This window comes from Pinus tabuliformis, chromosome J (assembly GCF_031772625.1).
Source record: "Pinus tabuliformis cultivar Carrire ecotype Pingquan chromosome J, CPIR1, whole genome shotgun sequence".
Lineage (NCBI taxonomy): Eukaryota > Viridiplantae > Streptophyta > Pinopsida > Pinales > Pinaceae > Pinus > Pinus tabuliformis.
Genome location: NC_142295.1, coordinates 1,510,904,609 through 1,510,976,697, shown reverse-complemented (window position 1 = coordinate 1,510,976,697; position 72,089 = coordinate 1,510,904,609). Strand labels below are relative to the sequence as shown.

Here is a 72,089-nt window from a genome sequence, read left to right as displayed (position 1 = left end):
CTACTCCATGGGGTCCCATCATGTATGTGAAGATGCCCTTTGGATTAATGAACATTGGAGCCACATTTCAAAGAGCAATGGATATTTCTTTTGCTGATGAAATTGGCAGATTTATTGTGATTTATCTAGATGACATCATTGTTTATTCTAAAACTGATGAAGAACATTTGTTACATATGAGAAGAGTATTTGAGAAATGTAGAAGGTTTGGGATTTCACTAAATCCTAAGAAAACAATGTTTGGCCTTGAAGAGGGAAAACTTCTTGGTCATATCATCTCTAAGGAAGGTATTAAAATTGATCCTAAAAGGATTGAAGCTATTCTAAAAATCAATCATCCTAGAAACATTAAGGAACTTCAATCATTTATTGGTAGAATAAACTTCCTAAGAAGATTTATCCCTAACCTTGCAGAACTCAGAAACATAACAAATATGCTAAAAAGAGATTCAGAAATCAGATGGAACATTGAAGCTAGGCAATCATTTGATCAAGTTAAACAAGCATTGACAAAAGCACAAGTCCTAATCAATCCAAATTTCACTAAGGATTTTATAATATTTTCATTTTCTTCTAAACACACTTTTGCAGTTGTCGTTTTATAGAAAAATGATGACGCATTTGAACAACCCATTTCTTTATTTAGCAAGGCTTTAAGGGATGTTGCACTCAAATATAATATAATGGAAAAACAGTCCTTTGCATTGATAAAAACAATTAAATAATTTAGGGTGTATATCCTCCATTCTCACATAATTGCTTATGTACCAAATGCTGTAGTTAAGGATATTTTGACACAAAATGGACCAGATGGTAAAAGAGGAAAATGGATTGCCATCATTCTTGAGGATGACATGGAAATCAAGCCAACCAAGCTTATCAAAGGACAAGGATTAGCCAAATTGATGGTTGAATCTAACTTTAATGATTTGGATATCAACTTTGTAACTGCATTAGATGATTAAGAGGAGTAGTCAACTCCACAATTAGATGAGGCTTTTATGACCTCAGCTTCATATGCATACCTCATTTTTGTTTTATTCAATTTAAATGCTCCTCCTAGTTTAACTAATACAAAGGCTAAATTTCTAAAGTTAAAAGCTGTCAAATTTTGCATCATAGATAGTGTTTTATATTGGAAAGATGTTGGTGGTATTTTACTAAAAGTGTCTATTGAAATATGATGCAGAAAGAACAATGCAGGAATTCCATGAAGGTGACTACGGTGGACATCTATACTAGAAAACCACTGTTAATAAGATCCTTAGAGCTATTTTTTACTGGCCTACCCTTTTCCCTTATGTTCATAAGAAGGTAACCTCTTTCCATAAATGCAAAACATTTGAGGGGAAAAGAAAGCTATTTCCTTTACCTTTGAAACCCATATCTGTTGAAAGTCCTTTCCAACAATGGGGATTGGATTTCATTGGAGAAATTCATCCACCATCCTCTGCCCAACATAAATGGATCCTCACTGCTACTGACTACTTCACCAAATGGATTGAAGCCACACCTTCTAGACTAGCCACAGATGTTGTTATTATAAAAAATTTAGAAACCAATATCCTGTCTAGATTTGGTTGTCCAAAAAAGCTCATTATAGATAATGTTGCACCTTTCAAATCTAATAAAATGATTGATTTCTACAATAAATACCATCTTACTTTGGTACATTCAACTTATTATTACCCATAGGGTAATGGGTTGGCTGAATCTTCAAAAAAGATTATGGTAAACATTATTAAGAAGCTTTTAGTAGACAACAAAAATTCATGGCACAACAAGCTGATAAATGCACTTTGGTCTGATAGGCTCACTACTAAGAAATCAATTGGCATGTCACCATACCAATTGGTTTATGGAATGGATGTTGTTTTTCCATCTTCTTTGGGAGTCCTAGTCATGAAGATAGTTTAGGAATTGCAGGTTGAGACAAATGATATCCAAAGGAGACTTGATCAAACAATCCAATTGCAACAATCTAGGGAAGAAGTCTATAATAAGGCTCAGGTCATCCAGGAGAATATCAAAAATGTTTTTGATAAAAGAACTAAAGCAGATGATTTCACTTTGGGTGATAGAGTTTTAAAGTGGGATTCCAGAAGAGAGGACAAAGGAAAGCATGGAAAATTTGACAATCTATGGATAGGGCCTTATGTCATTTATGCTTTCAGAGGACACAATGCATTTTTTCTCAAACATCTAGATGGGACATAAATGCCTAGTGGACCTGTGAATGGCAGAATGCTAAAGCACTATTTCTCTGAGCAATAGTAACTTTTTGTAGTATTAATCGTTGTAAATATAATTGTCTTTATTATTTTGACTATTAACAAAAGTTGAAGCCCACAGAGAAGGCCCTAAGCTTCCATTGATATGTTACCATAAGTACTACAACAAAAGGAATTAGAGGTGGATATTGCTGAAATAGAACACTCAAGGCTACTGATCAAATGTTCTTGGCACCTCACAAGGAGAGTTCCATCCCCAGCTGGAGCCATTGTTAGGGTCCTATAATTTATAGGATCTCAAGGTATTTGAGTATTGTCTTAGGAATATTATACTGTAAATAATTTTCAATGTGCCAATGATTTCCAAATATAAAAAAAAAATAGAATAAAAGATGAAAAGAGGGTATAAATAAAAAATAAAATCTTGAGGAAAAACAAAATATTGAAAAAAGAATGAATAACAAAACCCATCAAAAGAAAGACAAAAAGAAATAATACTAAAAGTGTTGCAAATCTAAATGCCACTACAGATAGATAGTTTTCTTTATCATTGTTAAATAAAGGTTGTGTGCATCTTGTTTATAATGCCACAAGCATTAGCTCTTTGTTTAATCGTACAATGTAATCATGGTTAAACATGTTTAAATTTCTATAAATTAGGTTAGAGAATAAAGATTTTCCATACAGTCTAATCTTGGTAAATCAGTAGTTAGGTAGAAATTAGCATTGATTCAACTGTTTAATCTAAATCAATAGGAGAAATAAGTGATAGGATTTAGATAGTTTTTCATTCTGTATAAAAGAAAATAATGTGGGTTTGCTAGTCTAAGTGCACCCTTTAGAAAAAATAAAATGTTAGTTTATTTATGGGTAGGTAAATTAGATGGTTTTGTAAATATATCCCTATGCCATTTATATCCTAAGTTTTAATGATATGGTAAAAAGGAAAACGGGCGCAATGGGATAAATTGTTTTTTCATGATTTTATTCCTAAACCTTTATCCTAAGTCAAAAAGGAAAAACATAAGGGTGCATATGGAAAAATCTTCTCTATCGTATATGGTTAATCAACAATGTTGTCAGAGCATCAGGATCGTCTCCCGCTCATGATCCATGGCCCATATTTTTCTTCGGCTCCCCTTCTCCATCCTGCCATTACCGTCAAGGGGTGGGGGGAGGGGGGGGGGCAGGTCTGAAAGGATGTTTCTCTCATCGGGCCCCCATCCTAACTTGGCACCCTTTCCAAATTTCATACCCCCCCAGGGCCGAAACTAATTACCACCCTCCACCCCCTCCGAAAACCACTCTCCCTTCGCTCACCTTATCGTGTCTCTACCATAAATTTTCCTCCACTCACCTCTTGCCACGTCACCTAGCCGTTATCCACATAAATTCTCTCCTGGAAAAAACAATCGTTCAACATTAAATTTACAATCCTGAGTAACCGTTCAAACTTAACAGTCCAGCACCATTTCCAACAGGATTTTCACAGCATTGTTTAAAATCTTTTGAAACCATTGTTTTCATCCCTTCCGTTGCATTTTCTCTATAATTGACACATTTTGCACAGTGACTATTCTTAGAGCTTCTCCTCGACTAGAAACAGAGCGAAATTGACAATCTTCTGTCTCCTTCCCCTAACAATTCGTTACCCAAAATGTTTCTTGGTAATATTTTTTTCAATTTTTCTTATCTTTCGCTAATGCATTCATGCCTCCCAAGTGAAAAACTCAGGATAAACATGTTAATCCTTTGATTCTCCCCTCCATAGATTTAGATCACATCCCTTTGGCTGACATGGATTATCGGATTAATGAAACCCAATGTGACTGTGATTTTTTAGAGTTGTATTGTTGGCTCAAAGACAAGTATGCAGATCAAACTGATGAAATTGGGCTCTAGGAGTCCAATATTCTCCAATATATCTTCCATCTGACCTTCCAAGCCCCTGAATTTACCAGAAAATGTTAGGTCTGTTATGTCCCTTCCAAAAGAGATATCATGGCCCCATCCGTGACATCCTCTTTACCATTACTGCCTAGTCTATAAATCAAATGATTCTAGCTCCCCCTATGGAAAATAGTGCTCCTTTCTCTATAGAAGCCATCGCCTAGCTTTATCAAAAGCTAGATTTTGCTACTAGAGCTAGAATTTTTTAGGTCTTCTTGCCTGAAAATGCCTAATTACATAAGAAGAATCCTCCATATCTTTCCTCCATATTCCTTGATCAAGCTAAACAAATTATATCCATAATTTCCTATATTTTGGGTTATTATTCTGATCAGTGGGTAGATGAGCCAATTCTAGGTTTTCTCTCCATATTTTCCATAGACAGTAAGCCATCCATTTTATTCAATTTCAGTCAATTCTTGGTTGATAAAATTCATGAGCAATTTCTAAAATTTCCCACAGAACAGGTGTTTAATTACACCTCCATTTTAATCTACATGTTCCTTTATTATTAAGCAAATAAGTTAAATTTTACAATGCAGAAGCTTGATGATGCAAGAAATCAGCAATCAGTGGTCTTTTGGACTTCATTGCTCATGAAAGAATAATAATAATTTTCTTACAAATTGTTTATTGAGGAATATGTTCACCCAGCCAAGAACATTCTTAACAGCTCAATATAACCCAGGATTAGTGAAGCCATTAAAATAATTCTACATCTGTCAGATCAAGCCAAGACTAGAGATTCATATTTATACCGAAACTACACAAAAATCAGAGTTTATGGATGCAAATTGACACCATATAGACTCCCTAAATAGCTCCCCATGAGGATTTTCGCCTTGGAGTATATTAGATAGATATTAAATTATGATAACATTCATTTTGTATTTGTTAAGAAGAAATCACAGTTCTGCATAAAGACACAAGTGGGCCCATTTGTATGTAATACCAGGACAGCAGGTGAAGAAGAAGACAAAATGCTTAAAGAGATGAAGTTCATTTTGAGTTTTACATGGTCTTATGACCCTTGTGGTATTATTTCAAAGCTCATAGTAGAAAATAAAATCACTCCCTATCTTCATACATCAAGACTTGAGATAGAAAAGTATGCTAATCAGTTAGAATGGATAGAAAACACCTTGCAAGAAGCTGAAGAACAACTCTTTTCTACTTCCAGTTTGCAGACTCCCACTCCTCGGGAAAAATAAAGTAAAATACAAAGGGAGGAGGGATCTTCATCAACAACAAGAAGTGAGGCAAAATAATCCAGGATCAGTTATAGGAGAAGACCAAAATTGACTCCTAGGACAGATGTAAAAAAAGAAATAGAAAAGCATGCAGCCATCATAATCACAGACTCACCACTTGCAACCAGCAAATTTGTAACATCCTCTACTGCACCTTCATCCTCACAGGGTCAAAAGGAAACAGAGTTGGATTCCCAGACTGTCCAAGGAGAGAAGGAAAAGACAATTTTTTATATGTATAGAGAGATTAAGCTTAAGAATGAGATTCTTAAAAACAATACTTATAATCAATTTTAGAAGCAGACCTCCAGCTCTCATAGCAGATTGTTATTGTTTCTTGACACAGAGCATGGAAAGATACATATGGCCTTTCTTGAGGCCCAAACTCTACAGCCAAAAACAACATCAGACTACAAGAGTACCACAGTTGAGTTTAGCACCAAAGACATTCATCCCATTGATCAAATGGAGATGCATAAGCAAACTCGTGAAATGATATTTTCCGCATTAACTAATACTGCTATGTCATTATCCAAGTTGTAGGTTTCTTTTGCTAATGTTCAGTCACAGTTAAAAATGGAGAAGGTATCCTCCTTAGCAAAGGATAATAGGATCAAGTCTTTGGAGGATTTAGTGGTGAAAATAGGATATGATCCTAAAAATGTCAATGTTGTAGAGGATATTATCAAGAAGAAGAATTTAGACATTGCAGCATTGAAAAAGTAGCTTAAGATTCCTACCACGAAGGACCCCTTTGCTAAGGACATTGAATAAAATGAGGCACAGAAGGCTAACATGATGAAACTGATTATAGAGCAAAACATACAGATTAAACAAATGGAGGCAGAAATGGAGAAGATGATAAAGGACAAAGAATAGAGTCAGAAGATGGTTATTGTCCCACTAAATTCCATACCCATTTCTCAACTTCCAACAATAGGAACAACCATTACAACAACTTCTTCCACTCATACTGCAAGTGTTGAACAGTTGACCAAGACACTGGAGAATATGTCAATCCAATCAGAAGAGATCAATACTTTATAGGAACAACTCAAAGCTCTGGAAGTACAGAAAACCAAAGATAAAGCTTCTCATATTACTGAAATGCAGAAATCACAGAGACTATTGGAGAAGTTGCGGAAGGTAGAAAGGGATACCTCAATTGGTCAGACCTTGGCACAAGCCAAGGAAACCATTTGGATGGGTGTTCTAGACTCTATGAATGAGATTTGGTCATCTATCCAAATCATCTTTGAACATAAAGAATTAATAGAAAAATCTACAGAAACCATTGTTCAGGGAAGGGAAAAGCTTGGAGAAATGCCCATAGAAGCCTCCAACATTATTAGATTCCTAAATTATATGTCCAAATATGAAATTGAAGAATTAGGAATCACTGACAGAACCGCCACTATTTTAGAAGTCAAGAAAGTTTTGATGAAAAGGAACCTTATTGATCAAATAGAAGAAAGATTTGAAACATTGGAGCTACAATTAAACAAGTTTTCTAACAAAATTGAAGCATTAATCCAAAAAGTGATGCCCATAATTTATGTAATTAATGATAAATTGATCACTCAGGAAGACTATGTCCTGAATATGAAGGAAATAGCCAAAAGTAGTATCAAGTTCAGTGGGAGGAAGGGCAGTATAACAGTAAGGTAATTTTTAGAAACCATGTCGAATGATTTCTACATACAGAATGAGGTAAAACATGTTTTTATAGTGAAGCCAACTTTTGCCAAATACACACAGGCCAATGAAATTTACTAGAGGGTGATTAAATTGACCATACCAGATGAAAAGAGATGGGAAGAGCTTTGTGATTTACTAGACTGAAGAGTAATTCAGATGCAGTAAGACAACAACCAACACATCAACCAACACAACAGTCAGCACATCAATGCAGCACAGTGTCAGGTTGACTCAACAACCGAATCAACCAAAACAGAGCCACCTTTCCTTCTAGCTATCTACGTGGCTGATTTTTCTGCCATAGATAAATCTTATTGTTTGTAATTAGGCTAATAATACACTATCAGTTTTGACAGCATTTTTGTAATTATTTTGTATAAATACTTCATTGTTTGAAGTATTAAGGGTCCATTTCTTAATGCAATTTCTTCTGCATATTGTAATTTTTCAAAGCACTGGAGCATGAATAATACAGGGACCTTTCATAGGATTTACATGGTGTACCAAATGGTGATGTGTTTATTCTGTTTATTTGTTTAAACATTGTTTTTCTTTCTCTGTTAGTCTGAAATCTTAATTACTTGACAGAAATTGTGATGAATAGGATTTGCTATTTAGAGCACCCTATTCTAGTTGTTAGTAATTTTCATGGTTTCTTTTGAAGTCAAATTAAGGAATTCTTAGTTTCTCCTTAATTTCTATTGAACCTTACATTTTTTGCTATTTCACAATACATTTAAATTCTGAAAGATCCAAATAGTGCAACCTAGCTTGCCCTGTGAAAACTCCTCTAAAATTTAATGCCAAATTTAGTTTAATCTATAGACTCCATATCCCAATGAAATTATGATAGTTCAATCAACCAAAACTTTCAAACAAAACAATCAGTACATTCATAAGTAGCCCAAAATTCACATAAAAACAAAGCTAAATTTCACAGAGAGATCCCTCTCTAAAGTTGGCAGGGCTAGATCCCAGCTTCCAAAGTGGTTTTGATGTTGTCCTATATGTTTACTCCCTCAACCTCAAAAATACAGAACGAAAAAAGAACTCATATACATTAATATGGAAACCCTCAACATCATTATCACGCAGATGCAATGATGTTGCATAATTCCTTTAGTCAACTCAAGGGTGGTTGAGTTTAGGCACAATATATTGGAGTTGCGGGTTTAGAAGTTAAGGGGCAGATAAAAACATGAACAGTTATAGGAAAAAGGATTCTAAATTCAGTTTGAACTTGTTTTTCCTTCACAATTGAGCTACTGCTCAAATAATTCTTTTTGGATGTATAAAACAAAGGCCTTTGGTCCAGTGGCTTCTTCTCTATTAACGGTGGTTTACAACTGTGGGGTGTAAGCTCAAAGTGGTGTTTGTGGCATGACACACCCTTTAGACTAATGGGTTTGGCTTGTAAGAGGTTGCTCTGTAGTTATCTTCTGTAATACATTTATATGATGTTAGCAGTGGGAATAACTTTGTTTATGGAATAACCTTGGTTATTCCCATACATGGGCAGGAGATGAATTCTCTTTGGATTTCCCATGTATGAATTCTCTATGTTTTTGTATCATGCCAATGATACTAAACTAGGACTCTCTATTTTGATGGCTCTAAGGAGCAAAGGGTTGTACATCCCAACAACCTTCCATTATCGACTAGGGTATGCTCGAAACCACCTATTTCATGGGCCCCGATGAAGGATTGGAAACTTGCATCTTGTCATACCCTCTCATACTCATGTGGAAAAATACGACCAAGCATTCAATCATTCCTTCCAGAATAGGGCTAGGGTCCCTAAGCAAAGTTTCCTTTGGGGATGCCCTTGTGGGGTATCTTCATCAATAAATAACCCTTCTTTCTTGGATGAATTCTCTTTGGTGTAGGTAGGGGATGAGAGTCATCTTCCTCCATGAATATATGAACTTCGTTGAATAATATTGCCTTGGGCAATTCATTAATGGAAGGAAGTTGATTTAATATTCTCGTTGAATCCATTCACTGATCAGTTGATTTATCCAACATTGTTTCGCTTCACTGCAAAAAGGAAAAAAAATATCAACGAAAATTCTAGATGCATAATTGATTCCTAATGCCTTCCACGTCCACATTCTTATTTCTTGCAGCACTACTTCTCTGTCACTCTACATTTATCTGCACTTCTATCGATGTACCTTTACACTTTTAGTGCAAATGCTAGTATAATTGGCTTCAAGGTATAGTATAGATAAACATGACAATGATCATATTCTTTAACATCAAAATCACATTCATCCTATGATACAAGTATCTACGTATGGAACAAATATGCCCATAACACATCTAGATCATAGTAACATAATCTATGTTTGTTGCCTTTTCCAAATTACAAGAATCGTCATTACAGGGGGTCAAAGTAATAGGCATTGTCAAGAAAATAGAACCATGGGCATATTTGCGTTTGAGTATACATTAATCAAATTAATTTAAATATAAAATGATTTTTTAAACGACATTTTTATCAAATTTACATGGCGAGGTCATGAAAGAGGAGAATTATTATTATTATTATTTTATGGCAGTGAAATGAATGAAGTATTTTGGAAAGTTATAATTCAAATATATTGTATTTTGAATTTTTTGGTTTTTTTTCATTCAATTTTTTTCAAAATTTAATAAATATTAATTAGAAATACAAATTTTAATTATACAATTTACCTAATTTAAAAGTTTTAATTTTTTATGATATTAAATTTATTTATAGATTCAAAAATACATTTTAAAACATAATAATTTCAAAAAAAAAATTATAATAATTAAAATTAAAAACAAAAAACTTAGAAATAATTAAACTACATCTTTTAAAATTTAATTTAATATAATTAAACTGCATCTTTTAAAATTTAATTTAATGCAGCAAAGGCTAATCATTTCATAATCCCTATTCAAGGATGTGATCACATTGTTGTATAGGACTCTGCATCTCCTTCAAAGTCACTTTAATTTTCATGTAAACCTTACCAATGTAGTTAAAATGAAACAATTTTTGTCCACGGGAAAGTGTTCAACAAGTTGCGTCCTTGGCATTGATGTTGATATAGTTAGTGTATTTCACAATCACATTCTTTACATTATTCATCAACTAGGAAGCGTGAGGGTACTTGGTTGTCCAAACATAAACATAATTTAGGAGCAATGTTTGTATAATTGATTATAATGCCTAGAATTATGTAGGCTTTGACACTTCACAGAAGTTCAAATGTATATTTATGGTACATAATTTTGAAAATTAGTTTTGTATAATTGAATTGTTTTAAGAAATTATGAAAATTGTATATTAGATTTATTTTAATCATGAAAATTTGTATATTAGATTTATTTTAATCAAGAGTTCAAGAGAGGTAACTAATAAGAAATTAATGATTCTCAATTTCTTTAATAAAAAAAGATATGCTTTGAGCTTTTAAAGGTAGATTTCAATATTATACTTCTCTACCAAATTCGAAATGGGTTATTTTGAATTTATATATATATATATATATATATATATATATATATATTTTGACATTTATATGAGATAAACATAAATTCTATTTTGTTAATGGCATTTATTTATTTACATTTTGTTAATGATATTTATTTAGTTAATATGAAATTAATATTATTTATTTATATATATATATATATATATATATATATATATATATATATATATATATATAATTTATAATTTAATGTTAAAAGAGTATTATATTTATGTTTTTTATCAATATATGTATTTTTGAATTTTTTTTCTCATAAAAAGAATAATAAATTTAATTTAACAAAAAATTTAAACATCCATAAATTTTCATGGTAGTTTTGTTTTTATCCTTTACTTAATAAGTTCAAAGTTAAAATAGTTTAATAAAACAAATTTATATCATTAATTTTGAAATTTCCTTGTACTAATATATAACATAGATTTATATTACTATTTTTACTGCAACAAGGGATTTACCTTTTAACTAGCTTGAATGACAACTCATAAGTGATTCAAACAAAGATTTATCAATTAGAGAAGAAATGAGAGTTTCTATAAGAGGATTCAGATGAAACCACCTTTGAACTTAAAATATGTCTATAAAATGTTTCCCCTTAAAAAAAAAAATTAAATTTAAACCTTACCCTTTTTTACAACCTCTTTCAAGCATAACATATTTTTATAATAGTAAACTTCCATGTACACATTAGAGTATTTAGAGCATGTTGAGAGTAAACCAACCTAGATCTATGATAACTTCAAATCTACCCAAATATTCCACTCTTTCAGTGTATCTTTCACCTTTAAGAACAATTACTAATTATTTAATTAATTTAAGTAATAAATATATAAATCACTGATGATCTAATTTCTCTAAAATCCGGTAGGAATTCATTGAAATCACAAGTTTGATGGGTAGACCCTACACAATAAAAGTGCCCTAAGAATTTTTTAGGGTGCTGAATATATATATATATATATATATAATCAAAAACCTAGTTTAAATAACATAACTCAAGATTTAAAAGAAGCCTTAATAAAGCTCTCCACAAAGCTAAGCGATAATGGCGGGAGCAACCTAGGGTTTGCAGCTGCAACCTGTAACCTCAGCAACAGTTCTGGCAGCACAAAGGGACAGATTAGCAGATTTACTCCACAGAGGTCGAGGACTGACCCGACAAATGGTAAACGAGGGGTCCACTGGGACCCCAACCTTCAAGCAGGTCGTCATGCAAAAGCAGAAAACGTTAGAAGGGTTTAAAATCAATGGCTCTGGAGACCGTAAGGATGGCAGCGGCAGCAGAGGAGAAAGGACACAGCCGCTGCAGAAAGAGACAAGAAAAAACCCCCCGATGAAGGGCAAAGCCAATAATGAACAGGAGACAGAGGGTAAAAGACCGGAAGCAGAACAAAGGAACACAGTACCAATAACAGCCCACAATGAAGGCGGGAAAGAAAATGGTAAAGAGCCGCAAACACAAGCGGAAGAGGAGCAAGCAAAGACAGACAACCCCGGCTCCAAACAACCAACTCAAGGGGCTTGCAAACCAAAGAAAAAGGAAACCCTCCGAGTAGTCTTCTCAGATCCAGATATTCAGGCCTATAGAGACCACATGATGGAGCACGCAGTTATCTGCAAATTTATGGGACTATGGCCAACAGAACGCACTCTCTGCCAATGGATAAAACAGCACTGGAAGCCAAAAGGGGACGTTAAACTCCACCTTGGAGCCAAAGGCTTCTTCACGGTTGTCTTCACAAACCTAGAAGACAAGGACAGAATCTTCGACGGCGGCCCTTACTTCTTTGCCTCCGCTGGACTCTATATGAGGCCATGGAAGGCAAACTTTGTACCTGAACAAGAGACATTCACACAAGTTCCAGTGTGGATCAGGCTATTTTCACTACCCATAGACTATTGGGGACTGGCAACGCTCAAGCAGATTGGAGACCGGCTCGGAACCTTCATCAAGGCTTCTGAAGCCACAGTGCAACGAAGATATACCTCCTGTGCGCGCATTTGTGTTGAGATGGACGTCTCGGGGGCCCTGCATGAAGGTCTGTGGCTGGAATTCAGAGATGAAGACTACTATCAGGCCATCGACTACGAACAGATCCCCTTCCGTTGCAGAAAGTTCCATGAGCACGGACACCTAGTCAGAGAGTGCCCTCTCAACAAAACAGGGGAAGAACACAAACAAGAACAAGCAACAAAGAATAAAGAGGCTTTCACAAGGCCAAAACTACGACAGAGAGCCAACAGGAAACGAACACACAGAGCAGAGACAGGACATGGTATCATCACTAACACCTTCAGCATCCTGGAAACGGACACAGACTCAGAAGGCACTAACAGAGACACAAAACGCATTGAAGCACCAGACAACAAGATAGAACATACTATTCAGGATGGGGAGGAAAATACACTCAGAACAGAAGTGCAAATGCAAGAGCACGAAGAGGTACATGATGAAGACACTGATATGTTAACCAGCGATGGGGGAAGCAAGGATCTAGAGCTCAATGCAATCCTAGAAAAAGAAGGAGTCAACCTACCAGCTCTGGAAAAAAGTTGGAAAACCTAAGGGCTAGACAACATACCTGAAGAAGAAATCAGGAAAATCAGTGATCTCTTCATAGAAAGACAAAAAGTGGAAATCGAAAGGCAAAACAGAAGATTAGGCATCGCAAAAGGTACAAGTAAGCAATCAAAACTCATAGCTCTCAACCCTACAGGCCGAAAGCCAAATAAAAGAAGAGGCAGAAGAACCAGCGGAGAGGTATTGCATGACCTAGGGGTTCTAATGATTAATTCTGGGAAAATGAAGGCTCTTCATGCCTTCCAGACCTACCAATGAGTCTTTTAGTTACCAATGAAGGTCATCTCATGGAATGCAAGAGGGCTAAACAGCCAAGCTAAGCAGAGACTACTCAAGAGAAAGTTCCAACAGGAAAAGCCAGATATCATGTTCATCCAGGAGACCAAATGCGCCACCAACCAAATAGAGATCATCAGCAAGAGACTTGGTAAACCAATCAAATATATAGAGGTAGCCAGTCACGGATGGGAAGGAGGCATAGCTACATTTTGGGACACCCGAGCAATAAACATCATCTCAATGGAGGCTGCACGCTCGTTTATTGCCACTGAAGTTCAAATAACAGGTAACTCTGATACCTACCTATGCATTAATGTCTATGGCCCGCAAAGACTAGAGGACAAATTTTCTTTTCTTAATTCTCTTATGAATTTAAAGTTAAGATACCCCACCTCTAAGATCATCATGGGGGGAGACTTTAACATGATAACATCCCTGCTGGAGAAGAAGGGAGGTCTCAGAAAGCTCAACAAAGATTCAGAGCTATTTGTTGATTTTATAGAAGCTGCAAAGCTCGTAGACATCCTCCCCAAAAATGGTTCCTACACATGGAACAATAGAAGAGGAGGAGACAATAGGATCGCCTCCCGGCTGGATCGATTTCTGATTTCGGAAAGTATCCTACTCGGAGGAGCCACTGTGGATTCTGATATCCTCCCCAGTGGAGGATCGGATCACTGGCCCATAGCTTTGGAAGCAGCCATCCTAGGCACCCCCAGAAACAAGCCATTCCGATTTGAAAAGTTTTGGTTAACTCATCCCGACTTCCCAAATCTGCTGAAGGAATGGTGGCACGAACCATTGGATCTAACAGGTACCAAAATGTTCAAGTTTCAAAACAAGCTAAAACACATCAAACACAGAATCAAAGAATGGAACACTGAAAAGTTTGGAAACATCTTCCAGGAAAAGAACATTATTGAAGGAAAGTTAAATCAAATTCACACAGAATGGGCTTCCGGGACCTACAAAGAAGACTCAAAAGAACAGGAGAAGGTTCTGATGCAGCAATGGCAACTTCGCTGCCAACAGGAAGAAACTTTGTGGAAACAAAAATCAAGGATCCATTGGCTGAAGGAGGGAGAGCAAAATACAAAATTCTTCCACAGATCAACTATGGACTACAGGGGAGCAAACAAAATCCTTAGGCTCAAAAATGAAACAGGGGAAATCCTTCAAAACCACAAGGACATATCAACGCTGCTCACCAGGCACTTTCAGCACATAGCTAAGGAAACGCAAGAAGATAGATCCGAGGCCATAGAGGAACTAACTAAAGCAATACCACGCACCATAACCTCAGAGCAAAACTCTGCACTGCTCAGAAAAGTTTCAATGGAGGAAGTGGAGGAAGCGGTCAAAAGCATGCCAATGGATAAAGCACCGGGACCGGATGGCTTTACAATCAACTTCTACAAAGCTTGCTGGTCAACCATCAAAACAGAGGTTTGGGAAATTGTCGAAGACTCAAGACGCTCAGGTTCTATACTCAAATCCCTGAACGCCACTTTCATAGCGCTTATCCCCAAGGAAGAAGAAGCCAATTCCCCTAACAAGTTTCGGCCTATAGCCCTCTGCAATGTGATATACAAAATCATTTCTAAAGTCATTGCAAATAGACTTAAGCCTGTTCTTCCTAACCTTATCTCAGAAGAACAATCAGGGTATGTGGAAGGCAGGCAGATTCTAGACAATATCCTCTTAGCTCAGGAGATGATTCACACCCTGCAGACAAGGAAACTTCCAGGTATGCTAATGCAACTAGACCTCTCAAAAGCATTTGACAAAGTAAACTGGAATTACTTGGAGGCCATTCTAAAGGCCTTCGGCTTTGACTCGCAATGGATCAAATGGATCCTCGCTCTAATCAAGTCTTCCAACTTTTCCATCCTAGTAAACGGATCCCCCTCTGCTCCATTCTCCCCCTCCCGTGGTATTCGTCAAGGAGACCCTCTCTCCCCCTTCCTTTTTGTAATCCTCATGGAAGGGCTCAGTAGGCTCATTCACAAAGCAAGAAAGGAGAGAAAGCTTTCTGGCCTACGCCCTTTCCCCTCCATTCCTGCCACTACGCACCAGCAATTTGTTGACGACACAATGTTACATGGCTCTCCTACTGTCAAAGAGGCTATGGCCTTCAAAAGTATCCTCCATCTCTTTAGTAAAGCTTCAGGTATGGAGATAAACCAGGCCAAATCGACTATATTCTTCTTCAACACTCATCCTGCCATCCAGATCCATCTTTCCAATATCCTGGGGTTTCGAAAAAGCTCTCTCCCTTCTAAGTATCTGGGAGCCCCTCTCACCACCAAGCCTTGGCAAAAAATTCACTGGGAAAACATCTTAGCAAAACTGGAGAAAAAATGCAAGCATTGGACTCACAGGGCTCTTAACCTAGCAGGGAGACTTGTCCTAACCAAAGCTGTTCTGCAGGCCATTCCGCAGTATTTGCTTTCCATCATGCCGGCCCCCAGCGGCATCATGCAGAAGATTAGAAACATCCAACGATCCTTTCTATGGAGTGGTAATGCGGAAAAAAGAAAATGGGCACTAGTGGCCTAGAGCAAGCTCTGCACCTCAAAAGCAGCTGGAGGTTTAAACTTAATTGACCCCCATATCATCAACAAGACATGTGGAGCCAAGTTATGGTGGCGTTGGCTGAAGGAAATCAACCTACCGTGGGCCAGACACTGGAAGGAGAAATACACTCCCCACTACAACAATCAGGACCTAATCAGGATACAAGAAACTCCGGAGGGCTCTCCAATATGGAACTTAGCCAGAAGAAACCGCAACTTAATTCAGGACCATAGCTTTTGGGAGATCCGCAACGGAGAAACTGCCCTCTTTTGGGAAGATGCTTGGCAGCAGCTTCCAAAACTGGAACAACCAGAGCTAGAAGAGTTCAAAACAGATTGCCAGAACAGGGGAAAATTCACAGTCCACCACTACTGGAACCCTAACAGCTGCGACCAGGAATGGAGGGAATGGGCTGTCCAGGATGAGGAGAACCCAATTGAAGAAAATAACAGCACAAAAAACCTCCTGAAAGGCCTAAATAACCGCACTATCAGGAAGACCACAGAAAACGACATCCTGAGATGGGGTATGAAAGGCAGCGGGAACTTCACTCTCAAAGAAGCCAGAGAGCAACTTGAACTCTCGGAGCAACTGGAGGCGACTCAGTGGAGCAGCAAGGTTTGGGACGCCACATTTTGGCCTAAAATAAAAACCTTCTTATGGCTCCTCATGAGCAGGAAAACCCTCACGTGGGAGAACTTGCGCAGAAAAGGTTTCGAAGGCCCCTCCATTTGCCCCATGTGCAAACAGGCAGAAGAAACCATGAACCACCTTTTCAACTCCTGCAACTGGGCCGATCAATTATGGCAAAGAATGGAAACTACATTGAAGCAAACAAACAGAGACAGGGAATCCATACACAATACCATCATGCACTGGCCTACCAATTACTCCAACAACACAAGAATCAACAACATATGGAAAATTCTACCAGGCTTCATCACTTGGACCCTCTGGAAAGAAAGAAATCGCAGAATTTTTCAGGATGAGCATAGAAGCATAGAATACCTGCATAGCATCTTAATCCAAAACATGCGCCAACTAATCCTAGTGAAATGCAAGGCAGATCCTGACAATCATCCTTCGGCCGAGGACCAACGAATACTGGAAGCCTTCAACCTGCTCAATGCTCCTCAACCGGGTTCATCCGGACAACAGCAACACTTCAACACAGAACCAAAGAGCTGGAGGCCACCACCGGAAGGGTTTTTAAAACTAAACTTTGACGGTGCCTCGAGAGGCAATCCCGGCCAAGCAGGGATTGGAGGAGTCATCAGAAATCATGAAGGAGACATACTCTACATTTACAGCAAAGCTCTGGGGGAAGGCACCAATAATGAAATGGAGTTTGCAGCGCTGGAAAAAGGGTTGAGGATCCTCCAAACTAATCAAACAGGCAAGGCAGTAATTGAAGGAGACTCAGAGGTGGCCATTAATGTAGCCAGGAGAATCCAGGGAGGAACGTCGGCTAGCAAAGTAACCAAACATTGGCGACTGTCCAAAGTCACAGACAACATTGCCAAAATGATCGGGGCAATGAAAGGACTCATCTTTCATGCAGTAAGGCGTAATGCCAATGCGGTCGCTGACCACTTGGCTAATCATGGGATTGAACACCCCAACGAAATATGGGACAGCTGTTGGCAGCAGGTCGACAACCCGCAGTTAAAGAGCAAGTGCATCCAGCTCTCACAATTGGATATGGTGACGACAGTGGAGCCCGTCCGGAGGGTCGAATAGACCTTCTCCATAATGGCATGAACAGGCTGACTAGGCGTATACCATTTATTCCAAGCAGCATGCGAAGGACATACAGGATGAGGGCAACCATGAAAGCAGCAGGTGACAAAGATTTGGGCAGGGCCATAATCTGGGGTGATATGAGCCGCCGAATCATTACAACGAACAGGGACACATGGCACATTTTGGGGCATGCAGGGCGCGGCGACCGTAGGAGGGCTCAATTATCCCAAATCCCAAACAAAAATCCTTCACGTCGCAATAATGGTGATCAGACGTGCAAGTTGCACAAATTTATCCGATCACTCGCCGGAAACCTCCCCGATTTTGATTATATAATCACTCTCAATTACCCAACGACAGACATTGTTTCTGTGGATAGCATTCTCGTCCCTCCTCTTTCTGCAATTAACGATCGAGATTCTGCTAGGCAAGAAAGCAGCACTATGGCTGGGGAGACTAGCCGCAATCAATCTGCCAACAAAGATTTGCAGCAGGCCAGGGAGATGTTCGAGAGGCGAACCTCGCAGCGAAACAAGCGCAGAATTATTGATTTAGAGGCCACGGTCAAGGATGAGGAAATCAAACTCTCTGATCAGCAAATCGAAAATGAGGTCGACTGGATCCAGGACCCGGGAACTCCCAGCACCCGGGCCACTCAGTTCGTAAGAACTCAGGCAGAAGCTTGGCGAATGAAGACCCTCCTTGCCAAAGCCATGGACGTCCAGGGGGAGCACGCGGATCAGCTGCGTAAACTCAAGCAGTTTGCTGAAACTATTGCGCATGATCACATGGCAGTGGTGGAAAGCAGCGAGTTCAAACTGAGTGCAATCCAACAACAAGTCGACACCATGACGAAGAAACTCACTGTGCTGATCAAGATTCTGCAGCAATTCATTGGGAAAGACAACAAGCCAGCCGACGAGCAGAAGACTGAACCTTCAGGTGACCAGCAGGGTGCCTCTTCCAGGCCTGGGCAAAGCTACATGGCAAAACCCAACCCGGCTCTGGAAATGTTCAAACGCCTCTGATTCGGCAGTCCTTCTGGCCTCCCCTGCTCTTCTCTTCTCGGCGGGTTCTATGTCTTCGTTCCAGGTTTCTTTTGTCTTTGTCTACTGTCCACTCGTGCTTACTGCCGCCCTGCGTGGTGTGCATGCTCTCAGTCTTCAGTTATATAGTTTTTTCCAGTCCTCTGTCATTCTAGACTCTTCTGATATCATGGGGCAAGGCCTGCAGTTCAGCGGCCAGTAATCTGCTTCTGCAGAATTTTGTACTATATTTTTGTTAATATAAAGCTTACTTACACAAAAAAAACATAACTCAAGATTTCACGACAAATTTTTCCTCTGAATTCTGACACCAAAATTCTAAAAAAACACTAAAAACAACTCCAAATAAAATATCCCATTCAAATTGAACCCATTTTTAACCTATGCCACTTTATTCACACCCAAAAAAATCATTTCTCGTGTTTTCACATTTAATTGGATATTTTGTTTCTTCGACAAGCATCCATGGAAATCTTAATTTCTTATTTTTAATGTCGAAATTTGTAGAGCATTTAACTAGATATTTTGTTTCTTCGACAAGCATCCTTGGAAATCTTAATTTTCTATTTTTATTGTCGAAAATGGTTGAGCATTTAATTGGATATTTTGTTTCTTCGAAAAGCATCCTTGGAAATCTTAATTTCTTATTTTTAATGTCGAAAATTGTTGAGAAGTCTTTTATAAGGATGTAATAAGTGAAATAGCAGTAAAATTACTTAATTATAAGTAATATAGATATGTATTTTTTTATTTTTTTAAGTATAATTTTAATAAAATTTTATATTAATTACCAAAATTTTCTTAGAAAAGAAAATAGATGGATTCATTACATGTTTAAAATATCTATATAACTTTATTCTATACCACTTTATTCTATACAAGTTAAATTCAAAAATTATTTTAAATTATCTATTTTTGTATGTATATAATTATTCAAAATTGAACAACTAGAGTGGTCTTATATATTTATAGAGCCGTTATATATATATATATATATATGTATGATGGTGATGAGTGGTCTTATATATTTATAGAGCCGTTATATATATATATATATATATATATGTATGATGGTGATGAGTTAATGTATGTCTATACATTAAAAACAAATTTTTTTAATATTATTTTTTATTAATTAATTAACTTAACGTAGCCACATTAATAAATATTGTTGAAATAAATCAACATTATATATAACCTTAATATTAATATATTAATATATTAATTAATTTAATATTATTATTGTATATTAATATTTTTAATATTAATTAATATAATTAATACTAATACATATATATTTGATAAAACCTTAAAGTTACGTTAGGGCAAAGCTGATCCATAAAACATAAATTAGTTTATCTCCATCTTAAATTTTTAATAAGTATCACCTTGGTTTTTTTTGTCCTTTTATTGATTAAAGAAAATATTAATTATTATGATGTTATTCTATTTTTGTCAAGTTATTATTTTATCAACTCTGAATTCGAATTTTAGTTGGGAGGTTAACTACTAAAGTTCAATTTTATTGGTCCCTTCCTTTTCAGGGCTGAGGGACAATTGTAATCGTATGTGAGATTTTCATTAATATATGTATATGAACGAGAGTTTATAAGGATAATTTAACTCAATATTTCTAATTTTTAGATCCGGAGCACTTTTTAGTTAATGTCTGAGCTTCGTCCAACTGTTATTTTAATGAATGGGAAATTTAAAAGTCTTATTTGGCCTCATCAAGGCAAAATATTAGGAAATTTAGGTTAAACTTAAATGACAAATGATATTAAAAATTTAAGTTTCAAGTAGGTAATGCTGATATTAGTTCATAGACATTTTAGGTTTACGTTTTAAGAGCATATTTAATTGCATGTTTGCAAAGATACGGAGAGTTTACGAAATAACTCACACATGTTTAAACACGCGCTTTGCATGCAATATTCCACTTGCGGTGAGCTTAAGTCGATTGTAGATTCCCTGAATATTTCGGAATCCGACGGACATGGGTGCAGTAAAAAAATTGACCGCGCCCATGTCAATCGGATTCCCAAATAATCCGAGAATCTGCAATAGACTTAAGGATAGCCCTCCACTTGTCAGGCATATTCCACTTGTTTTCACTTTAAGCGATTATCTTATTCCACTTGTTTTCACTTTAAGCGATTCTCTTTTTTTCACTTCACTTCCCTTTTCATGGTGAGTCATCTCACTTCTTGGTATGGCTCACTTCTTGGTTCTCGTTGTGAGGAACATTCAAATACTAGTCATGCTTTATAGAAAAAGGCTTTGCAACAAAGGTAAAATTCCAATTATGCCTTGTAGAAGAAAGAACAAATCTTTGCCACAAAGTTAAATACAATTATAGAAGCAAAGGTAGCGTTAGAAGCAGTCAATTAAGCTAATTATGATGCGGCGGATTCATATACATCTTATAGTAGATCCAGTGGGTGAAGCGACACCAAAGCAAGCAGCCACATATATTGTTGTTTTATATCTTACATATAAATATCAAGATGCAGATACATAACCATAGCATGCGACACCAAAGCAAGCAGCCACACATATTGTTGTTTTATATCCTACATTTAAATATCAAGATCCAGATACATAGCCATAGCCTACAAACATCAATAACAAGGAAAGATAGAGTGGAGCCAGTTGCTTAATGAATTCCAGCTCCTCAGCGAGCTGCAAACTTGGATAACAAGTTTGGGCAATCTTTAGTAGCGTGATTTGTGTTACTGCAATGGTTGCATATAACCATTTCTTCTTTGCACCATGCAATGAGCTTCTTAGCACTCATAAAAAACCACTCATCTATGCTGGCACCAGTTGCATAGCTATTCTGAGCAGAAGTAGATCAAGGTCTAGTAAGAGCAGTCCCTGATGCAGCAAATGTATCAGTGGATGCATTTGAGTACCACAAAGTATAACACAATCCCTTAACTGTAGTAAATACTGGTAGATTCACAATCACAAAAACATTGGCTAGGTCAAAACAATCTTTTGTGATTCACGATGACTTACTTTTTCAACTGGTCTTCAGCCACAAAGGGATTGAATTTCCTGCATTTCTCATGCAGAAAATCAATAAAGAAGATGCAGAGCCATATCCTATAATTATTGTTAAGTTGTTTTGCAAGCTGAGAGCTAGAAGCATCGTCAAATAAAGGTGACTCGGTCATTTTTAAAAAGATATGGTTATCAATCAACCAAAAATTACTTTTCAACTGGTATTTAGTGACAAAATGATTGAATTTCCTTCATTTCCCATGCAGACAATCAATAAAGAAGATGCAGAGCCATATCCTACAATTATTGTTGAGTTGTTTTGCAAGCTAGAGGGTATTAAGACTTTAGAGCTGGAAGCATCATCAAATAAAGGTGTTCCTAGTGACTTTTGGTCATTTTTTAAAAGATATGGTTATCAATCAACCAACAGTTATTCTCAGAGCTTGTTTCATTTTGAGGTAATTTTTCTATTCTCCAATTAATTTTTGCAGGATTGTAATTTCTGGTTTCTTAGAATGCATATTTATGAGTAAGAAAAATGTTATACTTTTTCTTTCATAATTGAATTACGGTTGATGATATCTGATGATATCATAATAAGAAGGATATGCAAAATGCTAAATATCAAAAGTATTACCTATCACATATTATAACAGTATCTACAGTGTGTAGGTTTATTCCCAATCCTCCTGCTGTTGTGGAAAATATAAAAGAAAATCATGGAGTGCCCTTAACTTGGTAACTTTTGTATCCTTCTCGGTTCAATTCAGGGTTTTCAAAGTTGTTGAAGCTAAGCAACTCTAAATAAAAAATCCACCACTAGAACAAGCTTCGTCGAGAAAGCAGGAGGAAAGATGGAATCCCTAAGTTTATTAATTGCATGGAGAAAGACCGCCATGCCTGTGTATTCTATTCCCATTTTCTTCGATATTATAATACAAATTCATTTCCTTGGCCTCTATTTCTATTAAGGGTTAGCAACTTCTTTTATAACCCTCCCTTCATATGGGGCATTCTCTTAAGTTAAAAATAATGGAGAAATGGTTATATGGTTGTAACGTATCTCCTTAGTTTAGGATTAGTTCCTAGAGTTTAGGAGGTTGTTTACAACTACCTATTTTCCAGTGATGTATTTAATATTGTAATATTCATTTGATGTGATGTAGAGTGAACAAGAGTGAGAGTCTCCTCTTTGTTTGAGTGCAGTATCCCAGGTGTCGTACACACCTGTGAGCTGCAACTCCTTCATTTAATTCAAAGTGTGATTTTTATCTTGGTATCAGAGCTTAGGATAGAGGTAGCCTCAAATTTTTTTATGGATGTATCATTAGTTACATATCTGTAGTGGTAGGAGTGCATGTAAATGTATTTGTGTGATTAGGTGGAACTGCAGTAACACCTGGAGCGAAGGGTCTCAGATGACTGATCATCTTTGAGCCGAAGAAAGGGTTGAGCAATTGGCGCGGATTTTTTGAAGACAGTCGCGCCAATCCAAAACAAAACAGAAAGGCGCGATTTTTTTAAGAACAGAAGCGCCCATTGGCGCGGGTTTGGGGCTGATAAGCGCGCCAACAAAATTATAACTAAATTGGCGCGGATCCGTGGCTGTTAAGCGCGCCAATTTCTGTGGACACCGTGAATTTTTCTTTTCTGCAATTGGCGCGGATTTGTAGCTGTTCAGAGCACCATAGAGCCAAACTCTTTCTCAATGGAAATCTGCAATTTTTTGTTGCAGATCGGAGTTGCCCGGTGGTGGCACATGGAGATTTCTGCTAGGTGGTAGCAGATTTGACTTGCCCGGTCGTGGCAAATTGAGGTTCCTTGATCCGCTCGGATCAGACCTGCCCGATGGTGGCGAATTGGGGTTCCGTGATCTGCTCAGAGGTAGCAGATTGGACCTGCCCGGTGGTGGCGAATCAGAGCTCTGTGATATGCTCGGTGGAAGAAGATCGGTTTTTTGCCCGGTGGTGGCGCAGTGCAGCTCCTTGATCTGTTCGGTGGAAGCAGATCGCCTTTGCCTGGTGGTGGCGTGTTGGAGCTTGCTTATTGATCTGTTCGGTGGTAGTAGATCGGTTTTGCCCGGTGGTGGCACAGTGAAGTCCCTGATCTGTTCGGCGGCAGCAAATCGGACTTGCCTGGTGGTGGCACAGTGAAGTTCTTGATCTGTTTGGTGGAAGCAGATCGGACTTGCCCAGTGGTGGCCGATTGGAGTTTTCAGTTGGGCGAAAATGAACAACAGTATCGAATCACACCTCCACGAGTCCGGCATACTCGATGGAACGAATTTCTCCAACTGGAAATTCAAAATGCAAACTTTGCTGGAGAGCGTAAATGCATGGGCGATCGTTGAAGGAAATGAGCCGAGATCTGGAACAGCGACCCAAGAACAAGACTGGGATAAAAGAGAAACGAAAGCAAAAGTTATACTGAAGATGTCTGTTAAGGACAATATTATCCCACATATCAGAGATTCCAAGTCAGCTGTTGATCTATGGACAACGATCAAGAACCTGTACAAGACTCAGAATACAAATCGTGTTCTGGCACTCAAGGGAAAGCTGTTTGCATTGAAGATGGAAGAGAATGAGTCTGTTGGTGGATTCATGGCCAGAGTCAAGGATCTGAGAGACAAACTGGGAGCTATTGTATAAAAAGTGTTCGACTCAAATCTAGTTACCCTCACATTGAACAGAATGACGGATGAATATCAGACATTCATTGCAGGACTGTCAGCGAGGGAGAAAGCCCCTTCATTTGATGAGCTGACAGCGATTCTGCTCCAGGAGGAGGAGTGAAGACAGAATCTGAAAACTCAGAGCAATGACCTAGCTCTGATGGCGAAGAGGCGACAGTACAGAGGAAAGCAACACCAGAACCAACATCAGCAACAACAACCGCAGCAGCAGCAACAGAAGGGGGCCAAATCTTTTCAAAAGAGACCATTCAGAGGTATGACTGATAATTATGTTAAGAGATGTTTTTATTGTGGGAAACCTGGTCATTAGATTAAGGAATGCTATAAGAGGCAGGCGGATGAAAGAAAAGGCAAACAGAGGAAACATCAGGGCTGTTTTGCTAGAGAAGAGGAGGACCACAGCCATGATCTTCGACTATTCACAGTCAATTGTGCTCTTTCGGCATCAAAGGGAGATGAGGACGACATATGGTATGTCGACTCTGGCGCATCCTCACACATGACCGGTAGGAAAGACTGTTTTGAATTTCTTGAAGAATCTGCATGTGGATCAAAAATTTATCTAGGAGATGACAGTGGGCATGAGATCAAAGGATGTGGAGATATTCCTGTGAAGCTACCTAGTGGCGACACTAAACATCTTAAAAATGTATTATATGTTCCAGGAATTAAGAAAAACTTGATCTCTGTCTCAATGATTACAGACCAGGACATGCAGGTGCAATTCTTTAAGAATGGTTGTGTCATTAAGGATAGCCAGACGGAAACAGTTGCAACAGGAGTGCGCGTGGGGAATTTGTACAGATTGGATGCAAAGAGTATGCCATGACAAGCAATGGTTGCAGCTAGATCAACAGTCGAAAATCTCTGACATCAGAGATTTGGACATCTCAATTTGCAAGACCTCATCTTACTTCAGAAGAAAGGTATGGTCGATGGACTCCCTGTTTTTCATAATGTGAAGCTGGAATGTAATGGATGTGCATTAGGGAAAATGCATAGAGAAGAGTTCCCTTTTCATGTCAACAGAAAGGAAAGAGACATCCTAGAACTAGTGCATACAGATATCTGTGGACTTATGCAAACTAGGTCCTTAGGAGGTGCATATTATTTTCTGTTGTTTACAGATGACTGCACTAGGTTTTCATGGGTGTATTTTTTAAGTAAAAAGAGTCAAGCCTTTCGGTACTTTAAAGAGTTCAAATTTATGATAGAGAACCAAACAGGAAAGAGGATAAAGATTCTCTGCTCGGACCAAGGGGGAGAATACAGGTTAGGAGAGTTCATGAACTTCTGCAAGAAGCATGGGATTATGCAGCAATTTACAGTGCCACACACTCCACAGCAGAATGGAGTAGCAGAACGCAAGAACAAAACTCTTGTGGAGTGCGCCAGAAGTATGCTTCAAGGTAAAGGTATATCAAATGGTCTTTGGGCAGAAGCCATTAATACTGTTGTTTATTTAAAGAATAGGAGTCCTACTAAATGTCTAGGCTTCAAAACCCCTTTTGAAGCATTGTTTGGACTCAAACCAGCAGTTAGTCATCTAAGAATATTTGGATCTAAAGCTTATGCTCATATACCAAAAGCAGATAGAAAGAAGTTAGACCCCAAAACCTTGAAATGTATATTTTTAGGATATGGCACAGAGTATAAGGCATACAAGTTATATAATCCTGTGACTCATAAAGTTTTTGCAAGCAGAGATGTTGTTTTTCATGAACAGACTGAAGATGGAAAGGAAGACTCTAGCAATGACAGCCACATTCCATTGTTGATAGAGATGAACAGTGACGAAGATGAAGAGCAGGAGCAGGAGCAGAAACAGGAAGAAGTAGCAGCAGATAGTGTAATAAGTGATGATGCAGGCCCAGAAAGTGCTGAAACAGATAGAGTTGAGGTAAGTCCTCTACCTAGAAGATCAGGTAGGAAGACTAGACTACCTGAAAGATTGAAAGGCTATGCTTTAATGTCCAAAATTTTAAACATTGTAGAACCTTCAAATTATGAAGAAGCAAGTAAATCAAATGAATGGAGGGCTGCAATGCATGAGGAAATTGAATCAATATATAGAAATCATACTTGGGATTTAGTTGAGTTGCCTGAAGGAAAAACCCCTATAGGTTGTAAGTGGCTGTATAAACCTAAGATAAATGCAGATGGGAGTGTAGAAAAATTCAAAGCTAGACTGGTAGCAAAGGGTTATTCACAACAAGAAGGCATAGATTTCGATGACACCTTTGTCCCTGTAGCGAAACTAAATACAATCAGAATGCTAATCTCTTTAGCAAAAAAACATAAATGGAAGCTACACCAGCTAGATGTTGAGTCTACATTTCTGAATGGAGAATTAAAGGAAGAAATTTATTTAGTACACCCTCCTGGTTTTGTGAAAAAGGGGCAGGAGAATTTAGTGTGTAAATTGCATAAGGCACTTTATGGTTTGAAACAAGCACCCAGATCATGGTATGAGAAAATTGATTCATTTTTTATACAGCATGGTTTTCATAGGATCCTCAACGACCCAAACCTGTATACCAAGATAAATAAACAGAGGAAAATCATTTTGATTTCTTTGTATGTGGATGACATGATTATAACAGGAAATGCAAATAATTTGATCAAAGAAATCAAGCAGCAAATGTCACAGGTATTTGAAATGAAAGACCTGAGAGATCTTCATTATTGCCTAGGTTTAGAGGTGTGGAAAGATTCTGGTTAGACTTTTCTAACTCAAGGAAAGTATGCCAGAACCCTGTTGGAAAGATTCAGAATGGAACAGTGTAAAACAACAACAACACCATTGCACCAGAATCTCAAGTTAAGCAGTGATGATGGCACAAAACAGGTGGATGCCACTTTGTATAGACAGCTAGTGGGAAGTTTGATATATCTCACGACAAATAGACCTGATCTGGCATACTCTATTAGTGTGCTGAGCCAGTTTATGTCCAGACCACTTGAAAGTCACTGGATTGCAGCAAAATGTGTGTTGAGGTACCTTAGTGGTACTTGTAATTATGGTATTTTATACAATGACATTTCTGATGTTACTTTAGCAGGTTATTCAGATTCTTATTGGGCAGGTGACCTGGATGATCGTAGATCCATCACAGGTTATGCATTTAGTATTGGATCCGGGGTTATCTCGTGGAGTAGCAAAAAGCAGAGTACTGTAGCATTATCATCATGTAAAGCTAAGTACCAGGCATTGTGTGCAGCAACATGCGAAGCCATCTGGTTGAGGAGATTGCTTAGCGATGCAGGCGAAAGTCAGAAAGAAGCAACCAGCATCAAAACTGACAACCAGAGCACAATAAAGCTTGCATACAATCCAATTTTCCATAAAAATACTAAACATATTGACACTCAGTTTCATTTTGTTCGAGAAAAGATACAGTCAAAAGAAATATGTGTGGAGTATTGTAATACTTGTGATAATTTAGCTGATATTTTTACTAAGTCTTTAGGGCGAGTAAAGTTTGAGTTATTTAGAGGGATGTTAGGACTGCAAAATAACCCTTTCTCCATTAAGGGGGGGAGTTAAAAATAATGGAGAAATGGTTATATGGTTGTAACGTATCTCCTTAGTTTAGGATTAGTTCCTAGAGTTTAGGAGGTTGTTTACAACTACCTATTTTTCAGTGATGTATTTAATATTGTAATATTCATTTGATGTGATGCAGAGTGAACAAAAGTGAGAGTCTCCTCTTTGTTTGAGTGCAGTCTCCCAGGTGCCATACACACCCGTGAGCTGCAACTCCTTCATTTAATTCAAAATGTGATTTTTATCTTCTTACTCTTTCTCTCCTGTATGTATTTTAGGTAACTCCACATCTGAATCCTCGCAAGTTGACAGTCAACCATTAAACTATTTGCAGTGCTAGAATAATGCTATGCTTATTGGAACCCTCGGAGGGACTAGCCTTGCAATTGATGCTGCTATCTTATGGCTCTAGGCATGGGATAAATGAATATCGATCCGGAAATGAAACTATTGGTTTTAAAAATGAAATTGCCTTTGACCTAGCTATGGGGTAAATTGCTGCTACCTAAATCTTCCAAGGGAGGCAGGAACGACAATTCTGCTTCCAAAGGAAAAAGGAGGGACAACAAGTTCTCCTTCAAAAGGAGGAATGAATAGGATTAGATGCTCAAAGTTCAAAGCCTGAAGAAGATAACATAGGACTGCGGATATGCTTTAAATCACCAAGGGTTTTTAAGAATCTATGCTATGATTTGTGTTAGGCATTAAGAGCCATTAAAGTGACTTTATTGGAGACTAAACGCAAGTTTCCTCCTCTTTTGAGAGCAATTGATAGAAAGACAGGACTTTCTTCAAGGTGGAGGACTTCTCTGCCAAGTGGTGCTCACAACTATGTAGTTATGCAACGTGTGTTAACAATTATCTGGTCCTCCGTCTGCATGCATAAGTAAGTGGTGTGGCAATTATGATTAACTTTTCAACTTTTCAATAATAGATAATAAATCGAACTATAGTTTTTGTTTGGGGTCAACTAACCATGACTTAGTTATAACTATTCTTTTCATTAGTCGTTTTCATGTGGTGTGGCAATTATGATTAACTTTTCAATAATAGATAATAATCGAACTACAGTTTTTGTTTGGGGTCAACTAAGCTGGACTCAGTTATAACTATGTTTTTCAATAGTGATATGAATTTTAGGTTTTTATCCTATGAAAAAATATTCTTATTAATATAAATTTCATATTTATTTAATTTGGCTATACAAATTTTTCCATAATAGGCCTACTATATGTTATTATTTAGACTTATTATATGTTCTCTTTAGTGCCTTGACATTTTTCTTCGGACTTGCGGGGATACATACATAAAAAACAACACAATAGGTCTCATAAGGGATTTACAGGTCCCCAACTCAAGTGCGGGAATGGCTCTGTACAGTACAGCCAATTCTACTCCTGGACAAAAAACAAGAACTTCAGTTTCGTTCATCACAAGATTTTCCTTCTCCATAACAAATGTGAAGGCCTTATCACATCTAATAACCAGAATGTGGACTCAAGTTGCTTATCCTTCAAAAAGTTTATACATATTATGTTACATCATAATAAGTTTAGTTTCAATGAAGTTTTCATTTTTTAAACAACCAGTAAATACAATACATTTTCTTTCTCGACAACAAACTTTTTCCTTCTCCGTCTCGACAACAATTTTTTCCTATAAACAAAATATTATTTTAAATATCCACTGTAACTTTCAGTTAGCTGCTTTGAAATAATACATAACATGGTAACATCGACCAATAGTCAAATAGTCTGAAGTTGACAGCGCCAGAAATTAATGGAGAAAAATTGAATTAATGCATTGACTAGGTTAATTGTTCTTCGTTTAGATCATATTGACGGATGAAGTAATTGAATTTTGCATTTGGCATATTACAAAGATGATAAGATCCTTTGAGCATTCAAATCTTCATGAAAGCTACATCGACTAAGATATATCATGACTAATGCAACAATATTATATTACAAAATTATATATGTATCGAGTAATTCTTCTGGAATTCTATGTTTTCTATTACTGTATTGGAACTTTGGCACTCCCCGGTTCGACAGGGACTTGTTGCTCAACAACTGTCCTTGTTAATATCGCGAAGTAAAATAATTTGAATATTTAACTGGCTGCCAACCAAATAGTTTGAATATTTAACTGGCTGCCAACCAAATAGATGCGAGGTGATTTGCAACTTCTTCCCTTAAACACAGTAGCTGCGACACGTGGATTTAATCATCAGGGTGGCTAGTTGAATGTCAGCTGCAATTTAAAATTCAAGATGCCCTTTTGACACCCTCTCGAGCCCTTTAATAACAGTAAAATATAAGAGAGTATAGAAGAATTCTTTCCAGTGGCACCTTAACAAGTGGTTGAAGAATATTAATTTAATTTAATTCGTTTTCTTGTTTTGGAAGCTGAAAATCAAGACATTTCATTTCTCAAACTTTTAATCTAATTCTTTAGATTGTAGTTTAGAAAAAGAATATTCTAGACATATAAATCAAGACTGTCTCAATAATTTTTTATTCCTGAAAAAATAAAATTTTTCAAACCCAATTTTAATATAGAAATTATAAATATAACGATTATATTTTTAAAAATATAGATATAATTTTAATAAACTAATCATGTGATTAAATATTTACACAACCACATTAATAAATGTGGTATAAATAATCACTTTAATATTAAATATTAATTAATTTAATAATATTATTATTATTTATATTAATATTTTAATATTAACTAATATAATTAATATTAATATGATTGTGCTAGTATATTAATACATCATTTATAAATACGTATTTGATAAAACCTTTAAGGTTACATCCTAGCAAAACTTATCCATATAACATGCTTTAGTTTATCTCTTTTTTATCTTAAAATTTTAATAAGTATCACCGTATTCTTTTTTTTCCTTCATTGATTAAAGAAAATATTATTTATTTTATCAAATTATTATTTTATATTCTAAATAGTTATTTTCACATGCACAAGATGCTAACCTTGATTTTCAATTTTAGTTGATAGGTGAACTACTAAAGTTTAATCTTATTAAGAATAATTTGAATATTTAAGTGGCAGCCAACCAGAGAGGTGATTTATAGCTTTGTCCCTTAAACAAAGTTGTTGTGATACATGAATTTAATCATGGGGTAGCCTATTGAATGTCAGCTACAATTTAAAATTCGAGATGCCTTTTGGACACCCTCTCAAGCCCTTTAACCATTGTACAAAATAAGAGAATAGACAAGGATTCCCTGATGGGGATGCTAACACAAAAACTGAAATCTTGCAGGTGTTTTAATGATGGCAATGTTAAATATGATGTCAAACCCCTCCTATAAATCCATTTTTCCGATAATTGTTATAATTTACATGTGTTTTTTTCGTATGGCTAAAGGATCAACAACCCTCAGTGTTCGAACCAAGCCATACACTTGGCCTCGCATGTAATGTGCATGGCATATCCATGCCCCATGTACTTGGAATCCCCTACCTAGGTCCCCTCAACTTAAATGTGTGTAATTAGGGATTGGAATTTTTATATGCTCTGGGATCATCAATAAGGTCATTCCATGGTAGATTGGTTACAGGAAGCGGGTTATGTTCATTTATGAGCTCATCATGTGATATCACCTTGGGATGGTTGAGCTATGGCCCAACCTGGACACTTGGCCCTTATCGTGTAGGTTCTATGGCATTCGTCTCATTCATTGTCCATGTCTCCTCACATCTACAATGTATTATATAGGCCTTAAGCTCCTTGCAGGGTGGTGGAAAGGTAGTTGTCTTATTGCTATGGTCCTAGTTGTTTTTCGACTCGTGGTGCATACGTCTCTATACAAATGGTGTCTAAAGCATACAGTCGCAAGAGTGTTCGAAGGTCAGTTACCACTCACATATTCTCAATTGGTTGCAATCGGACTATGTTGTGGCCATTCTCATTGTTGGGCTTCATAGTGTTTGTTGTCATTAGCACTCTCAACCTCACAACTAATTAGGGTTGTTTTATTTATCAACATTCTTTGCTCTATTTTTTCACAACACAGGGATTGGTCCGTCTTTTAAATTGGTCGTAGTTTTATCCCCGACTTCCATAAAAGCCTCTGACCCATCTAGGATTTCCTTTAACTTATCTATGCTTGTCTGTGGGCTTTGGTGATGCGGGAGCATCAACCAAAGGGAAATTATTGTAAATAATAGACATAGTGTCATGCATCAGTTTCCTAAATTCCAAATTAATTAGATATTCTCAAATAAAACTAGGAGAGCTTTTAGGCATAAAGGAGTGGATATGGACTTTAAGTGATAAGGAAAGCTTTTCTATTTTAGAATAGGAAAAAGACATAATAAAGCTAAAAAGATGCTTTTGCCATATGTATGCATTGCATGAGCTCTAGTTGAGTGATTTTAGGATTTTTAGAGCATGCTAAGTTAATAAATTAAAAAGCCTCCAAGGCATTGAGCAGGAGTGGGAGGAGTGAGTGAGGAGTGAGCAAGGTTTCTCCTTGGGAGCCTTCGGGCAGTTTGTAAAAGGGCCATGGATTTGCATATCTGGCCATGAATATAACTGTGTGAATGTTTGTTTTATGTAAATACGAGTATGTTGAATTCAGTGCTGTACGAGCATGTTTGTGTTTAATGAATTCCGAGATATGGTTCTGCATGTGGTGGCAGAAATTGATGTTATACAACTTGAATTTGAATGAGGTGCTGATGGCTCTTATTTTCCTATGCGCTATAATCATGTATATTAATCGTTGAAGGCTTGAATTCCAGTTGCATATATGTCTCTGTCTACACTTGGAATTATTGTGGCTTAATGGATTTACAATTTTAAAGCGGTCTTGATTCTTCAATGGCACATATGCTTGATATCGTAATTGTTCTGGCGATTTCCATTTGATGGTTTAGCGAAGAAAAGGTCTATGACTATAAGCCGCAACCTTGTGGAGATAATATATGCGGCGTAGTTCTCTGCTCATTGAAATATTCAAGCATCCGTTTCTGTTTGAATAAGAATCGATTCTATGTACTAACGTTATGCAGTTAAAGGGCGCATGGTCAATTTTATGACTATTCGTATGAGACTTACATCGTGGCATTATTAGTGCTCTGTTCATAAAGACTATGGCAGTTAGAAGGGAGTTATATTGTAACAGAGCCGAATTTGAGGAGCGATTTAATATAAACCTGTGTGTATCGCCAGACCCGATTGCAGCTCCGAATGGTCTCCTTACAAGCTCATTGACATGCCCATTTTTCTGTGCTAAATGAATTGGTGGTGTTTAAATTTTGGAGCAACTAAAGTGGATCGGAGTGGCTTAACAGAAGCGTATCGACATTGGGGAAGAAGGTTCTATAACCTGTTATACGTGTGCTTAATTGTGACATATATATATATATATATATATATATATATATATATATATATATATATATATATATATATATATATCGAACCTGGATGGAGGGAGCGGAGGTATGTATATGCCGTAGCCATGGTTAGCGATACATATATAAAGCGTTGCATACACATATACCGGCCGAGAGTAGTAAAGTGAATAGGGGATATATATGTGGCGATGAATATTGCCTATGGTAAGTGAAATATACGCATACGAGCCTTGTCCTTAATAACGTGTCGTGGGTATATATAATGGAAGCATATATATGTTGTGTGGACCATTACAACGGGGAGTTTTTGTAAATAGAAGCCCTCAAGAAGGATATATCGCTTTTAAGCATCTCCAAAGAGCTAGGGTTAATTAGTAAAGCATATGTGAATAAGATGTATTTTGTCATACATGGAGGATCCTAGTAGAAGTGGCCTGGGAGCGGCCTGGGCTGCATCAGGTGGTATCAGAGCAGGAATACTTTGTTGAAGATTTTCTTGAATGAGTATAGTCGAAAACTGAAGTATGTTTCTTTGAATGTGTGATGAATGATTTTTTATCTGATATGCAAACTACACAAGTGAACAGGATTGCAGAAGAGGAAGCAGGACAAGATCATGTAAGATCTTAAGAGGTGAGATTATTTTCCTGACTTGAAATTTGTAATTGAAGTTTATGGTTGCAGAAAAGTGGCAGTGAACCTGAAGAATCCAATAAGGAATTGGATAAAGAGGACAACTGAAGTGTTCTCTGGAGAGAGGAGATTGCAGAAGCCTAGAGGGAGCAAAGGTGTTGCTCAGGAGAAGGTTCCAGACAAAAGGACCGTGCTTACCAAAAGACTAAGTGAGGGGAGCTTAGGGAGGTAAGATTGTAGCCAGGAGGACTAGCTGTTGCAGAGGCTTGTTGCAAAAGAGAATCAACAGAGGTTGAAGAAAGTTGCAGATGAGAGAAGCCTGAAAGAGCAGTGGAGAATGCTCGAAAGGTTCTAGCAGAGGACCAATGATTACCAAAAGACCAGATCCAGAGGGAAGGATTGGTGAGGTAAGTGGCAGCAAGAGAGCTTGCTGTGGTAGAGGCTTCATGCAACTCATAGGTGAGGAACTTATGGCGAAGGAGATGACCACTGATAGTCATAGCAGAGGTTTAGGAAAAAGCCACGGTAGAGGACATAAGAAAGAGGATGCCAGGGTAAATGGAAAGAAGATGAGTCCAGAGGAAGTTGAAATGGAAGAATACATTTGTGAACCAGAACAAGGAGAATTTCTGGGAGATAGTGAAGATGAAGGCTTGAAGACTGAAACTTCAAGTAAGACCAAAGGGTCATATGGTTTTAAATCTGACAATTTGTGGATGTTTGCAGGTGAAAGACAAAGAAATGGGATGACTGCAGGAGTTCGAGAAAGAGAGATTGCAGTAATGAAGGTACAATTGCAGGTACTGGAAGAATGGCTACAAGAGCAGAAAGATCAAAATGGAAAATGGATCTTTCCACTGAAGGGAAAGAGAGTGATTTGGTGACAGTTGCAGAGAAGGTTGAAGCAAATTATGATTGCCTTGTTGAAAAAGGGACTTAGAGTTCTTGCGCCAGAGTTGGAGTTTGAAATTCCCGCATGCAGATATATTAAGAGAAAAATGTTGAAGGAAGCAGTCAAGACTGAAAAGTCTTGTGGTTTTAAAACTAATGAGTTGCGCATGTTTGCAGGTACAGAACAAGAAGATAAACAAACTTTAGAGTTTGTGCAAGAAGAGTTGAACCTGAAAGCTGTTCAGATCGATAATGAGTTAGCAAGATCTCAGAAGCAGATGGAGAAGAAGGAGTCTAATCAGGATGTTGAGGCAGAAAGAGAAGGACCAGCTGATGATTGGTCAAAAACTAGTGGAGGTATAGAAAATCATGTGAAATTTCCAAGGTCTACCCCTAATGAAGTTGTTGAATTGTATAGGAAACTAGATCTCCAAAGAAGAGAGTTGGAGAGACAGAGGACTTATTGGATGGAGAAACAAGGGAAGAGACTCTTTATGAATGACAATCATAAAGCTGAAGATGGTAAGAAGGAAGGACTAGCTAACAGTCTCATGGTGAAGGCAAATCAGCATACTGATGTGCTGATTGGGATGAAACAGCATACTGAGATACTGGCAGAGGGAAGTAAGGCACTGATGCCTTGTGATTTTTGTTTTAACATGTGTTTTGTGAATGCAGGTATGGTCGCCAGTGCTGAGAAACATTTGACTCAGCTGAACAGTCAATTAAAGGGGAAAGAAGTTCTCTGTTCCAGAAGACAAGAGAGGGTGGATGATCGGGTGGCAGTCAGAACAGAGACCAGCATAGAAGCAAGAAATCAGCAGCTTGAAGATTTATTGGACAAGGAAATTGAATTAATCAGAAGAATCATGCTGAAAGTGTCTCAGAAAAAGACATCAGCAAAGAAGAGAAGTAGCAGAAGCAGCAAGAGGAAGACAACAGAAGATTGCAAGAGTGCGGCTAGTGGAGCAAAGTAGCATAAAGTGTGGAGACCTGGAGAAGAACAACAGACAAAAGCAGCGGTAAATGGAAAGTTACAACACAAGATATGGGATCCAGGCAAACATAGAGCTGAACACATGATCAGGAGATCATGAAATTTTTCTACCTTGGGAGTATGATGTAGGAGCATCAACCAAAGGGAAATTATTGTAAATAATAGACATAGGGTCATGCAACAGTTTCCTAAATTCCAAATTAATTAGATATTCTCAAATAAAACTAGGAGAGCTTTTAGGCATAAAGGAGTGGATATGGACTTTAAGTGATAAGGAAAGCTTTTCTATTTTAGAATAGGAAAAAGATAGAATAAAGCTAAAAAGATGCTTTTTCCATATGTATGCATTGCATGAGCTTTAGTTGAGTGATTTTAGGATTTTTAGAGCATGCTAAGTTAATAAATTAAAAAGCCTCCAAGGCATTGAGCAGGAGTGGGAGGAGTGAGTGAGGAGTGAGCAAGGTTTCTCCTTGGGAGCCTTCGGGCAATTTGTAAAAGGGCCATGGATGGTTGTTTTATGTAAATACGAGTATGTTGAATTCAGTGCTGTACGAGCATGTTTGTGTTTAATGAATTCCGAGATATGGTTCCGCATGTGGTGGCAGAAATTGATGTTATACAACTTGAATTTGAATGAGGTGCTGATGGCTCTTATTTTCCTATGCGCTATAATCATGTATATTAATCGTTGAAGGCTTGAATTCCGGTTGCATATATGTCTCTGTCTACACTTGGAATTCTTGTGGCTTAATGGATTTACAATTTTAAAGCGGTCTTGATTCTTCAATGGCACATATGGTTGATATCGTAATTGTTCTGGCGATTTCCATTTGATGGTTTAGCGAAGAAAAGGTCTATGACTATAAGCCGCAACCTCGTGGTGATAATATATGCGGCGTAGTTCTCTGCTCATTGAAATATTCAAGCATCCGTTTCTGTTTGAATAAGAATCGATTCTATGTACTAACGTTATGCAGTTAAAGGGCGCATGGTCAATTTTATGACTGTTCGTATGAGACTTACATCGTGGCATTATTAGTGCTCTGTTCATAAAGACTGTGGCGGTTAGAAGGGAGTTATATTGTAACAGAGCCGAATTTGAGGAGCGATTTAATATAAACCTGTGTGTATCGCCAGACCCGATTGCAGCTCCGAATGGTCTCCTTACAAGCTCATTGACATGCCCATGTTTCTGTGCTAAATGAATTGGTGGTGTTTAAATTCTGGAGCAACTAAAGCGGATCGGAGTGGCTTAACAGAAGCGTATCGGCATTGGGGAAGAAGGTTCTATAACCTGTTATACGTGTGCTTAATTGTGACATATATATATATCGAACCTGGATGGAGGGAGCGGAGGTATGTATATGCCGTAGCCATGGTTAGTGATACATATATAAAGCGTTGCATACACATATACCGGCCGAGAGTAGTAAAGTGAACAAGGGATATATATGTGGCGATGAATCTTGCCTATGGTAAGTGAAATATACGCATACGATCCTTGTCCTTAATAACGTGCCGTGGGTATATATAATGGAAGCATATATATGTTGTGTGGACCATTACAACGGGGAGTTTTTGTAAATAGAAGCGCTCAAGAAGGATATATCGCTTTTAAGCGTCTCCAAAGAGCTAGGGTTAATTAGTAAAGAATATGTGAATAAGATGTATTTTGTCATACATGGAGGATCCTGGTAGAAGTGGCCTGGGAGCGGCCTGGGCTGCATCATTTGGTATTCCAGTACCTTTTCCATTTGACTCTGAAACTTGTTATGGTATTTACTAATCCTTGTCTTTACAAGTTGTGACAACTCTGTTACAATCATCCGAGTGGGATTGTGACAAGCATCATCTAGTCCTCCTCTTCTTCCCGACATATTCCTCTTATTCTACAGTTAAGTTTTCATTCCATATCCTAGTGGGATTGCACTCTTGGCGAGTTGATACTCAAGGTCATTTTCTATTTCTATGTGTTCATAGTCAAGTGGTTTTTATGAAGTTACTACCTGGCTCTATGCCAAAGATCACCCATTTGACAGGGTGGTGCTCTTGGGGCTTCCTCCTCAAGACAGTCTTTTTCGGGTGGGAATCAGTTGCGAATTTTTTTGAGGCTGCCCTTCTTGAGGTCATAAAGGAAATTCTAAATTTGGAAGCCAAGGAATTTGGAGATAACAAATATTTCTCTGACTTAGAGATAGGTGGAAGTAATTTAAAATTGGTGTCATATTTAGGGAAGTTTCGGAGAAGAAGACTTCATTTTCTTAACTCCATCACCCACCTTTGTCATATGGAGGTGTTGTTTAGCATGGTCATTCATGATAAGAAAGTTGATAACTACAAACTCTTTATTGGCCGGGAGGAGATTAAGAGAATATTGCAGGACATCAGATATAATCTTGATGATATAGTGGTAAGGGTGAGTCACGTGGAATGTTTCGTTGTTTCAAATTCAGAATGATCATCAGGAAGAGGTATCAGTCATTAATTCTACACCTCTCAACACTATACATGCAAACTCTGACCTACCTATGAACAACACCCATGCGAACTCTTCCCCGCATTTTCCAATCATCATCCTCAAATAAAATGTTCATCAAGTAAGGAGTTGCAGTTTTGAAGTTTGAAGGAATCTACCTGTTCAAGTGTTCTTACTTTATATTACTATATTTGTATGGTTTTTAGTATGTCTACAGTTCATACTCATCTATTTTTAGATGTGTTCAAACAATAGGCCTCTCGTTATGTTGTTAGGTAGTCACTCTTTGTAAAGTTTGTCGCTGGTGTTCTACTCTATGGATCTGGTATGGTGGACTCATCTTAATCCAAAACCACTGATGGAATGGAGAGCTCTCACTATAATATAATACGTGATTTTTTTTTATCATAGAAATATTTGGATGAAATTTACAAAAAAAAATGAAAAGAACATAGAAGGATCATTGGTGGAAGAGAATCCAAGCAACCGCTTGATAGGTGGTCAAAGAATAATAATTTAATTGAATTTATTGTTCTTTATTTTGAAATTGAAAACCATGACCTTTCATTTCTCAAACTCTTAATCTAATCCATTGGATTGTAACTTAGATAGAAACTATTCCAAGTATATCAAATCAAGATCGTCCAAACAATTTTTTATTCGTGAAAAAATAAAGTTCCTCAAACCCAATTCCAATATAGAGGATGCCTACGACATAACAAGAAATTAGTTGTATAACTTCTAAAGAAATATTTTTATTTTCATTTGATAGGAATATACATTCATAACTTAACTTTGCAAAATAATAAGAAATGGATATTTTCATGGAAGCCTAATCTAGCATTTTCAAAAATGTTATTTTTAATGATATAATTTTGACAATATAACAACAAGATGCATCTCAATGTTAATATCAATGTTTTCCATAACACATAGGGATAAATATTATTTTACGTTACTTCTAACATTCCAAGCCAATCACAAAAGAAAAAGACTAAAAATTCCAATTTTTAAACAAAGCTAAATAAAATTCATAAAAAAATAAGACTTAAAGTACATATTTATGTCGTAAGACGTTCCCCTATGAAATCAACTCTCCTTGTAGGTTATGTGTACATTCATGGGCCCTTGATTTAGATGTTAGATGATTAAAATAATTTCAGCCATCGGATTAGTTCAACTGGTATTAAGTTAGTTAGAAATTTAAATACAAATTATATACTCGCACAGATGAACCTCGCCCTTGCTCTGCACTACCTGGATCGCCATTGCTCAACACTACTTCCAGGTGCTTCTTCCTTCACAACCCATTTCCCTCCTCTGAGATTTACCGCACTCTTTCGGTGTGTGAGGAGATTTTGAGGGGTTTTCTCAATGTTGATCTAATTGGATTCCATACATTCGATTATGCGAGGCACTTTCTTTCTTGCAGCAATAGGATGTTGGGATTGGAGTATGAGTCGAAGAGAGGGTATATATGCTTGGGGTATTATGAGTGCACTGTGGGGATCAAGAGTATTCCTGTGGGCATACATACGAGTCAGCTTGAGGGTGTATTGAAGCTTGTTGATACTGAGAGGTGGATTAGTGAGTTGAAGGCAAAGTATGAGGGTAAGATTGTGCTTTTTGGGGCTGATGACATGGACACTTTCAAGGCATTCTTGCTACAATAGGATGTTGGGATTGGAGTATGAGTCAAAGAGAGGGTATATACACCTGGAGTATGAAGAGAGGGTATATACGCCCGGAGTATAATGGGCGCAATGTGGGGATCAAGATTATGCATGTGGGCATATATACGAGTCAGCTTGAGGCTGTATTGAAGCTTGCTGGTACTGAGTGGTGGATTAGTGAGTTGAAGGCAAAGTATGAGGGTAAAATTTTGCTTTTTGGGGTTGATGACATGGACATTTTCAAGGGCATAAGGTTGAAACTTCTGGAAATGGAACATCTTATGTATCAACACCCAGAATTGGTTGGTAAATTGGTCATGGTGCAAATTCTCAACCCTGCACGCGAGCGAGGTAGGGATGTTTTGGAGGTCCAGGAGGAGATATCTATCACCCCAGCAAGGATAAACGAGTCATTCAGAACTGAAAGATATCAACCTATTGAATTGGTGCAAAGACATCTTCTATTGTATGAAAGGGTTGCATATTACACAATTGCATAATGTTCAAGATGGTATGAATTTGGTCCCACATGAATACATTGTTTGCAGACAAGGTATTACAGAACTAGATGCAAGATTTGGAATCACATATGATAACCCTAAATAAAGTATGATGGTAGTGTCTGATTTTATTGGATGCTCTCCTTCTCTAAGTGGAGTTATTCATGTAAATCCCTAGAATATTGAAGTGTTACCTGATGCTATGAATACTTCCATTACAATGTGAGATGTTGAGAAGAAAATGAGACGTGAAAGGCATTTTAGGTATGTCAGCACTCATGATGTAGCCTTTTGGGCTCAGAGTTTCATAGGATACTTGCAAATAACCTGCAGAGAGAACTCTCGAAGCTAATGCTATAGGCTAGGATTTGCATTGGGATTCAGAGTGGTGCATCTTGATTCATACAAAGCTCTTATCGATCCATACACAGGTACAAACTTACATAGAACTTTGTCTTTGTATCATTGTTTGTATCAAGTTCTTTTTTCTTACAAATTTAAATGAGTGAGGGGTTTGCTCAATGCTGATATGATTGGGTTCCATACATTCGATTAAGTCGGGCACTTTCTTTCTTGTTGCAGTAGGATGTTGGAATTGGAGTATGAGTCAAAGAGAGGGTATATATTCCTGAAGTATTATGGGCGGACTGTGGGGATCAAGATTATGCTTGTGAGCATACATACGAGTCAGCTTGAGGGTGTATTGAAGCTTGTTGATACCGAGTGGCAGATTAGTGAGTTGAAGGCAAAGTATGAGGGTAAGATTGTGCTTTTTGGGTTTGAATTAAAGCTCTTATTGATCCATTTAATTACATTACATGCATGTTATATTCCTTTCTGATGATTAGTTTAGTTTATTATTTGACATTTCCTCCATGTTATAGTTGTTCTTTCCCATTGAAATATTTAACAAATCCCAGAGTCATTATGTGAAAATGAACATTTATATTCTGCTTTAGTTCCTATTGATATATGGTCATCATGATTTTCTTATATCTTTATTTTTGCAGCTAACGTGGAGGAAAAATGTTGACCTTCTGGTAGATGTTGGACACAGACATCACTTCTATTGGCATCTGGAATGCCAGAAATTTCATGACCATTTTCACGTGTTCTCACACTAATAGGAAATCTCGAAAGAGAAATTGTTCTCATAGCTTCTCAGGCTAGAAACCCTCTATTAAAGGCTTAAGTTGTTTAATCTAGAAACATAGTTCATTCGATATGGAGGTTGTCAAAAAACCATCTTTTTTGAAACCCAAATTTGTTGAGATAGTTGATTTGTGAGAGACAGAGGCAGTGGAAAATCCAATTAGCATTATCTTTAATGTTGTGCTAGGAATACAAATGGCATTTTATTCTGTGACATGTTCATGTTGCTATTCCTTTCATCTATATCTTCTTTGTTGGTTTCAATTGTGATGTCCCAACCTCAACTCTATTGAGTTTAAATGTCTAGTTTGTCTAAGCCTTAAGATATTCTATGGTATAATTGAGGATTTATTTTATTCTCCTATGGGTGTAGAGCTCACGATCTTGTCCACATAGGTTATGCTTCAGAGCAGCTATGGGCATCACTGTCTGATTTACCAACTTCATTGCCCAACACTTATGTGTGGTAAAAGATGTTGAGACCACCTTTCCCTCAAAGAAAGATTTGTTTGCACTTGCTTCTATGGAGACAGACTTACATTCAATCTTTCCAGTGGAAGAATTTATTGAGCTAGTAAGGTCTTTACTATCTTCATAAACCTTCATATAAATATACCCACATTGATTGCTAAGCAAAGCACTGCTCACTGATTTTTTTTCGAGATTTTGTTTGGATTATTCAAAGTATCAAAACTAACTTCAAAATTCAGAGGAACAAAAATTCCTTTCTGTAGCTGATTGATTTTTACTATAAAGGAAATCTGAGTTTTATCAACATTGAGTTCATTAGATTTGTTTTGATACTCAACAACGAATGTCTGATGATTTTGTGTGTTATTTGAGGGTTGTCTGTTAGTATGATGATTGACTCATTTTCTTGTTTTGATGATCCTTTGTGTTGCTAAATAGTAAGGAATCGTGTGTTAAATGAGGGTTATTTATGTCTAGTAGTATAGTAACTTTTGTTGTATGGATTGTTCTCTTAAAATTATGGTGGGTGTAAAAGCGTGTTGTTTCCTCAGGGCATGCATGTTTTGAAATGCCAGTTTTACAAGTACAATGAAGACTAATAAACAATGTATTCCATTCTCTACAATAAGCAGACCATGAGGGGCATCCAATTACCCTCATATATTTGTCTAGCCTTGATTTTGAAGTTTTGAAACTTCATGGTGCCTCCCAGAGGAAACCTTGGTTCTTCAGAAGCAGGAGGTGCCATGGTAGCTTGCATTGAGCACTTGGTCTTTCTCTACCTATAGCTCTAGAGGAAATATTGGTTCTTCATAATCAGGAGGTGCCATGGTAGCTTGCATTGAGCACTTGGTCTTTCTTTACCTGCAGCTCCAGAGAAAATCTTGGTTCTTCAAAAGCAGGAGGTGCCATGGTAGCTTGCATTGAGCACTTGGTCTTTCTTTACCTGCAGCTCTAGGGATCAAGATAATTCTGGGCATTGGCCATTCAAAAATACTAGAACACTATTTCGCTGAGGTTTCCAGGCAGGTGCTCAAGGGCTTGCATTACCTGCACCAGAACAAAATTGTTCACTGTGATATAAAGCCATCCAATTTACTGATCAATAAGAGATACCTATTTTGGTGTCATAATTGTGTTGGATCACACTTTGGCCCAGTGAAGTTCCTTCATGGGCACTTGTGCTTATATGAGTCCTAAAAGGTTTGATCCTGATGGGTATTAATATACAATTTCTATTGTCTTCTGCAATGCAATTCCTCTGGTTTTTTAGTTTTTTGTTGTTGTATCAACAGAAATTAGGTACATTTTGCAGCCTTAGTTGGGATGATACATCTAATTTTAGTGTTCTCATTGAATATAAACGATGCATTGAGTAAATAGATAGATGCCAATTTTGCTGCTGCCCATTGAATCCATTCGGTGAATTCAAATGATTGAGTGAATATATGGATGCCAATTTTGGTAATACAAATTGAATCTAGATGGTGCATTGAGTGAATTTAAAAAACAGTAGTTAGATACATTAGATAGCCTAGGTGGTGATGATCCATTGAGTTTGGCCATATTCATTGAATCTAATAAGTATATGAAGTCGTTTTAGATAAGTACGAGGGATGATCCATGACCAATTAGAAAATTCTTTGTTTTTAGGTGTAAAAATTATAAGATTTAAATCTCTTCAACATGTTACTCGATATCTATATCACTCAATGCAGAGTTAAGGTTTATAGCCACTCACTTATGGATCAAAAGCATGACGAATTAGTAAAATCTCAGTTGTTGGATGTAAAAAACAAGATTCAAATATATTCTACATGTTAATGGGTGTTTGTATCAATCCAATACATAGATGAAGTTTATAAACACCACTGATGGATCAAAAGTAGTTACACATGGCTCTATATTAGTTTAACCTCATTTAAAGATATTGTTGGGTAAAAGGTATAAGAGGTATATATGGTTCACCCTCCCTTAGGGCAGTGTTTTGGAGAGTTCCCTAGTTCATTGGAACCGAGATCAGTTGAATTAACCTTGAGCTTTGCTGGCTAAAACCCAAAAGAAAATTGAAATATGTTTTATCTTCTTTTTACCTATAATCTGATGATTGAGTCATGTTCTTGCTTTGATGATCCTCTCTGTTGCTGAATAATAAGGAATTGTGTGTTATTTGAGGGTTGTCTAGTAGTATGATGATTGACTCATTTTCTTGTTTTGACGATCCTTTATGTTGCTAAATAATAAGGAATTGTGTGTTAAATGAGGGTTATTTATGTCTGGTAGTATAGTAACTTTTGTTGTATGGACTATTTTCTTAAAATTATGGTGGGTGTAAAACCATGTTGTTTCCATAGGGCATGCATGTTTTTGAATGCCAGTTTTACAAGTACACTGAAGACTAATAAAAAATGTATTCCATTCTATGAAATAAGCAGACCATGAGGAGCATCCAATTACCCTCGTATATTTTTCTAGCCTTGATTTTGAAGTTTTGAAACTTCACGGTGCCTCCCAAAGGAAACTTTGGTTCTTTAGAAGTAGGAGGTGCCATGCTAGCTTGCATTGAGCACTTGGTCTTTCTTTACTTGTAGCTCTAGAGGAAACGTTGGTTCTTCAGAATCAGGAGGTGCCATGGTAGCTTGCATTGAGCAATTGGTCTTTCTTTACCTACAGCTCTAGAGAAAACCTTGGTTCTTCAGAAGTAGGAGGTGTCATGGTAGCTTGCATTGAGCACTTTTTCTTTCTTGACCTGTAGCTCTAGGGATCAAGATAATTTTGGCCATTGGCCATTCAAAAATCCCAAAACACTATTTGGCTGAGGTTGCTAGGCAGGTGCTCAAGGGCTTGCATTATCTGTGGCAAATATTTCTTCTCCCAACAACTTAACATTGTCGCTTGTAGGAACATACTTATACCCACACACTCATCTAGGCTGAGTTGCTATGCTCTGAAAATGAAACCCAAATTGTTTATACTATCATCCATTTCTTCTGTAATTCTTGTTCCATTCCTTATCATCCTGCTCTTCTCAAATCTTCTCCACCATAAATATTTCATTGCTAATTCCAATGGATCATTTTTATATAACTCTTCACCTCCCACTTCATTTGATTCATACTCTAATAATTCATATGCTCATCACACCAACTGCTTGCTAAACAATTTCCTTGGATTTATTCCAAGACTCTGATCAGGATGTTAAAATTAAGCCCGAGTCAGAAGTTGCATGGCCAGACTTTGAATACCCTTCAGATTATGGAGCGGAGAAGTATTTTCTTAGGAAAGCTATAGCCACGATGAATCAATATTGCCACTTATATTCTCAGTTTTCAAGTAATCATAGATCCTCATATTTAACAATTTGAGAGATCTATCAAGAAACATTACCTTATGGCATGCATGTGTGTAAAAGTAATCAGGCTAAAACAATGTTTCATTGTTGATGGAAATATCAGCTATTGTTCATTAGATTCAAAAAGAAGAGTTAATTGATAAATCTCGGCTACAGTACATGAAAGGACCTAAAAACCCTAATTCAACAACATGTACAGCGACCTTCGGTGGAAATCTGGATGTGAAGGAAAGGAAAAGTTATTTCAATTATTCTGAAGGGACTGATTTGCCTTGTGGTTTTGCCAATTACCATACCCCAGGGTTCCTTGTGTCTAAAGAAGATAGGACGACCATGGAACAATGCAAGGGGGTTGTGGTAATTTCAACTATATTTGGAGCCTATGACAAGATTAAGCAACCCAAGAATGTTAGGAAAATCACAACAGAAAATGTTTGTTTCTTCATGTTTATGGACAATGCAACTCTCACAGTTCTTGCCAGATACCAGATCAAGCCCAATGAGTCTCATAGAATTGGAATTTGGCACATTGTTTTGGTCAGGGAGTTTCCATACAAGGAATCTGTAATGAATGGCCTCATACCCAAGTATCTTCCCCACAGGCTTTTCCCAAACTGTGTTTACAACATTTGGATGGATGCCAAGCTACAACTTGTTGTTGATCCTTTGTTAATTTTGGAAAATCTCCTTATAACTCACAATGTTGATATTGTTGTCTCAAAGCATCCTTACAATACTCATACCATGGAGGAAGCCATTTTTACAGTCAGATGGAGAAAGTGGAGCAAAGAAGCTGTGAGATATCAAATGGACAGTTACTGTGTCGATGGCTTGCAACCTTGGAGCTCTGAAAAGCTTCCCTATAGTAGTGGTATGAGAACTCAGCTTTTCTCAATTATGGTGAAGTTTTAGTGTGATAACATCTGAGATTTCTTTCTCTACAGTTCTAGAGAAAACCTTGGTTCTTCAGAAGCAGGAGGTTGCATGGTAGCTTGCATTAAGCACTTGGTATTTCTTTACTTGCAGCTCTAGGGATCAAGATAATTCTGGGCATTGGCCATTCAAAAATCCCAGAAAATTATTTGGCTGAGGTTGTTAGGCAGGTGCTCAAGGGCTTGCATTACGTGCACTAGATCAAAAATGTTCACCATGATATAAAGCCCTCCAATTTACTGATCAATAAGAGAAGTCAAGATTGTCGGTTTCAGGGTTAGAACTGTGTTGGCTCACACTTTTGCCCAGTGCAATTCCTTCATGGGCACTTGTGCTTATATGAGTCCTGAAAGGTTCGATCCTGATGGGTAATAATATACAATTTCTATTGTCTTCTGCAATGCAGTTCCTCTGGTTTTTGAGTTTTTTGTTGTTGTATCAACAGAAATTAGGTACATTTTGCAGCCTTAGTCAGGATGATACATCTAATTTTAGTGTTCTCATTGAATCTAAACAATGCTTTGAGTAAATAGATAGATGCCAATTTTGTTGCTGCCCATTGAATCCATTTAGTGAATTTAGATGATTGAGTGAATAGATGGATGCCAATTTTGATAATACAAATTGAATCTAGATGGTGCATTGAGTGAATTTAAACAACAGTAGTTAGATACATTAGATAGCTTAGGTGGTGATGATCCATTGAGTTTGGCCATATTCATTGAATCTAAGAAGTATATGGAGTCGTTTTAGATAAGTATGAGGGATGATCCATGACCAATTGGCAAATTCTTTGTTTTTAGGTGTAAAAGTTATAAGATTTAAATATCTTCAACATGTTACTGGGTATCTGTATCACTCAATGCAAAGTTAAGGTTTATAGCCACTCACTTATGGATCAAAAGAATGACGAATTAGTAAAATCTTAGATGTTGGATGTAAAAAACAGGATTCAAATCTATTCTACATGTTAATGGGTATTTGTATCAATCCAATACATAGATGAAGTTTATAAACACCAGTGATGAATCAAAAGCAGTTACACATGGCTTCAAAAGTAGTTACACATGGCTCTATATTAGTTTAACCTCATTTAAAGATATTGTTGGGTAAAGGGCACTACATGTGTAAAACTCTAAAGACCTTTGATGTTACTGCTTCTTCATTCTGTATAAGAGGTATATATGATTCACATCTTGAAAAAGTGAAATGCTAATAAAATAGGTAATCTTCAACTTCTTGAAGATCATAACCTTCGTTTCTCCAAGGTTGATTGTTAATTATCAAAGGTTACAAAATCTTGATAAGGTGTCAAATTTTCTTGGTTTCCAAGAGGACCACATCATATATAAAGAGGATGATGGAGATCAAGGCATGGAAAAGGAGACAACCATCCTTGAGCTAGATATGCTTTTGCATGAAGGGTTTCATCTCATCAATATGTGTGTATGTGGGTTGGTCGGTGGGTAAGAGAGGATACCCCTATGTCATCTCAATGGTGCTCCTTATAAAATCTTCCAATCCATGTGCTATGGGGAGGTGACCAAGTACATACTCATAGAGATGCATAATAGCAGTGAATAAGGTCTCTAAAATGTTAGTGTTTAAATTTCTAGAGAATGTCGTCCTTAGAATCACGTCAAACAACTTTCAAAAATTTGACAAAAAAATAAAAGAATTGAGATAAAACACAAACTCAACTATATAGTTAAATTCAAATATCCATATCAAATAAAATTTTAACAACAATTTTACACATAATTTATGTTCCATACCAATAAAAATGCTTAAACATATTGAATTAATTTAAATTTAAACCTAGTAAATTAATCTAATACTTTATCTTTTATTTTTCAAATTAATTTAACCTGTATTAGTATTCAAATTGGCACTTATCTTATCTAAAATTAAGTGTACACATTTAGAATCCTCTGCCCAGTTGGACAACTTGGTTGTGCTCATCATCCCTGTGAATTTTTCCATTTTGTATGGAAAGATATTCCAAGAATGTGGGGTCTTGAAAATGTTGTGGGCATCCTTTGGACAGCCTATGCTGTCAACTACAAATTTGAAGTAAGAAGCACTTTATGTGGAGTAGGTGGGCTCCTATATGAATACCAATTTTACAACTAGGCACTTAACACTAGCCTAATATGATTATATGAGATAAATCTCATTCTGGAACCAATCCTGAGCTCCTTCTATATGAATACCAATTTTACAACTAGGCACTTAACACTAGCCTAATTTGATTATATGAAAGAAATCTCTCTGGAAAAAAGAGATCTCAAACACTCTCAATATCGACTCTGTGGAAAATATTTCTTCTCCCAAGAACTTAACACTGTCACTTGTGGGAACGTACTTATACCCACACACTCATCTAGGTTGAGTTTCTATTCTTTGAAAATGAAACCCAAATTGTTTATACTATCATCCATTTCTTCTGTAATTCTTGTTCCATTCCTTATCCTCCTGCTCTTCTCAAATCTTCTCCACCATAAATCTTTCATTGATAATTCCAATGGATCATTTTTATATAACTCTTCACCTCCCACTTCAATCAATTCAAACTCTAATAATTGATATGCTCATCACGCCAACTATTCGTTGAACAGTTCCCTTGGATTTCTTTCAAGACTCTCATCAAGATGTTAAAATTAAGCTTGAGTCAGAAGTTGCATGGCCGGACTTTGAATACCATCAGATTATGGAGCAGAGAAGTATTTTCTTAAGAAATATATAGCCATGGAAAATCGGTCTTGCCACTTATAGTCTCATTTTTCAGGTAATCAGAGATCCTCATATTTAACAATTTGAGAGATCTATCAAGAAACATCACCTTATGGCATGCATGTCTATAAAAGTAATCAGGCTAAAAATATGTTTCGTTGTTGATGCCAGTCTCGGTTATTGTTCATCAAATTCAGAAAGAAGAGTTAATTGATAAATATCGGCTACAGTACATGAAAGGACCTAAAAACCCTAATTCAGCAGCACGTCTAGTGACCTTCGGTGGAAATCTAGATGTGAAGGAAAGAAAAAGGTATTTCAATTATTTTGAAGGGACTGATTTGCCTTGTGGTTTTTCCAATTACCGTACCCAGGGTTCCTTGTGTCTAAATAAGACAGGAAGGCCATGGAACAGTGCAAGGGGGTTGTGGTAATTTCATCTATATTTGGAGCCTATGACAAGATTAAGCAACCCAAGAATGTTAGGAAAATCACAGCAAAAAAAATTTGTTTCTTCATGTTTATGGACAATGCAACTCTCACAGTTCTTGCCAGATACCAGATCAAGCCCAATGAGTCTCATAGAATTGGAATTTGGTACATTGTTTTGGTCAGGGAGTTGTCATACAAGTAATCTGTAATGAATAGCCTCATACCGAAGTATCTTCCCCGCAGGCTTTTCCCAAACTGTTTTTACAGCATTTGGATGGATGCCAAGCTACAGCTTGTTTTTGATCCTTTATTAATTTTGGAAAATCTCCTTATAACTCACAATGTTGATATTGTTGTCTCAAAGCATCCTTACAATACTCATACCATGGTGGAAACCATTTTTATAGTCATATGGAGAAAGTGGAGAAAATAAGTTGTGAGATATCAAATGGACAGTTATTGCGCCAATGGCTTGCAACCTTGGAGCTCTGAAAAGATTCCCTACAATAGTGGTATGAGAACTCAACTTTGCTCAATTATGGTGAAGTTTTAGTGTGATAGCATCTGAGATTTGGTTTTAGGTTGGTTCTCTCTTTAACTGATTTTTTGATTTTGTTTATTGTTGTTGGCATTACAAATGTGTCTGATACTACACTGATATTGAGAAAGAACCCCCTTACAACAAACGTATTTTCTTTCCTGTTGGGTGTGGAGCTTGATTATCTTCTTTATTCAGAGGTATCAGCATTGGACCCCAATTCGCAATGTGGCGGCAATGCCACCCGTAATATTTGCACTACAAAGGGGGTCCAGGGAGGGTGATATTTAGGAGCCCCCTGAAGCTAAAAAAAGATGTAAAATTTCCTTGCAAAATGTTGTAATTTCATAGTTAATCTGGTCCGTTCATTAGGCGAATATCTGAGGGTAGAAGTTATGTTTAATTTAGGGTTTTTTTTCCCTAGAAGGCAACCCCTCGCTATATATGAGGGAATTGTATTGCATCTATGTATATTTTTATTCTGAGGGAGAAAGAGAGAGGAGATTGTGTGAGAGCGAAGAGGGAATTACAATGGATCTGTTGTAGGTTGTATCTCTTCAATTTGATGGATAATATAAAAGGAAGGACTGTTGTTTCTCCATGGACGTAGCCCAAATTGGGTGAACCACATATATCTATGTCTCTCTTGTTTTATGTGTTTTCTATGTTTATATTTATGCAATGTATTTTATGTGTTCCATTGCTTTGTAATATATAATTCTCTATCATTGCCTGTTATTCAATGAATTAGAAATCTTCAATCCTCAAGATCAATTTTCATTTGCATATGTAAGAGACATGATGACCCCCAAAGTGAGGATTCACATGTTTGAATCAACCATTTTTAATACAATAACAAATGAATATCAACACTCTTACAAAGTCAATCGAAGCATTTTCAAAGAGCCTCCTTTGGACCTACAAAGTTATTTTGGTTATGAATCAAGAGCGTGCAAATCGTATTTGGACAGAATGTGGGCTGCATATTCTATTTGATTGTATTAATTCATTTCAAATTTGATTGGCTGCTAAGATTATAGCTTGCAGAAGCTATCAATTTTTTAAACTGTGAAGGGTCATGAAATAACAGAATATGGGAGGATCCATACCTGCAAATTTAACCAATTCATGATGTTGATGGATGACATGGGTGTTAATTTTGTGCTAGATTGGATTAGATGACTAATCAAGATAATTCTGGCCATTGGCCATTCAAAAATCCCAAAACACTATTTCGCTGAGGTTGCCAAGCAGGTGCTTAAGGGCTTGCATTACTTGCACCAGAACAAAATTGTTCACTGTGATATAAAGCTCTCAAATTTACTGATCAATAAGAGAAGTCAAGATTGCATATAAATATAAATAATTTAATTCATAATTGATATCTTTTTAATCATTTTTATTTACATAAATATGTACACTATTTTGGCAAAATTCTCAATAAAATATTATATATTTTGGGCAATGTTTTTTATATGTATTAGAGAAGTGTAGAATTTAGTTAAAATGTAGTAGAATAATTGAGTTAATTATTTTGAAATTCTTTCCCCCAAAAATTATACTATAGATAAAATAATTATTTATTTTTAGAAATTTGATATACATAAAATTGTAAAGTTTAAAATAATTTGAATGTTGTAAAATTTTTCCAGACTGTTGTTGAATTGATTTATACAAAGTCAGTTGATTTAAATAACTTTCAATGAACGTTGGCCCGCCCCAAATCATTAATCCATGATCAAACTTCAATCATAATTACTAGTGAAAAACACTTATTTGCATAATAGAGTAATTGGGTTAATTATCTGGTTTTTCCGTTTTCTTGGAATTAGTGTTAATAGTGTTTTAGATCAAATATATATTATAAAAATTTGACAAAGGATAATTCCTAAAATTGCAAATCTTAATTGATCAGTTTCATTTAAAAAGTTGGATGCTATCGATTTGAAAATAATTTTCAATGAACATAAGATTGCATCTTAATCATCAAACCATTACCAGAGTTGTAATTAAAATTATTTGTCAGGGTATGCATACTACCAGTATTATTCATGGTTAACCATGGTCAACCATAGAATTTCATTTATGTTACATCTCTACATCTTATTTAAATTTTCCTATTCCTATGTCACCATTTCTCTTCAATTTATGCCTTACGTCATTTCCTTTGCAACATCTGGTGCAAATGCTAGTTTAATTCATATGAGTTATCTAATGAAATGAGAAGTCTAAGTTTTGACTTGGAAAATGGCCTAAATTATACTGTATAAATATATTTTAACTGACAAATAGTTGAGTTTCTAATGCAATGAAAGTGATTTACTTTCTTCTTGCATCTAGTTTATAAATAAGAGAGATACCAAAGGTCATATGCTATTCAAACAAATATATTTTAAATGATAAAGAATTGAGTTTATAATGCAATGAAAGTGATTTACATTCTTCTTGCATCTAGTTTGTAATTAAGATAGACCCCTAAGGTCATATGAGATTCAAACAAATGCTCTTTAAGGAACATCCTTTGAATTATTTTCTCAATGTTTTGATAATACTTTAAAACAAAAATAAATAAATACCAAATAAAAAGAAAGGAAGACTCCAAAATGCTATGTTACAATGTAGAATTTACATTCAACCCCCTAGTGTGAAGATACAATAATCAATACTAGTTAACCTCACAAACCTAAACCATGTTTGCAGTTAACTCATCATGGGGAGATATCATTTGCAAATTTTGACTTCTCAAAATTTTCCTAGTATTAATAATTATGTCAAAATAGAAATGTTGTTACATGGAATCTACTTTAGTAAAATAGAATGCTACAAGATATAAGCTATAATAAAATGAGTTAAGAAGTTTTTGACGGTGCTGGACCCACCAACATCAAGGGATCTCCCCGGTATGAAGTCCCAACTAGACCTCACACCATTTGGTGTAGGATTCCCATCCCGTATGATGGCCTAATTTCCATTATCTTAAAGATATTCCTTAGCTCTTACTTGTCAGCACGTGAGAGTGGTATGCTTTGTCTTTGAGTAGCGAGGTTCGCGTTCCTGGTGATTGATAATGTTACTTATGTCAATGTGATTTCACCGTAGAGAGAGAGGGTGGGAGTGTGTCCTGAGTTGGATGGGAGGAAACCCAACTCTATTAGAAACACACAACACAAAAGGACGTGTGTAGCTTCTGGAGGAGGAATCCACATGGATGCGATAGCCACAACAAACAAGGGAAGACAACATGTACAACACTCAACGGAAAATCTATGCGAACGTGACGGTCGTTATAGTGAGTTTACATGAAAGGTTTTGATTAATGTCTCGGAGGTAACTAACATGGGTAGGACAATGTTAACAACTTATACAACACATTTTCAATAATATATATGTATTAGAATAGTTGAATGAATCCAAGTTTTAAACACAGGTTAAAACAACATGTATTACAAGTGTTCAAGACGAATCTTACAAACAGTTACAACACATGTGTGAAAACGTGTTGGCCTATTAGCAAGCTTCTGAATTAAGCGAAAGTTCCAAGACACATCGATACACCATACATCACTAACCGCATGGGTGGGGCGTTGGAGCCACTACTTACTCCTAAAATAAAAAATTATAGACTCTCAAGGCTATGTGGAAGGAGTCAAGGTGAAAATCCATTGCATGTACAAATGAGAGGGTATTTTAGCCAAGGGTGAGACTGACCCTTGTGGTTGTTCGACTTCCCTCATGACTGTTTGACTTCAATGACCTTTCAAATTTACATGACAAGTGGGTCTCTTGGACTTCCACGTTACATTACATTGATTGACAGCATGGCCCACAGTAGAGATGTGGACGACATGACTCATGACAAGAGTCGACATGGCAGTGTTGGTACATTCGTATTGTTGCTTGTGTGCATTTTGAGTTGTAGTGTTGTTGGGTGATGGTTTTCCTCATCATGTGTCATAGCTTCACCTCCGCATGGAAAGGTGCACGGAGTCTTTGATGGTTGTTGGGTTCGCTTGATGTTTCATTTGCATGTTTCTCCTTGCTTGTTTCTTGGGATGCTTCACAAGTTCGTCCATTCGTGAAAAGTACATGTTCATCCATCCGTCCGTCTGCGAACACATCTTTCCACATTCGTGCTTCCATCTGTCTACGAACACATATTTGCATGAACATCCATTCGAGAGCACATCTCTTTGCAATAATCTTTTGTTCTTTTGTTCGTGAACATGTCCTTCTACATGTACTCCCTTTATTCATGCCATCATTCATCTGCAGTCACTCATGATGGGATGATATCAAATCCATAAACCTCCTAGTCTACCATGATGCATGATCATTTCGGATGCAGACGACCGGGAGAGAAGAGAGGGTTACGAAACTACGCAAGGCAAGCTTCGAGCTGGGATGGAGGCTCTGGGCACTGTTGTTGAAAATTGCGTAGAAGTCACTGGGAGATGGTGATGGGCAATCAAGATTGACAATGACTGTATGCGGGGTATGGTTCAGCTGGAGAACAAATCTGTGCAATTTTTGGGAGGAGCTATTTGGGTTGCGGGAAGGCTGAGCAAACAAAATCTATGCAATATTTGGAAGGAGCGAGCAGCGGGAGCCTGGAAGCCAAAACTGTGCAATTCCTGGAGGGAACTGGAAGCTGGCTGCTGGGACCTTGGAAGCAAAAACTACACAATTCCCAGAGGGAACTGGGAGCTTCGCGGCAAAAACTGTGTAATTCCTGGAGGGAACTAGCAGTTAGCTACTGGGAGCTTGGCAGCATAAACTGCGCAATTCTTGGAGGGAACTGGCAATTAGTTGTTGGTGGGAAAAATTGCATTGATGCTGGGAGGCTAGCCAGCTGATCACCTCTACGCAGTTTCTAGGTTGAGCAAACTGTTGGGCAGCAAAGGGCTTGCTCATGAAATCTACACAATTTTCTAGGTGAAGCGTCGGCTGGCTGATTGGAAAAATTGTGCAATTTTCTGAGGGAGATAGGGATGAGAAGTAGGTGTCTATCTGGTCTGTCTGCGCAATTTTCTCAGTTAGTGAACCGGGAAAGGTCTGCAGCCTTTGCGCAATTTTTTAGGAGAGTCAGTCCCAGGGTGAATGCCGGGTCAAACTCTCTAGTTAACTAGCAGGAGGGTTGATTGATCAGCTTGCAGGCAGAGCAGCTTGAAATGGCTTGCTTGGTGCTTCTTGTGTTGTTCTAGGTGACAATAAATTGAGTCGATGGCGAGGTGAAGATATGTCTATTAGAGGGGAATCTGGTCTTCAGAACTTTAGCAAAATGACTAAGCGTGTGAGAGAGAAAAAAGATGTGTACACGATCTTGCAAACACACACTTACATGACTTGATGACGAGACGAATCAAACCATCCAAACATACATGCTCAACATGATCGACCGACGGTGTAAGTCGATAAGCACGAAACTTGTGATTGATCGTTGGACGACTGCGATGAAGCTTGTGTGACAATGTATATGACTCTATGTGTGAGCACAAAATATGTTTACATAGTGAGAAAAACATGTACACATGAAGCGGAGACCTTGTGAATGACTAGACCATGGTCGCAAGTGTGACATTGTTACCAACATGCAAAGGTTGTCTGCTGAACGATCAAGCAAGGTGGGCGCAAAGACTCACATGAGCTCACGGGGTGAACCTGAGTGTGTGTAAACATCAAGTTAAACTCTCAAAGGAGGCTTCGAAATTGGATGTGGGCCAAAATTTTGTAGGGTGTTGCAGCTGCTACAACACTTGGCGACACACTGGTAGAACTCCAACTTCTTTGTTTTGGTTCATTAACAGCACAGGGCCTTGGTCTTTCAAGGAGTATTAAATCATTGTGTGGGTTACTTTGGCTTCCCCACTTACCTGACGAACAAACATGGTTCACCTTTTGCCAACTCAGTTAAAGACAACAAAAATTCAGATTCATCACAGTGTTTTGAAATCGAGAAGGGTAGTTTAGCTCGCAAGTTGAAGATTTTCAGAGTATAAGTTTTCATCTCTTGCGTTGCTGCATTGCCAGTAGGCCTAGACAGTACCCCCGTGGAGTCACGTTGGAACACACAAGTTTCTCCACTACCAATGAGCCTAGTCAGTACCCTAGTGGAGTTGCATGCTTCACCTCTCTGCGCAGGAAGCCTTTATCTTCTTTCGCCTTTGTATTTTTTCAAGAGGACTGTGCATAGGCACTTATTTATTTTTTGGGGCAGAAGAGGGACCTTGACTTATTGAGAGAAGAACCTTCAAAGAAGCATGTAAGACCTCTGACATAAGCTTTCTCATTTAGATTTCCCCTTCTCCATTTCTACTATTTGGATGAGCTTGAACACACAGACCATAACGTTGAGTACAGGCATGAGGCTTCCAAATGTGGACACAGGTTCATGGTTGGACCAAAACTCCCTTTGCAGACGGCTCGTATTTTTTGTCAAGACTTCATCAGCTAAAGGTTATAACCAAGCACAAATAAGATGGACACAATACTGGCCATGTGCTACAGTGTCACAAGTCTCTTCATATCTCAGCCACATACTTATTCGAAAGCCAAAACTCAGTAGATGGCAACACTTATTTCCGGAAAACAAAAATAGTAAGGTATCAATCAAACAAAACAAAATGAAACAAAAATAGTAAGAAAATCCAACACAACAACAAGTAAGCAAAGAAAACATGAAAGCAAACTAAACCAAGTCAGAAAGCAAACAAACATGCAGACCAAAAAGCAAAGACAAGCGAGAAAGAAAACACTACTCCTACTCCTATGTTAAACAGTCAGGTTTACATGAAATGAAATTTCCAGTGTAGCCACCATACGCGTACCTGACCTACAATCACAAAGATACAAGCAATTAAAATAGATAAAAAACAATATGCAAAATAAAATGCAAAAACTTAACAAACTTGCACACGAGAGAGAAGGTCTCACCTGTGAGGGAAGGAATGTGTCACAACTACCCAACATAAATGCTTACCTATTCCATGACTACCATTTTTCAACAAACCTCGGAGGCCTCTTGTGAGTGTTTGTTGTTTTGCACCAAGTTTCATAGCGAGTGCGAGGAAGGACTGAAGCTTGTTACCTGTAACACGACTCACCAAGTAAGATTGTTCCATCCATTCAACGATTGGATCATAAAATTCGTGATGGCTATTTTGAAAGATTCATGATCTTTGAGAAGATGGATTCCTAATTTGAGAGAGGGAATCACGATGAGAATCTGATATGGATAGATAGATCTGGTCATTCTCGTCTGTCATGTCAAGACAGTGAGGGCCTTCCATAGCCATCAGTGCAAGCCGAAGTGCCTCACTTTCTTGACAAAATTCTAAGACTAAATATGTTACACTATGAAGATCATAGTGCGTGAAGCTACTGTCATTGGATGTACTATTGGAAAAATGATAAACTGCATAATAGCCACATAAGGTAGAAGAAAAATCAGACCAGTCGATCGAGATGCCAGATTCCCAGTTTGACATGAACAAAGAAAATTTTTGAACAATCGTGTGAATACTTTGAATGAGGGAGCAAAGTTCGTTGTGCACTAGACATGATAGAACACCCACTTGCAACTGGTGAAAAGGTGTGCAGACATCATGGTCATCATAGAAATGTAGAAAGGATGGCAGCATTGTGAATGTGTGAAACCAGTTGAGGTGTGGTGAAATGAGAGTAACTTGATTCATGTGATAGGTTGTGCACTTGTCATCACACAAGGAGGTTACTGGTGTGATGAGTGGGCAGATTTGACATGAAATTTTTTCAAAAATACCAAGGAGTTGATTACGAGAGAGAACATCCAATAAGTATGATTCCGGATAAAGATAGTCTTTGAGATGATCAAATTCGTTGTCCCATGATTGCATGAGGGACAGACACTCCCAACCCGAATTGGATGTAAGAGAGGTGCATGAAGACGGACATGCTATAATAGACTTGTGGATTCGATCATTAATGAAAATATGAAATTTTGAAATATCACACCCCGAATAGTAAATATTCTTTACACAGGGATCCACGTCGAGTGAAACCATGCAGATAGATGGATTATGCATGAGAAACGAGATCTGATTTGGTTTGATGGGCTTACTAGAGTCGTGAGGTCCTGACATAACCATCAACAGATGTTGAAGTGCCTCGACTCCCTAGCATGTCCCAGAACTTTCCAGAATTGAAAATTTTCATTTTGAGATGTGAACCAGATCATGCATGGCTTAAGGATGGTTGTTGTTACTGATTTCAAAACTTCTCTTAGGATGACAACCATCTCTGTCACAGGCTTCATCAAAATTTTCAGCAAGCTGACTTGATGAGTTGTCTTCATGCAACACACAAGATGATGACAAGTGGGAAGAATCATGTGTGTTGAGAATATTCTCATCATAGACAACCTCATTTCCTTGTGTCAATCGAGGAGATAAATTATAAGATGAAGAAGCAAGAGAACGCGAAGTATATCTGACACATGTTGATGTGTTATGAATGATAGATCATAGGACACACAGACAAGTGAGGTGCAGAGGAAGCTTCGATATGGATGTTTGTTTTGCCTGGTGCACATTCCAGATCTAAGTTAGAGTGTACATGAGATGACAGTAGATCATATGATGTGCTTGGGAATTCTTCACAACATACGAAAGCATGGGAGAGATTGCAGCCCAAGACTGGAGGTTGATCGAAACAATTTATTGTGCATGATGTCTCACCAATATTCGTGGATCAAGAATCAATCAAGACTAGAAGCTCAATGTTTTGAGAGGAATTGATCGTGTCTTCACCGTCCTGCTCCTCCGCTTGTATGATGAGACTGCCTTGCACATGACTGCAACTTGAGTGAGCAACTCAAGAATCAAGAGAGTTCACACAACTAGCTTGTGAAGTAGATCGCTCAAGTGATTCATGGTGCAAGGATTCATGGCTTGTAGATGATGGAGGATGGAAAAGATGCAGATTAGACTCAAGACTTGGGTTACGAATGATGATGTCCTCTTGCGGAATGGAGGGATGACTTTTCTCCATAGGCTTTCTTAACCATTCTAGAATTTCATCCGTTGGGGTAGGAGACAACCAAGCAGATGGGTTGGGAACATGCTGTGCATATTTTTCATCTTTGCAACCACTGCGAGGGGGTACATGCTACGCAGATTTCTCAGCTTTGCAACTGCTACAAGGGGCTACCCGTTGCGCAGATTTCTTAGCTTTGTGGTCATTGCGAGGGGGCACCCTCTTTGAGATATGAGGTGTCTCGTGATCTGCAAGAATCGACAAAGAAGGGAAATTAGGAGGTTCATTGTTTCGGGAGACATGAACCAAGCATTTCAGCTCTTGGCTCATGAAGTCAAGATCTAAAAACCGTTAAGTAATTTCATGATAGAGGTAAAGGAAGTGGGTAGCAAAGTCCTCAACTGATTCACCAGGATTCATTCTTAAATGAGAGATTCTTTCATGGACATCATGGTGGTCACACTCATCGAAGGCTTGATGGATCTCCTTGAGGAAAGTGAGAAGGGAATGGACAGAAGCAGGTGGTAGGGTATGACACCACCGATTAGCACAACCTTCAAGGGTGAGGAAGAAGAGTACGCAAACAAGCTCATCACTATTGATTTCATGAGATTCGCAAAAATGAAGAAAATCATAAATGTGCTCAGTTACAGACATTATGTCCTCAACATAAAACGTTAACAAGGACAAGTGATTAAGAATCTCATGGGGGATTGGTAGTTGATTAAGGGAGAAATGAGAGAAACACCCCAAGAGCACGAATTGTGTATGATTCATGGGTAAGAGATTCAACCTAGATGTACGGGCTCATCTTGTCATCTAGCACTCCTTATAGTGCCAAAATGTTGACAGTGCTGGACCCACCAACATCAGGGGTTCTCCCTGGTATGAAGTCCCAACTAGACCTCACACAGTTTGGTGTAGAAGTCCCATCCAGTACGATGGCCCAATTTCCATTATCTTAAATATATTCCTTAGCTCTTGCTTGTCAGCATGTGAGAGTGGTATGCTTTGTCTTTGAGTAGCGAGGTTTGTGTGCCTAGTGATTGATAATGTTACTTGTGTCAAGGTTCTTTCACCACAAAGAATGAGGGTGGGAGTGTGTCCTAAGTCGGATGGGAGGAAACCCAACTCTGTTAGGAACACACAACACAACAGGACATGTGTAGGTTCTAGAGGAGGAATCCACATGGATGTGGCAGTCACAACAGACAAGGGAAGACAACACGTACAACACTCAATGGACAATCTGCGCGAGCGTGACGGTCGTTATAGTGAGTTTACATGAAAGGTTTTGTTTGATGTCTTAGAGGTAACCAACACGAGAAGGACAATGTTAACAACTTATACAAAAAAAATTCATTAATATATATGTATTAGAACAATTGAATGAATCCAAGTGTTAAACACAGGTTAAAACAACATGTATTACAAGTGTTCAAGATGAATCTTACAAACAGTTACAACACATGTGTGAAAACGTGTTGGCCTATTGGCAATATTCTGAATTAAGCAAAAGTTCAAAGACACATCGATACACCATACATCACTAACCTCATGGGTGGGGCAAAAAAAAGATTACAGACTCTCAAGGCTATGTGGGAGGAGCCAAGGTGAAAGGTCCATTGCATGTACAAATGAGGGGGTATTTATAGCCAAGGGTGAGACTGGGCGGTATCGTTGTTCGACTTTCCTCATGACTGTTTGACTTCCATGACCTTTCAACTTTACATGGCTCTTCATATGACAAGTGGGTCTCTTGGACTTCCATGTTACATTACATTGATTCACAATATGGCCCACAATAGATATGTGGATGACATGACCCATGACAAGACTTGACATGACAATGTTGGTACATTCGTGTTGTTGCTCGTGTGAATGTCGAGCTGAAGTGTTGTTGGGTGATGGATTTCCTCATGGTATGTCATAGCTTCACCTCCGCATGGCAAGGTGCACGAAGTCTATGATGGTCGTTGGGTTCTCTTGATGTTGCATTCGCACGTTGCTCCTTGATTGTTTGTTAGCATGCTTGACAATTTCATCCATTCGTAAAAATTGCATGTTCATTCGTTCGTTCGTCCATGAACACATCTTCGCATGTTCGTCCATCCTCGAACACATCTTTGCATGAACGTCCATTTGTGAGCACATCTCTTTGCATGCATCATTTGTTCGTCTGTTCGCAAACATGTCCTTATGCAAGTACTCCCTTTGTTCATCACATCTATCGTCATGCCATGTTTGTTTGTGTACCTGTATCTGTAGTCACTCATGACGACATGACATCAAATCCATAAACCTCGTAGTCTACCATGATGCATGATCGTTTCGGATGCAGGCGGCTAGGAGAGAAGACAGGGTTATGAAACTGTGCAAGGCAAGCTTCAAGTTGGGATGGACACTCTGGGCACAGCTGGTGAAAACTGTGCAGAAGTCAATGAGAGATGGTGACGGGAAATTTAGATCGACAGTGGCTGTCCACGGGGTCTGGCTCAGCTGGAGAATAAATCTGCACAATTTTTGGGAGGATCAGTCTAGGCTGCGGGAAGGCTGGGCAGACAAAATATGCACAATGTTTGGAAGGAGCGGGCAGCGGGAGCCTGGCAGCCAAAATTGTGCAATTCTTGGAGGTAACTGGCATCTGGCTACTGGGACCTTAGCAGCAAAAATTGTGCAATTCCTAGAGGGAACTGGCAGCTGGCTGCTGGGGGCTTAGCAACAAAAACTGTGCAATTCGTAGAGGGAACTCTCAATTAGCTATTGGGAGCTTGGCAGCAAAAACTACACAATTTTTGGATGGAACCGGTAGTTACCTACTAGGAGATGCTAGCGAGAAAAACTTCATTGATGTTGGCCGACTGGCTTGCTGATCACCTCTGTGGAGTTTCTGGGTTGAGCGGACTGCTAGGCAGTAGAGGACATTCTCATGAAATCTGCGTAATTTTCTGGGTGAGTAGTTGACCGACTGACTAGTGGGCTAGATGGCTGGAAAAATTGTGCAATTTTGAGGGATACAGGGACGGGCAGTGGGTGTCTGTTCAGTCTGTCTCTGCAATTTTCTCAGTCAGCCGAGCGAGCAAGGTCTGCAGCCTCTGTGCAATTTTTTAGGGGAGTCAGTCCCAGGGTGAATGTCGGGTCAAACTCTCTAATTGACTAGCAAGAGGGCTGAGTGATCATCTTTCAGGAAACACAACTTGAAATGGCTTGCTTGGGGCTTTTGCTCTATTCTGGTGATGGTCAATCGAGTCAATGGCGAGTTGAAGGTCTAGCTGTCAGAGGGAAATCTGGTCGTCAGAAATTCAACAAAATGACTAAGTGTGTGAGCGAGAAAAAAGGTGTATACGCGATCTTGAAAACACACACTTACATGACTTGACGACCAGACGACTCAAACCATCCAAACATACATGCCCAACATGACTGACCGACAGTGTAAGTCGACAAACACGACACTTGCGTGACAATATATATGACTCTGTGTGTGAGCGCGACAGATATTTACATAGCGAACACAACTTGTACACATGAAGCGGAGACCTTGTGAATGACCATAACATGGTTGCAAGCGTGACATTGTTACCAACATGCAAAAGTTGTATGTTGAACGATCAAGCAAAGTGGGCATGAGGACTCACATGAGTTCATGGGGTGAACCCGAGTGTGTGGAAACATCAAGTTAAACTCTCAAAGGAGTCTCTGAAATTGGATGTGGGCCAAAAATTTGGATGGTGTTGCAGTCGCTACAACAAAAGTTGAAATGTAGTCCTTTTCTCCATATAGAGTTTTGATTCACTTCAAATTTTCCATGAAATCTTCAAGAAAAGGCTAGGTGAAAATATACAATTATAATAAAATGAACATATCTTATAGTTGAAACAAATGTACTTATGGCATCATGGACAATTTATAAATGGTTTTTCAACTCCAACTCCAACTAGGTGTATATTTTGAATATACATATATTTCATGGATTCCTTTTCTAAATAAGTTAAAGATTATAGAAATCAGGTAAGAAAAATGAAAAGCTTTGTGACTTATATTGAACTACTTTTACCACTAGTAGTGATTTTTATTCTATCTATTAACATTCATGGCTATGTAGAAGATCTATGAGAGTACAGAAGAAACATACCTCACAATAAGAATCAAACTTTCTTTGTATGTCCATAACTTCTATAATATTTAACATATTAAAAGGGAACTTACCCTCCTGGATTTTAAAACAAAACCTAGAAATACCACAACAAATGAGTAATATAAAGAATCAAAAAACATAAAGAATTTTTTAAATATATATAGGTAAATAAAAATGTTATCATTCTTCTACATATAAAAGGAAAGTAAGGAGCATGACTAAAACTTTTCTAAGTGATGATTGTTTATAGAAATAGCTCAAAATTTGCAGTTTCTAATGAATTCGGGCTGAAAACAATAGACACAAATTTCTTCCACTCAATCTGTAGAAAGGAAAGCATACAATAGAAACACATGCAATCATTCAATCAAAATGAACACATTTTTTACTGGGGAACCCAATTGGGAAAAACACCTCCTTTGTTTGTATTATATCAAGTGGGAATATACACCTAATACAATGTCTTCTTCAACCCTTGAAGCTTAATCTGCACTGCAATATTAATCTCCTCCTAAGTCTGCTCTTGCCAATACTTAGCCAAAATAGATCTCCTGCTTCCTCCTATTTCCTTACGTAATTATTTCTCCTAAAGAATTGGAAGAGACCCCAATCCCAAGAGAATTCCTCACCTCCTACATGCAAACACTATACACTCAATCATATACAATAGTGATTATATTGATGCCTTTTTCCTCCACTCAAATAGGAAATTCAGATTGCATGCATGACTATGGCTAATTTTAGTAAATTGACTAGTTAACTGAGAGATCAGTGAGTTAACAATAGTTACAACCACTCAACTAAACTCATACTAACTTTACACATGACTAGAGCTCATATATCTAAGTTTCACTAACTATAACTCCACTAGATTTCTAGATCTTAGCAATCAACTCATGCACAACTCTACTTCTTGACCATAAACTCAAATTAACAGACTTAGCTAAGTGACTTGGCCATGTCACTCCTATGAACTACAACTCAATTCATCCTGCTGATGTGTAAATTTGAATTTATCCATTTGACTAAGGCACAAGTTAAATGATGCCTTTTCTTGCTACAATTTAACACTCCTTCTTAGTAAGAAAAGGGTTATGAACAACTACTATCATACTCCTCAATAATAATGTATTATAACACAACTAACACTCCATCTCATTATCTTTTTTGCTACTACAACTGAGAAGCATCCAAAATATTGAATCAAATGTGTCTCTATGAGGCAATTGTCTCCTCAGTCTCTGATTGTTACTAGCCTCTGCAAATATCGCTCAAGATCCGACTGCATCAACCAACATTGATCCTTCTACTATTGAATATTGTGGGCCCCTATAGCAAGGGTAATGATCCATGAGAAGAGTATACTGCAATTTCTCTGCTCTCCTATGGACCCTGCCCAAATCTTTGCAACTCTGGGACTAAGGCTCTAGATCACCCCACCTAACTCTTGGAGGTTTGGTTGCATACATGGAAAAATATACCTCTAGATTGTAGAGATTTTTAACTCGAACACTAATTTGTTTTACTTGTCCAGTAGAAACATGCTTCAGATAAGATTTCCCCTTACTGAACACCACATGATATCATTTGTCCTCAACTACAACCAAATAAACTAGATTTTTCTTTATACCAGGAACATACATTATATTCTTTAGGTGAAGATGACAGCTTGACTCACTCTTAAAGGTGATAGTTCCAATCCCTTTAGTACTATATTTCCCATCATCTCCAAGCTCTATGGGTATTTGTAGGTCCTTCTCCTCTAGGATTCTGAAGAAATCCTTATTTCTTGTCATACAATATGAAACACCAAAGTCTAGGTACCACTCACTCTCTCTTACCATGCTTTCCATGCAAGAAACAGGGGTGAAATACAACTCAAATTTTCATGTGAGAGAATCTCCTATTGTTGTTTTTGTAGGTTCCTTACTGGATTTCTTGCGTTGACACTTGGGTGCATAGTGTCCATACTGATGGCAGTGAAAGAATTTAATTTTACTGAGGCATTTCTTCTTTCCATGGTTATGCCTTGATTATGTCTCCCCTTGGGCCTTCTTTACTTTGGAATTATTTCCTTTTCCATCTAGATCATGGTCTTCTTCCTCATTAGATTTAGATGAGACCCCATCTCTAGTCTTTCTTCTAATCTCTTCCTGCGCCAAGTCAAACCAAAGTCTCTCCCAATTTGGGAGCTTGTCTCTTCCATTAACTAAATCCTAATAGCTATGCCAGAACTTTGGAAGACCAAGGAGTTCTAAGATCACAATCTCAAATGGTGGCATAGCCTCTCCTACTCCTCCAAGTTAATCTCTTACGTGAGTGAATATGGATAGGTACTATATAATGGTTTAATTTTTTTTCATTTGAACGTTCCTAAGCTTATCTTTCAATGCCAATTTATTGGCATCACAACTTCTTTCGAATAGCTCTGTGAGGGTTTTCTACATTGCATAAGAAATTTAATTTCCATGTAAAATCGAAACCACATGGTATCTGACTCCCTCTAAGATAATCCTCCTGGATTTTGTTGTTTCTTTCTTCCACTGTGCAAGTTGTTTTGCATATGATGTTGTTGTTTTTGGAATATCAGTTTTTGTACTCTAGTACTCCATTGTCATCCGGAATAGCTTTTATAATGTCTTTCCAAGCTATAAAATTTGAAGTTCCCTCCATTTCATACTCAAGCCTCAATCCATAGAAAGACATTGTTTCAGGACTGAAGAAAATTCCTGCACCATAACTCTGTTATTCGAAATTTCTTTGATAGAAGATCAGGAACCTTGTTTCTATGTATTTTTCAATAGCTCTGATACCATGTAGAAATAGCACAAACTTTGCAGACACTAATGAATTCACACTGAAAACAAGAGACACAAATTTATTCTACTCAATCTACATAAAGGAAAACATATAATAATAACATTTGCAAGAATTCAATCACAATGAACATTATTTTTATTGGGGAAGCCAACCGGGATAAACCCCTCCTCTATTTGTATTATATCATATGAGAATATATACCTATTATAATGACTTCTTCAATCCTTTAAGATCAATTTGCACTGCAATATCGATCTCCTCCTAAGTCTGCTCTAGCCAATACTTAGCCAAAATAGGCATCCTGCTTCCTCCTATTTCCTTGCACAATTCCTTCTCCTAAAGAATAGGAAGAGCCCCTATTTTCTTGTGAAATCCCAAGAGAATTCCTCACTTGCTACATGAAAACATTGTACACTCAATAATATACAATAATGATTACAATGATGCCTTTTTCCTCCACTCAACTAGGAAATTCGAATTGCATGCATGACTAGGGCTATTTTTAGTAAATTGACTAGTTAATTGAGAGATCAGTGAGTTAACGACAATTACAACTACTCAACTAAAGTCATATTGACTCTATTCATAACTAGAACTTAGATAATTGAGTTTCACTAGCTATAAATCCACTAGATTGCTAGATCTTAGTAATAAACACATGCACAACTCTACTTCTTGCCCACAAACTTGAATTGATTTACTTGATTAAGTGACTTGGCCATGTCACTCCTGCTAACTACAACTCAATTCATCTTGCTGATGAAAAAAATGAATTTCTCCATTTGACTAAGGAACAAGTCAAATGAATCCATTTCTTGCTACAATTTAACAATATTGTAGTTGTCTTTCTTAGAGAAGCCACCAAAAAATTGTAGCTTCTCCCATGCATCCTTTCCAACAAAAATTACATTAGAAAATTGATCTAGATATTTTAAATTCAAGGATGCATACATGATTGCATATAAAAGAGCATATTAACCAAGTAACTTAACACATGAAAAATAAGCGGAAATCATAAAGCAACCATGAGATCAAAGGCACACAAATGATTTGATTACGACATTCACCAAATGTGGGCTTCGTCTTCGGGCTCTGCTCAAAGTGGGGAGGCCTTCTTTTATTAAGTGGCATCAAGCAACTTAATAAAAAATGACCCTTATACCTACAATTCAAATGATGGCCTGAAAATGGAGAACTCGGATGGAGAAATGAACTACACGGATGGATTCCTGGCATGAAAACGTGCAAAATCGACTATAAATTTGTCAAATTTCGAAACTAGAACCTCTCGCCCTCTAAGGGAATATTTTCAGCATCTCTAAGATACCTTCGCTCATGGTTCCATAGCCTCTGCGGCTCAGGGTTCCGCACTTGGACCTCCGCTGCTCTGCCTCCCGTTCGAATGGCATATGAGAGCTTAAATATTACATCGCAGCCAGAGCCACCAAGGAACGAGTTGTGACTCGTTTATGGAGGAGTCATTTAAGTCATCGGTGGTTCCAGTTTCGAATCCTCCCCCTCCCATATAAAGTCTGACAGCTCTTTTAAAAGAAACATCATTTTGGTTACATGTGATTCCGTCGGTGGTTATGGAACAATTTATATTCTTCAGCGGTTATGGCAACAAATTATGGTAATATATAATCTGTTGGTTCCACCGGGGTACCGGGGTTGGCCCACCCACCCAATATAATATAATATCACCATTGTGGGGTGGTGGGGGTGTTGACCCACCACCCCATATATATATATATATATATATATATATACAGATATATATATATATATATATATATATATAGATAGATATATATATATATATATATATATATATATATATATATATATATATATATATATATATATATATATATATATATATATATTAGACCACCATGGTTAATTTTCTTCCACCGAAAAATAAGGGATATTAGACAAATTAAAGAGGCGATAAATTCACCTGTTCTGACCGCTGGATTTCGTGCACCAAGATTTTTCCAATTTGTTGCATCGTTAACACTGCGACTTGGCCAAGTTTGACCAAAACTTTGACCGGCTATAACTTGAGAATACGAAATCGAATTTGAGTGTCATTCACAACGTTGGAATCAGAGTGATGAGAACTATGATATGGTTTTGGTTTCACTTCCATATGATTACTTTGATTTGTTTTTTTAGGCCACTTCTATTTATGGATCCTCCCGGATCATTCCTCCCCAATAATGAGCTTTTGGACCGCCAAAATATTTATCAGTCAATTGGAAAAGAAGCTAATTTCTCCCTCACATTCTCCTTTTCTATCCATTCATCCTTACTTGAATGAATTCCTTTGAAACCAATAATAATATACTCCACGTCTCCCCATTGTGAAGTCTTGGTCTTCCTGTCGAGAATGATTTCCTCTGGTAGCTTGTCCAAGTATTCTGGTGCAAAATTGTCCACTGTAGGAACCTTTCCAACCTCTTCAATGTCCATGATCAACGGAGGCTCATTAAGCTTCAAATTTTCAACGTTCACCACTGAGTAGATCCGCATGTATGCTAGAAAAATGAGACGAAAATAATTGTCTCCAATATTCTCTAATATGGTGAATGTGCCATATCGCATTGGTCACAACTCATTTCCTTCCCCTTTCATCTTTTCTTTGCTGATGTGGAGCCACACTTTGTCTCCAACCCATAATTGGTAATCGACTTGGTGCTTGTCATGTTAGGCTTTGTATTGAGCTTGACTCTTCTTCAACTGCTCTTGCACTGCCTTGTGAATCATCTGAATTCATTGAAGGAGCTTCCATGCTTTTTCTTGGTCATCTTTTCCATTGGAATCTTCATCTTTCCTAAAGACCATGTCTAAAAGATCCTTTGGTAAATAACCAAAGCATGTCTTGAATAGTGAGCTCTGCATGGATGAATGCACTACTTGGTTGTATGCATGTTGTACATAAGGAAGTTGCTCGTCCCACAACTTGGGATGCTTGCCACAATAGCCTTGGAGTAAGTGTATAACTGTGTGGTTGACAACCTCTGTTTGTTCGTCGGTTTGCGGATGAAATTTTGTGCTCCTCTTCAACTTGGTGTCCATCATTCTCCAAAATCTCGTCCAAAACTCTCCAAGAAAAAGAGAGTCTGGATCAGACATAACAGATGTGGGCAACCTAAAGTGGACCCATACAAATTGGAAGAAGAGATGATCAGTCTACTCTGTAGTGACTTGCTTTTTACAAGGCATTAATACACACATTTTTCTAAATTGATCTACAATGACATACAAATAGCCATGACCTCTCTTAGGCAAAGGAAAACCACCTACAAAATCCATTGACACACTTTCCCATGGATGACTCAGAATAGGGAGTGGTGTGTAGAGCCCTGGTTTTGTAATAGTGGGCTTGCTAACTGAACACAACACACATCCCTTTACATATCGAGTCACAAATTGTTTCAAGTATGACCAATAACACAACCTCTGTAAGTGGCATAAAGTTTTCCCTACTCAAAAATGACCCGACACAAGGCATGTATGTGCCTCTCTAATTACATGTGTTCCTTCATTGGTGGGGATACAAAGTTTACCAAGGTGATACAACAACTTTCCATGCAAATGATAATTATGCACCTACGATCCATGAGTCGACTTTGCATAAATATCCTTAAAATCATCATCATCAACCTATTGTTCAACGTAACTTTCAAAATATAAAGAGGCTTTTTGAAAAACTATAGATGAAGAAATAGGAGGGCGAGAAATCATATCTGCCACTTTGTTGTTGGTGCCCTTCTTGTATTTTATCACAAAGTGAAATTGCTAAAGGAATCCCATCCATATTAAATGACGTGCATGTTGAAGCTTGGTATGCCACCAAAGGTACTGCAAGGGTTGGTGATCTGTGTGAATGATGGTCTCCTTGTCAATCAAATAGTGCTTCCACTTCTTCATGCTTTGAACCAAGGCATAAAACACCATGTTGTATGTGGGATAGTTCACAACATCCTATGAGAATGTCTCTAAATGGTATCATACAGGTTTCCATTGTTGCATCAAAACTGCTCCCATGGCGTATTTGTTGGCATCGATCTCGATATTGAAAGGTTGTTGGAGGTCAGGTAAGGCCAAAGTTGGTGCAGTGCTGATCTTCTCTTTCAATGCATCAAATGATTTCTACTGCTTTCCTTCCCACTGAAAGGTTTGCTTCACACTCGTCAAAGCATGCAAGGGGGATGCAATGGATGAGAATTTGGAAATGAACCTTCTCTAGTATTGTACTGCACCCAAAAGGCTATGAACCTTTGTAACATTGGTGGGTTTAGGCCACTTTACAATCACATCAATTTTAGAAGGATATATTTTTAATTGTCCACCTCCAACAATGTGACCTAAGTAAACCAAAGAGGTCTTCCCAAACTCACATTTAGACATTTTGACATACAATTTTTCTTTTTGCAAAACATCAAGCACTTTTTTAACATGACACACATGATCATCCCATGTCCTACTGTAAACAAGAATGTCATCAAGATACACAAGTACAAAATCATCAAGAAAATGCCTGAAAATATCATTCATCACCCTCATGAATGTGGCCAAAGCATTGCACAATCTGAATGGCATCACCATCCATTCAAACAACCCTTGTTTCATCTTGAATGCAATCTTCCATACATCCTGTTATGCAATCCTGACCTGATGATAACCACCGTGCAAGTCCAGTTTCGTGAAATAGACAACATTTTTCATTTGATCTAACAAATCATCAATGTGAGGGAGAGGGTACCGATAATTCACCGTTATTTGGTTGAGTTCCTAGTATTCTACGCACACCCTCCATGTTCCATCCTTTTTCTACACCAACACGATAGGTGAACCGCATGGAGAATAACTTGGTCTTATGACCCCTTGGTTCAACAATTCATGTACCTACTTCTTTATCTCCTCCATCTTGATAGCTGACAACTTGTACATACCAATGTTCAATAAAGGAGCCTCCTGGTACAAGTGAATCTCATGTTTGATCTCATGCTTTGGAGGCAACCCACTTGGTTCCTGAAAAATCCCATCATAGTTAGAAACAGTTTATACAATTCCTTTTTATGAGTGGGGTCACAACCTCGGAAAGCTTTAGATGTTTTGGCAGCTTTTTTTCTCACAACCATGAGCATGAACCCTTTGCTAGAATTAATCAATCTCTTCATTTGAACTGCGCTTACAAGACTCACACTGATTTTGGTGTGATGAGCTCTAACAATGTATTCCACCTCATATTTCGTGAGATGATATTTGTTTCATGGCAAAATAAAATTTCTTTCCTGTCATACGGACTCCCCAATACAATACCACATATATCCAAGGGTACAACATCAATATCAACCGCATCAACTAGTTTGGATGCAATCAAAAATGTAGCTCTACAATGCTTGGTTACATGTAATTTTTCTTTATCACACACCCCACCAAGCGGGTATGGTTTCAAATGAGGCTTGGTCTCTAATCCTAACTTTTTAACCAAGGATTATGAAATCAAATTTTCTTGTGAGCCCGAATCAAACAAGGTTTCCACTTTAGTATGTTTCATTATGACTCTAATGTGGAACAATTCAATTCTCTTTTGTTCATTAACAAGATTCTCATTTGCAGAACTTGTACTTGCATGTGATTCAAAATTTTCATTAGAATGAAGAGAAAGAGTACCTTGTCTTCCCACTCCTATGGCCAATGTCTCATCACCAGAATCAGACCTAAGGTCCTGCTACGCAATTGCCATAATCTTTTGCTTTCCATTTCCACAAAATCTCATTGGTTTCAACTCCGGATGAAATTTCCAAC

At 37.6% G+C, this 72,089-nt stretch overlaps 2 protein-coding genes and 1 pseudogene across 2 annotated transcripts in view; 2 read left to right on the top strand and 1 right to left on the bottom strand.

Moving 5' to 3' along the window:
- The first annotated feature begins 13,504 nt into the window (after positions 1-13,504).
- LOC149233191 (uncharacterized) lies at positions 13,505-17,827 on the top strand. The gene is made up of 2 exons (XM_089382120.1): positions 13,505-15,298; positions 16,136-17,827. The coding sequence occupies exons 1-2, from the start codon at positions 13,505-13,507 to the stop codon at positions 17,825-17,827; spliced, it is 3,486 nt and encodes a 1,161-aa protein (XP_089238246.1).
- Positions 17,828-19,045: 1,218 nt separating this feature from the next.
- LOC149233190 (alpha,alpha-trehalose-phosphate synthase [UDP-forming] 5-like) lies at positions 19,046-55,155 on the top strand (annotated as a pseudogene).
- Positions 55,156-71,183: 16,028 nt separating this feature from the next.
- LOC149233189 (peroxidase 1-like) overlaps positions 71,184-72,089 on the bottom strand; it is a 97,721-nt gene continuing 96,815 nt past the window's right edge. Inside the window, exon 3 of the mRNA XM_089382119.1 lies at positions 71,184-71,309. Coding sequence (XP_089238245.1) covers positions 71,184-71,309 — 126 coding nt within the window. The remainder of the gene's footprint in view (positions 71,310-72,089) is intronic.

What these genes read in the sequence shown, in the direction of transcription:
- LOC149233191 (XM_089382120.1), top strand. Translation starts at nt 13,505, where the DNA reads ATGAAGGTCATCTCATGGAATGCAAGAGGGCTAAACAGCCAAGCTAAG. An exon ending in TCTCAAAAGCATTTGACAAA is followed by an intron (nt 15,299 to 16,135) that starts GTAAACTGGAAT and finishes ATCATCAACAAG; the next exon opens with ACATGTGGAGCCAAGTTATG.